The following is a 68,417-nucleotide window of genomic DNA, read 5'->3' as shown; positions in this document are numbered from 1 at the left end:
AGCTAAATCTGTAGTGCATTTAACAAGTGTGTTATCCTCTAATATATATCTCTCCAAGGAAATAATATTTAACTGGTTTAACATAAAACTGAACATCTGTCCAGGTACTATGCAACATATAACTTTTCAGATACAACCATACAAGTACATACTTACAATCTACTGTAAATCTAAGAATTATGGTTTTTAATTTATATTATCAACTTTATATCTTTATAATAATGCTGCAGTGTAGGTAAGAAAAATAATCCTCTTCAAAAATACATGAGACAGCACTGCTGTATGTAGTAGTTTTTAATAGGCTACTACTAATGTGTAGGGTTTTCTGTGTTCTGAGACCAAATCAATACAACGCTTCTACAATGTATGAAATGTGTGGAAGGTCCCATAATGCTGTGGATTTGAACTCGGGTACACCCCTCAGCTGGATAATTCCCTCATGAACTTCCCTTACAGTTTCTTTGGTAGTTATACAGATAAGCACTGAAGGATGATTTTATCATTTATTTTGTTACAGGACCCAGAGACTCTGCTTAGGGCTCACAGCATCTTTAACAAATGTTTAATGTTTAATATAACATTTCATTGTGTATGAATGAACTGGCAGATCATCTGGTTTTATGTTGTTCTTGATTAAGTTTCCCATGTAATCTGGAACACGACATTTACCAATATTATTTCCCTTCCTTAAACTTCACCAAAATGTAATGTTTGTGAAGTTTTTTAACCTCTTATGATTGAACTTTTATAGAAATGCAAAGTATGTGTTACTAATTCAGAGAGACAGAATACCCTCAGTACTTAAACTCTGTCTTCATAACTGATGCTCCTGCCTTTCAGTTGCATATAACCATAGCCATAATATTATGCTAATAGTGCCTTCACACCACAATTCATTCAGTTTAAAATTCACATCGTTTTTCATACTTCACTTTCAGCTATCCCATGCTTTTAGTAACCTAAAAAAGTGAAATAAAGTTGCTTTGAAGTTGATTTAAGAGGTGTTTTACATGCTTCACTAGATTTTATATAATGGATTATAAATTTAAGGTAAGAATATATAACTGCAGAAAAGAGTTGTGAAAGCTATTTTTCTATACATAGTCAGACCTGAATTGAGTACATATGCAGTAACCTCTATTGTGCCTCTAATCTCAATCAACTGAAACAAATACAAATGAAGACTACATTCAATAATGGATGAAGTGAAGTGATGACTACTTTATTTCTTCTACCAGAACTACCAGGAGCACATCAGTATTCATCATATGATTCAACTGAAATGAACACACTTATCACTGGAAATATGAATTGTATGACTTTCATCCGTGCGTCCAATATCAGCCCAAACTGTAATGGCTTAGGCAACTAAAGCAAAATACACTAGTAGAGACAGTGCCTTCATCATCTGTTCTTCGCTGTCATCTCTCTTTATCAGCTCAGCAAGGGCTGCTGTTGTGGCCCATAGCTTTGCTGTCTAGTGAGTTCCTGAGCATAATTCTTCTGCTGGTTTAAAGGAGATATATCTACAAGGCAGAGGTAACCCAAAACCCAGGCATTTTGTGATTCACCACTCTGAAAACATTTGTCACTAATAAAAAATACCACTTCCTGTGTTTATTTCTCAGAAGCAATTAAAAAAAATTGTCAAGTGGAAATTTAATAAGGAACAAGCAGCAAAAAAGTAGAGACAAGAAAGTAAATGCATTTAAGTGGTGTTTGAGAACCAATCTCTCCTTTAATAAAAAGCATTTCTTACTGTAAGTCTGCTTTTGAAATAATTAGTGAGAAAACACATCCATTGGATGGTGTTAACAGCATCTACCTTGAGGTTTAGGGTCAGATCTACACATTGTATCACCACATCTTCACTGACTTGTGTGGCGTTGCAGCATTGTACAGCCACAAAGGGTTCATCCCAGAATTTATGTTAAATCTGTTTTGTTACAAAACCATCCCGCCCTCCTTCACATGGAAGAGACCAAGAACTGGAGTCACTATAGCTTAGAGCAACTCAAAAAATGTTGGAAAAAGGGAGTAGGAGGAGATACAAAGTCATGCCCTGACGGGAAACCTGGCAGGTGAAACACTACCACGCGTTGATTACACTGGCAGGGTTACCCCTGCAAACAGGCATTGCGTAGTTCAATACTGTTTTATTTCAGATGCAGATGAAGACATGATGAGCAACTGCTTGAAAAGTCTTAGTTAAAAGCTATTGACACAGACACAGCATTTAGGTACTTGAGCCACTGCTCAAGGAAGGCATAGTTTACCATCCTATTAAGGAGATTATTTTTGAAATGTGAGTCACGTATTTCCCTGTTGCTCTTCATCTTCCAATAGCTTATAGAGTGGTCCACTTTTTGAACCTCTACAATGAAACATAAATTCAACAAATAGTGGGATTTGATAGCCCACTGGCATGGTTCCTCTATCAGGAAGAAATGCTTAAGAATTTTACAAACTTTTTTTTCCTTTTGGGAAGTGCAGTTGTGCTAAAATCAAAACACACCAGTTTTGACTAATTTTTTTGTTGGAAAGCTCTGAAAGTCAGGACAGAATGTGGACAAAACTCTTATAATACGGACATCCCTTAGAAAATCCAGTAGTGTGATGGTTAGAGTAGCCAGTTAAAAATAGTAAACCCAATTTTAATCCTTGTTCTGCTTAGTACTGTGAAGACAAGTAAAGAACAGTAAACATTGGTCTTCTACATGCCCAGTGATTTCCAAGCCATTAAATCATTTGAAGGTGAATGCACTGTAATTATTTTTTTTTGATGAAACTGTCATGTCTGCAGCCAAAAATCTCTTTTCAAACTCCGTTCATTTGATCTTGTTGACAAGAAGACAAAAAAAGGGATTTCCTCTGTTCGCATTTACGTCTGAAAATTGGTGTCGAGGTGTGTTGGAGCATCCACTTCGCACTTGTGCATCCAGTCACTATGTTACCACTTCTGTTTTCCTACCTGTGTGTTTCTTCTTGCTGGTGTCATTCAGCAAAGCTTTTTCTACCTCTTGTTCTGCCTGAGGGTTCTTCCCATGCTCCAGCCTATCTCCACCACTGTTTCCCAGGCATTCTGCCTGGCCTTCTTTTCTTTGCAATCCTCATTTTCACCCTAGACTTTTTATTAATTTTTTTTTTATCCTGAAGCCACCAATATTCTTTTATATGAAGCCCCAGCTCAAAAATTTCATAGCTCCCATCTGTCCTCCCTCTGGACTGCATTTCCAAGTATTTTCCTTTTAAAGAACTACAGCTTATGTCTTCACAGATATTTGGGCACCCACTTCTGACTAAAATCAATGGGAGCTTGGCAAACCTCAAGAATCCAGGTGTAGTCACTAATAACCTGGAGGACGATATTTTTTATTAAGACTTTATTCCATATCTAGATTTAGCTTTGGTTCATCCTCCCCCCCCCCCCCCCCAGTATCTCTTACAAATTATTTTAAAAGCAGTAAAAAATTAGTCATCTTAAATCTTTTGCAGTATTTACCAGAATTGTCCAATTCTGCTAAATACCCTAAAGCTAAATGTGGTGTAGTTCTTTTACTGAAAATCCTAAAATCTAACTGTGATTTATGTAGAAAAAAATATATATGCGCATAGTTGATCACTTCTCCTCAGTCTGCCTAAACAGGTCAAACTGCTAATTTGATTCATTATGTATGACAAGTTACACCCACTTGTGTTGAGGCAGACGTGGAAGGACATGTGTCTTCACAGGCTAAAAATGTATGTAACTCAACCATTCTGTATTCTGTTCTTTCCAGTGAGGCAGTTGGATATTTACTTTACTCTTCATTATTTGTTGCTTTATAGTCCACAGTCCAAATCCTGCTATGAATGGCTTTCCTATAGTGTTAAACACTGACATTTTTGACTGCCTCAAAAATGTTACGAATTCACCTGTATAGGAACTCTTGTGGTATGAAAAGGATTGTTAGCAATTTGGTTGGTATTTTCACAGATGACTACTAATTTTGGGTGCTCTACTTAAGATGGATATTTGTCTGCAGTATTATGCTTTTCCTTCTGTTTTCTGTAGACTACCTAATGACACTATAAGCATAGAATTTTACAGTGTTACTATTTTGTCTTTTCTATGAGTGTGAATATTATTCAAGGCCCTTGTGAGTAGCTATACTTAGTGCAGTGTTAACAATGTTTGCATATTTTTAATTTCATGTATTTAACAGTATTTGGTCTTCAATTGGTTTTTGATCATTGAAAAGCCAAGTTTAACAATGAAGAATAAAAAATGTTTAAATTAGTATTGAGTTTCAAGCTATATTATTCATAGTGCATTCTATCAAGCACAAAAACTATAAAGGCAACTGATAAAAAGCAGGAATATTCCCTTAAATAAATAAATATATATATATATAAATTTTTGTGGAGTGTTACAAAGAAAATACAGCATAAAAGTTCATGTCCAAGTACGGTGTTTTCTCCTGTAATAACCAAGTAAAAAAAAAAATAGTAAAAATCAAGATCGTCAAAGGGGTTCTTTATCCTTCATTGTTGTATTAACTGTAAGACAAACAGTACTTGTCTCCAAAGACAATTTTAATAGCTTCATCTGTTTTTAAAAAACTATGGCCACTTATCTTTCTTTTTTCCTCTACTATAAACAGTATTTCTTACCCTGTAAAAAAAGACTATGGAGGGAGGTGAAATGGATTCTTCCATGGTCAGATCAGCATTTCCTGTTAATTTTATACCACTAAGAAAAAGGAATAGTATAATGAAAACAGACATCTTACAAACCTGAATAACGTTTTAAGCAGTGAAGGGAAATGGAGAGTACTATCTCAGAGATACAAAAAAGAGAAGCAGAAAAGCAAAGCAGAACAGAAAGTCTGCTTCTAAAATCTTCATGAAAAATTGGAAATTTGATGCTATATTATGGCAAATCTACTAAACTGTAATGTATTCCTAGGAAAAGAATGAATGTACAAGAGTGATTAGCATGCTATGTACAATAACATGCTATTATCTTCAGTTTGTCACACTGCCTTTAATTATCTCACATTCCTGTCTCCTATTAAATCATATTTGTTATTACTTCTAGACTCTGCGCTGGTCGTGCTTTGCATCTTACAGATCTAGGTAAAAGGTAAGAAGAAACTCTTCTACTAAATACTGGGCAGCTTATAATTCTAACAATTATTTTTTTATTTAAACTTCTCAGATTTTTCTTATTTCAAGTATGTATTTGTATGGGAAATTGTGGGGGAAAGCTTTTGGGTCTTTTTGTCTCAAGCAACTGTCACCTGCCATTTTTTTAATTATCAAGCTTATCAATATTATTAGGTGTAATGAGGAAATGTGTTTTTTTAAAAGTAAAAATTGTTTATGCAATGTATCTATTGCATGTATTAAATATGCATAATACTCTTTTTACTGAATCAAGATGGCATTTTAAGTACATGAATTCTAAATTCACAATATTGTAAACACCTAGATGGACATTTAAATTTAAAAAAAAATCACTTTTGCCCATTAAAAGTGTTATGATTTATTTTTTTTTATTATTGCAGGACCTAGTAAAAACAAAGGGCAACACCTAGAAAAGAGGACTTGAAACATAATATTTGGGCCAATGACAGCAACTGCTGTAGACATTACTTTCAAAAATGTGGCTACTTCTTTCAGTTTCTAAACGTAGAAAGAAGTCTAACTTTGGGTTCCTTTCTTTTTCATTTTCTAATCTACTTGAGTACCAAGCAACTGCAGGAAAATTTGTTGGTTTCATAGAACCGAAAACATTGGAAGAGGGACGTATGAAGCCACATTTAACGAAAGACTTGGAGCTGAATGAGGAGTCAAAGACAACATTATTCATGCAATGGTTAGTACAGATTTCAGGACTAGAACCACCTTTCTCACGCCAGGCGTTGAGAGCAGTACTCTTTTGCTTTTCTTGCTCATGTAAGCTTGCAACTCCAGCAGCAGCAGCTGTGGCTTTAAGGCAAGATGCAAGGTCTGTAGATAAGCCAGTGCAATAGTCTGGCATGTCTCTCTAAATTGGCGCAAGTGCTACTTAAGAGAGGTATGGGATCTATGAAGGAAGCTGAAGGGTCCTTTAGAGCTCTGCAAACCTTCCCCCTCTTTACACCAGCTTGCGTGTTACCCTTAATCACGGTCCCACAGATATCGGCTAGGGCTGTATGACTCCTGCAGAAACCTTTGTGTCTCCACCAGAAATTCCAGTATCAATCTGTTATAGTTTAGAAAACAAAAAGTAAGCCATAAATTAAATAAAGCAACTTATTGCAGTTAAGGGTGTATTTGAATGAATAAATTATGGGGGTTGGTTACACCTGAACAAGCAGCTGCTTGTTCAGCCACCAGTCTAAGTAGAGTTGATCTTGTTCTGGTTGAAAAATTCAGTTACTTAAGATTTTGGCAGGAGCATCTAAGCAGTGTCGTATCGGTGTTATCCTTTGAAAGGTATCCTGTTCTTACAATGCAGCCCAGCTACTGAGCCCCTGATTTTTAGATTTCAAATCCAGATGTCAGATGAAGGTTTAATGAAAATTTGGGAAGTAAGAAGGAAGACCAGATAGACTGAAGTCAGTCCTGCTACATTAGTATTAATGTTTTGGGGATCTCTAGTTGAGAGAGAATTTGGGTGTTCCCAGTCTTTATTATCTATAAATATAGCAGAAAATAAGCTAAAGCCTGTACACCCTTGTCTAAAGCACCTGGTCCAAATTTTGGCTCTCACTGCCTGGAGCCAATACATTGTAAACACCCAAGTGTCAACCTCTGGAATAGGCCTACTGTCTTCAGCTAAAACCAAGTGCCTGTAAATCTGTGCAGACTATGATCCCTAGTTTAGACAACATCTGAAGAAGCAGCTCTGAGTGATAACTGAGTATTTCTTTCACAACAACACAAAAATATATCTAAGTTTCTGTTGCAAAAGAATCCACAACCTGGACTGTGTTCACATCCTGTTAGAAACTTAATCCAGATGCTGAATGAAAAATAATAGAACGTGCCTCAAAGATGAATGGGTGCCAACAAGCCAGAACTAGTCTTAAATTCAGTAGGGAAATTATCAGCTCTTACAGCAAGATTACTCACTTGAATTTTTGAGCTTAAAAACTACTCCTGTTGTATGTAAAAGATCTTTTAATTCACTTTTTACTATTACTCTGCCTCTCACTGAATACTTAAATAAATATTCTGCTGCTGCTTCAAGTCCATGAAAACAAGCACCTGAGGTTACTGATGTTCATGAGGTGACTCATTTGTACCAGTTTGTAGACGTGAAGATTTTTGGTCTACCTTCCACTGAACAAATGTTGAATAGATAGACACTACTTCAATATTACCTTCCGTGATCCCTCAAGTGTTGTTGATTTCATAGGCAGCTGCCTCAAAATGAAGGGAGGGTCTTTGAAAAGTTGGGGAGTTACATGTTTTCCTGTGCTTTGTTGACAAAAGCCTCTGGTACGTGGAAGTGGGCGCCGTGGAGTCCTTCTAGTAACTCTTGTTAGCATCTTTATTTACAGTCGGGTGTTTTGAGAGCAATTCTGGCATGCCAGAAGAAAAGCTACCAGGCAGGTTTGGCTTCTTTTCATCCCAAGTTAACTTTCAGCAATGTTTCAAGTCTCTTTCTTCTGGCGTTCATGAACTTTGCAGTGTTCCGACAAGCTTCAAACCTCATACAGATACTCATCGGTATCACTCATTATCAACCCATTTCATACTTTTCCCAGTGGCGCCATTCCCGTTTTTACTTCACGAACCTTGTTTTGCAGATTGGATTTGTACGTAACCCGTGTTTTGTCCTTCGGCACGTACGCTGCGTGCTGCCATTCGAGCCCACCGTGTTGAGCACTGAACGCTCTGGTGTACAGGCCGGCAGCCACGGGCCCACCAGCCCGGCGCGGTGACGGCTGCCTCGGCCACGGCGGCTCGCCGCAGAAGACACACGCTTACACCGTGGGGTTTTGCCAAGGGCAGACCCTGGTCTTGCCAAGGACTGCTCCCGGGGAGCCCACCCGGGGCTGGGAAGGGCTCTGGGCCGGGGACTGAGGCCCTGTGGGAAAACGACGAGCCTGCAGGCCCCGGCGCCTCGGCCTGGCTCTCCCGCGGGGAGAAGCCGGATCGGAGGAGCGGAGTTGGCCCCTCGGGAGCCCCCGCGGCTCGGGGCGGAGGGCACGGCCCTGTCGGCTGAGGAGGGAGGCCGGCCGGTCCGGTTCGGGGGGGGAGCCGACGCTGTGGGCCCATCCCAGGACCGGAGAGGGGGAAAAGCCTCCGTTGCGCGTGTGGGGAAACCAGCGCGGGAGCGTCCCTGCGGCGGGGAGGAGAGGGCACAGCCCGGCCGCCGCCTCAGCCCGGCGGGCTCCGGCTCCGGCTCCGTCCCAGGCCCGGCCTCCCCCCCTTTCCCTTCCCCGCCGCCGGAGACGCAGGCCCGGGGGCCGGGCGGAGCATGCGCGGAGCGGCGGCGGGGCCGGGGGAGCGGGTGGGTGGCGGTTACCGGGCGGGAAAGAGCGGGCAGGCAGGCGGCGCGGCCCAGCCCCGGGTGGGCCGGGGTCGGAGGGTGGCCGCAGCCGCCTCACCCATGAAGGTTTTGGTGGCTCCTGGAAGCGCCCCGAGGTGCCGGGGGCGAGAGGCGGCCGCGGGGGCGGTGCGGGCCGGGCCGGGCCGCGGCTCGGGCCGGGCGGGAGGAGGAGGAGGAGGAGGAGGAAGAAGAGGAGGAGGAGGAGGAGGTAGCGGTGTCACTGATGCGCTGCGCCTTGTGCTTCCCCGCCAGGTGTTCTCCCTCTGGCTTCCTATGTCCTGTTACCAGGAGGATTTCTTCAAAGAGTACCTCAAGATGATGGTCAATATCGTCGTCCTGAACTTGCTCATTTGTATTTCTCTGGTGTTCTGGATCGTGTCCATGACTGCCAGTACGTACTACGGTGAGTCCGAAGGCCGGGGAGAGGCCAGCATGGCGGGGTGAGGGGCGAACAGAGCCATCTGCCCCTGCCATCGTCAGGAGAGCTGGAAAACCTCAGTCCTGACAGGAGCTGATAGTGGTTCAGAAGGTGTTAACGGCCACTGTACCCTTCTTTGCAGGTCTGGCCAGAGACCCCGTTGAATTTAAAATGTCATCGTCCTTTGTGATTTATCTCCCTAAAAGAAAGCAAATAAGATAAAAATGAAAAAGTGGAAAGGAAGAGCGAGCTGATAGATGTCTTCCTCTGTCAGGGGAATTAGTGACAGAATGGGAGGAGCGTGCCAGCCCTCAAAACAGTTTTAGGAATGCACATGCAGCCTTTGAACAGGGCATGCAAGATGAATTCCTTGGTCAAGGCACAGAGGAAATAGTACAAGAAGAGAGGGATGTGTGCATGGAGTCTCTGGCATGGGTGTGTACAGTCAGCTCTGTGTTCTCTTCAGGCAGGCTGTGCCGTAGTTGCATGTAGTTGCAGGGACACTAGTGCTTTTTGTGGTCTATCATTTCAGTTCTAGGACCATTTTCACAGCAGTGTGCAAAAGCAGCAATACTGCCTTCAGCATCACTTCAAGCCTAGAAGAGATCAACTGCTTTCCCGGGACAGGTGAAGACCTGTCCTTAAGACCCCAGCCAGTTCCATGCCGGAGAAGCTCCAGTGTCATTGCCGAGAGTGCCTAGGGATGCAGTACAAACACCCTCAACTGCCTAGTGTCACCTTGGATCCAGAAGAAGCCAGAATAAATATCCCACCAGTATAAGCTGACTTTTGCATGGCAGTTGGATATCTCTGCTCAGTGTTTTTCAGTGCTCTGGGTTTTAGGATGGGGTATTAGTCCTGGTACAGCATTAAATCTGTGTTGTTTGGACACCTCTACTTTGGCTTGTAGTGGGATGCCAGGCAGGTAGGCGATCCGCAGAAGCATGCTTCACAGCCAGGTTTTGTTTGTGTCATTTAGAGCTAGACAGGTTGGATTTAAACACACGACTTAATTTGTGCGTGTCTGGTCTCTATAGTATAGCGCTCTCAGTTTTGCCTCTAATGAGGGTATTCCAGTCCTTGCTATCTAACGTGATTGAGAATTGACAGTGTGGAGAGGCCTGATACCAGGTGTTCCAGGATAGGGACTGATACAAAGGAGGAGACTGCGACAAATCCTCCTTCTTGTAGAGAATTATTAACTATTAGCTATATTAACTATTAGCTTTACTTTTTAAAAGTTTGTGGGTTTTTTTAAACAAAAAATGTCACTTAAAATCTTGCTGAGATAGTCAAGAGCTTAAAGTATATTTTTGAGAGCCTTACATCAAGTTCAAAAGAATTGAAAGGGCTGATGTTTCAGAAAGCAGTCACACCACTTTCACCTAGTAAACTGGCTTTCTTGTCATTTTTCTGGTAATGAAATTCTGTCAGAGTAAATAGTGTAGTTTGGGATATAATCAATAGCTTTCTTGTCTCTGCAAAGATGGAAGACTTTTAAACTGTAGTATTAAAGAAGAATTTCTTCTCAGACTTGTAAATTTCAATATAAGGTGTACTTTTGGTGTCTTTTGCAGTGAAATTTGTGTCTTTCAATTGAAACTGAAAATGAGGTGTTAGAATATAAAGGCTGTAAGAATCTTACTGCTAAGGCAGTAATTCATTGAGTCAGTTTTATGATTAAAATAATATACTTTTTAACTGGGCAATAACAACTGCTTTATTTTGTTAACTGCTTTTATTTTAGTATGTGTTCTGGAATTTTAGAAGGCACCGAGTATGTTTAGGACATTGATAAATCGTCTGCTTTAGAAGATAAGTTGCTAAGGACACTCGTGCTTTATGGAATGGCGTGGAATTATGACAGCTGAGTGGGATATTGTTTTCCTGTTCTGCAAGCTTGTTTAAATTCAGATCATAGTGACTTGAATGACTAAGGAAATGGAACAAACTGGGAATTCAAGAAAAAGCTTTTTAGAAACTCCATAGATATTTTGATGAGAAAATAGCTTGCTTTTTGTATGCAGTTTTGTTTGTAAAAGCAAACCATTTGTAGTTTTGACAACTAGCATTTTTTTGTTTGCGAGTTGTTCAGATGGTCTGTCTTGGCAGTTTAATAATTGTCAGTGAAGAATATAATTTAAAGCAATCCTTTCTTGTAAAAAGTTTTGGGGTTGACTAATTTCCAGTTTAAATACTTCAAAGCATTCTGAGTCGAGTTTATTTTCTGTATAACAAGGAGGATAACAGGTGAGCCATTTTTGCATAGATGTTAATACTAGACCTGAAATTATTTATTTCTTGTCAGTTCTCAAAAAGCACTATACTTTCCGAATACAGAAGTTTTGAATATGTAGAATTGCTGTCATGTGAAAGCAAGGGATCGATAGATTTAAACTATGCAATGCGTTGCAATTGTTAGCTCTGTGAGAAAAACAATGAGCTACAATCAAATATTTGTTTGAATAGCTGTAACACAGGAAGCTCAGACTAATTCAATTATGTTGACCAGTAAAGAAAGTAAAGAGGAAGCTCAGAGCTGTCTTGTTAATTTTGCCATCCAGTAAATTCACATGTACTGTTCACTTAGCAAATACGTAAACCTAAAGTCCGTACTCATGTGAAATCACAAGACAAGACTTGAGTAATGTGGCATTTCTGTTGCAGCTGCTGTCAGAGAACAAAAATCAGTGGAAAGAAATCCCCTGCTATGTGGGGCATGTTATCTCATAGAAGAAGAAGGGTATCTCCTAGCTTAAATGTGTGGTTTCAGTCTATGCTGAATATACCACGCCACAAAGAAAACGCGAACCTGTTGTGCAAACAAAAACACGTTCTCTTGTCACTGAATCTGTTTGGTTGCGCAGTACTAGATAAAATTGAGAAAAAATAACAGGGAGGATGCTGAAATGTAGAAGTGGAAAAGGATTAGTCTAGAGAATCCTCAGAAGAAAAAGTTTCTGAGACTAAGTATGTGTTACAGGACATGAAATTGTTGGATGCAGCCTGCTTTTCAACAAGTCTGTGCAACACTCCAGAACGAAGTGTGCAGTTAGTTGTGTGTACTGCTGCCAGGTTGGGAAGAGGCTATGTGTGCATGTGTGTGCAGTGGAGAGGGACTATGCAAAGCAAAGAGTAAGAAGGCTAAATCATCTGTGATTCTCAGCTAAGCCAAACTTTCTGTAGGTGAGAGAAACGGACAGGATAAGGAAGACTGCACTAGATAACTATCCTCTCTTGAGGATAAATACTCGGGTGGAAACCAGACTATGTAACACCCAACTTGTATGTCACGTGGCTGTCTTTCCTTAAGTGCAAAATTTATAGTGTATGTTGTTCTTTATTAAAAATCGTGATTTTGGGAACCCAGTGGCTTGCTGAAATAAGTTTAATTTTTTAAGTGTTCCTAGTTTCCTTAGCATGTTTCTAGGACTAGCCCTTTTGGTGAAAAATTTAGGGTTAATAAAGTCTTAAGAACATCCATTGTAAAGCTAATGGATGTGTTCTCAGGTCCTGAGGAATGTAAATTCTCCTTGAGATATGGTGGAGAGGGGGGCCCAAGAGCTTGGTTGCCAAGGCTAAAGGTGATCAGATGGTAATGCAAGAAAAGATGATGAGAAAAACTGGGAGCAGCAGGGCAAATACATGTTTTACACCACAGCTGTCTGTAATTAGTATACTGTGTGACTAAAGAGATAAGTATCCTGGTTCAATACAAGCAGGTAGTTGGCAGAGGGGAGTTCCGCCATCAGGGTTACTTAATATAAGCTCATCTTTTTTTTGGAAATGAAACACCTTTCACTCAGCCAAAAAATCAGTAGATTGTTGGAAATTGTAAAATCTTGGTGTCTCTCTGCTCTGAGTACTGCATGCACTTGCGGTCATCCCATTTCTGAATGCCGATAGCAGAATTAGAACAGAACAGTGAAGGCAGCAAGGATGATCAGAGCAGGTAACAGCATGCGTTTGAAAAGGACTTAAATAGGTAAAGATATTTCAGCACGAAAAGGGGACATCTATGTAGGTCATGAATGGCAGGAGGAATGTGAATAGGAAATCATTATTCAGTTTATCGTAAAATTTAGCAGATGTCCAATGAAACTTGAGGCAGCAGGATCTTTGTGGTTTGGCTTTTTGAAAGGCCTTTTTCAGTGCATCTAAAACCAGAATTCGGTTCTGTGGGTGCTTGTGGAGATGAAAATTTTAACTGTTTTTTAAAAATGGACTGGACAAATACATGGGGCATTTTAGAAATGCCAACATAGAAGTTCCCAATAAAACAGGGAAGATCTGCCTGTGTCTGTTCCTTATACCCTTCTCTTGCACATGTGCAGCTCACCACTGCCAGATGGGATTCTGAGTCAGACAGATGTTTGGCTTGATCCAGTTTGGAAGTTCTCATATTTTCAACCAAGTGTAGTGTGGAAACAATCAGAATGTTTTGGATACCAACAAAAGAGGAGTATTTCTTTTTTAAAACTGTAAAAGAAGGCCAAGCATCTAAATTTCCTTTCTCGCATCATTGTAAATTATCAGTGATGCTATGATTAAACTGATGATTTGTTCACAGACCAGCAGCAGGACAGAGTCAGTGTGCAAAATAAAAGTATGTATGAACCACAGGACTTCCTGCTAGTTTTATTAGATGACATCAGGTATCACTGTAGCTCAACTAAGCATTTAAAGATACTACAGAATATTTAAGTTTTCCAAACTAGAATAAAAAGGATGTGGTAGTAATACTAAAGCTATAGAAACACAGCCATTAGCTAGCTTATATGCGTGGTGACGTCTTCTATCCACATAGACATGAAACTACTTCTGAAGTCTTCTGTCAGCCAAGTAGCAGCAGTCCTTCTGTTAACATAGTGTAAGATTCTAATTGATGGCATAGACAACAAAGTGACAACATTAGGCATATTCTAGGAATGATTCAGAATACACAGATGATGAAAAGAGTTGCCTGCTTTTCATGGCCAAAAGTTACCAAGCTAAAGCTTTTGATAAACACGAATGACTTTTCCTAAAAACACTGGTATTTGGGATGGCTTGAAGAACAAGGTAAAGCTTCCAATATATTGTTCTAATTTTATTTCCATTACAATGCTAAAAAGCATTAGTGATCATAGACAGTGTTGTTCATTCCCTTCATTGCTGCCATATTTTCTGAAACTTCATCAGAAAAAGAATCGTAATGAAAAATTCAGATGTGTTATTGTAGTTACCAGAGAATCAGTCATAACATGATCTATGAGTGAAGCTCTTGAACTAGTTTGTTTACTGAAAGTTGCTTTCAGTCTCTTTACGTGTTTTGTTAACTGAAATTTTAGTTTGATTCTTACATATTTGAAATTGAATTCTACATACCTTACTATGGATGTACAGGTTGCTTTTTTTTCTAAAATCTGAACTTGTCCATTCTGTCCAAATCAGGTTTCAGCTGGTCTTAACATTTTGAATGTTAATTTTTGGAGTTTATAAATCCCTTTTAGAAAGGAAAATATCACCACGTTTATTTCTTGACACATTTGCTATTTCTTTGTAATTAATTTTAGTTAATTTAATGTATTTCCTGTGAATGCTGAATAGAAAAATTGAGTAGATAATTACAGATATTTTGGTTTTCCATTCATAATAGATTTCTTATAAAGGGTAAAAAGTTTAATCTCTATTAAGGTCAGATTTTAAATATATACTAGAAGGTAATTACTTTTAAGATATAAAAGCATTAAAAAGGCTTATCAGGATCATCTGTAACCATTTTGTTTGATTTATCAGGTACTTTACGACCCATTTCTCCATGGCGCTGGCTTTTTTCAGTCTTGGTTCCACTAATGATTGCTACACAGGGTTTTAAGAAGAAGAGTCTTGATCACAGTGGTGCATTGGGAGGTATGGGTTTTTTGAGACTATTGAGCTAAACGTTTAATAAACTAAATTAAGGTCCTTTTTATTGTTTATTATATTGTATATTAAAAGAATTAATATTCTTTTAAGACTTTCCTACCTAGTTCTATTATAATAAAAGTGTAAATGTAAGGATATATACCTTGAATTCATACTGATTTTTTTTCTCATGCCTGTTTAAATATTCAAGTTAATTTTTGCTGCTGTTTGTAATTAATTTGATTAATTTGACATTAGATTAAAACAATCTTATAGGTTTATATAAAACTTCAGTACAGCATGCAGTTAAATCACATGGTTTTCTTTAACATACAGATGGATTCACATAGCAGTAATGAAATGGCGGAGGCAGTGGCAGTGGTAAAGAAATACCATAAAACTGAGCTGTGTCAGCAGCCTAGTGCCTGGTAGGAAACCAGTAAAGATAACGTGGTTCTCCTTTCTGTAATATGAGCAGGTTTAGGCATTCTTTGTCTCCCAAAAATGAGAAAAAAAATTAAATCTGTACTTCACTTCAAGCAAGTTACTGTTTCAACAAAGGTTTTTCTTGACCACGTGAGAAAAAACCCAACATAGTGTACAATAGTGTTTGTTGGAATCTAATGCAAGATTTCCATGTGAGGTGATTCACCCTTGTCTTGTGAAATTGTCTGAATTGATGGTCAGAAACAGGACTTCAAATCCTTTCTTTCCATGTCACCCATTTTGCAAATCTTTGTCTGTCTGTGAGTTAAGGGGAGCATTTTCTAAATTAAAAAAAAATCTTTTCTCTGCTGCTGTGTGTTTACCTCTTAAGATAACAGCTTTGCTAGCCAACTTATATTGGCATTTGCTTTAAGTACGGCCAATTTTCTTTCAGTTGTGAAGAATTGTAATTTCATGGTGGGCAGTGAGAATTAGACTTCCCCCGTGAAGGACGTAAGAAAAAAACCCAGCACATCCAGGAACTCAAATAATTAAGAAAATTACAGAAATAAAAAGATGGCATAACAATCAGAAAAAGAGAACGAGGCACAGAAGGAAGAAGTATCATCCGTTAAGATATGGAGGAGGGTTATCCAGGTTATCTTAGAGACCTTGGGGGAGGGATTTGATTCCCAAACTGAAGATAAACTTGCTGATAGAGACACAGCCACAGCTATATATATGCTTCTTATACAAATAGTCATAATCTTAAGGCAGAGTACTTAAGTTTCAATTATATATCCTTTGGCTCTTTTTTTTACTGCTCTGTCTTTTATTTTTGCACAGTATTACTGATTTGTGGTGAAAGAAGGTCTTAAAAATCACACATTTTAGCAATAGCAATAAAATTAGCAATTTAGCAACAAAATTTAAGAGGCAATTATAAAGATAACTGATTTTTTTTTTCCAGTCAAGATGTCTCTGGAATTCTCATGCAGGTATTAGGTGTTTCAGTAATTCTCTTATTGCATGATTGTCTTAGGTTTATCATGAAGATACTTTTCATGTTCAAGAGATTCAAACCACTTAATTGCTTTGCAAAGCAGGCATTGTTACATGAAGGAACTTTATATACTTTTTTTTTTCCTTCATAGGATTGGTGGTTGGATTTATACTTACAGTTGCAAATTACAGTTTCTTCACTTCTTTATTTGTATTTTTTGTTACTTCTTCAAAACTTACTAAATGGAAAAAAGATGCAAAGAAGCAAATAGATTCAGAATACAAAGAAGGTAAGCCATAACATTTTAATTCTTTCAGATCCCTTGTGGAGAATAAATACTGCATATTCCTTTTCCTTTCAGAGAGTCAGATAAGATGGAACATCCAGAGTAGGTGTCCTGGTTTCAGCTGAGATAGAGTTAATTGTCTTCCTAGTAGCTGGTACAGTGCTGTTTTGAGTTCAGTATGAGAAGAATGTTGATAACACACTGACATATTCAGTTGTCACTAAGTAATGTTTAGTCTAAAGTCAAGGATTTTTCAGCTTCTCATGCCCAGCCAGCGAGAAAGCTGGAGGGGCACAAGAAGTTGGCACAGGACAGAGCCAGGGCAGCTGACCCAAACTGGCCAAAGGGGTATTCCATACCATGTGACATCATGCCCAGTATATAAACTGGGGGGAGTGGGGGCAGGGGGATTGCTGCTCGGGGACTAACTGGGCGTCAGTCGGTGGGTGGTGAGCAATTGCACTGTGTATCATTTGTATATTCCAATTCTTTTATCATTACTGCTGTCACTTATTGTGTTATCATTATCATTATTAGTTTCTTCTTTTCTGTTCTATTAAACCGTTCTTATCTCAACCCACGAGTTTTACTTCTTTTCCCGATTTTCTACCCCGTCCCACTGGGTTCGGGGGGAGTGAGTGAGCGGCTGCATGGGGCTTAGTTACTGGCTGGGGTTATACCACGACAGTAGGGAACAGCATTGTTGTGCCTCCTCTCCACCCCCATTCCTATGAACGTTAGCAAGTGACTTTGCTTTTGCTTCTGTTCTATTTAATAAATTGCTATCTAGTTTCTGTTTTGAAAGTGTGTCTTTTTAAATTTAAGTTTACATATGTGTATTTTGCTTTTGTCTCATGCTGTTGCATGTCAAGGTATTTTGCCTGAAAATACTAAAATTTTTTTTTTTGTCACTTTAGGTGGACAGAGAAATTGGGTGCAAGTATTCTGTAATGGTGGTGTTCCTACTGAGCTGGCTGTCTTATATATGATAGAAAATGGACCGGGTGAAATTCCTATTGACTTTTCAAAGCAATACACAGCATCATGGATGTGCTTATCCCTTTTGGGAGCTTTGGCATGCTCTGCTGGTGATACGTGGGCTTCAGAGATCGGTAGCGTTATGAGTAAAAGCAAGCCAAGGTTGATAACAACCTGGGAAAAGGTTCCAGTAGGTGAGGTGTTACCTGTTCTATGTGTTCTTAGTATTTTGCTAATCTGTTTTGAATTATGCATCCAACTTGAAAAAGTTTGAAAAAAGCCCCCAAAACCCAAACATCAGAAATCTGGGGTTAAAAAATGTTAGCAGGAATACATTCGTTGAAATGGAATACACTCATTTGTGTTTCTGCTGCATCTCATTGGTGAGATGCACCAACATAGCATCCAGGGAGGGAGCTAAAATCATTCTTAGTGAATGCTGTCACTTCTCATCTCTGGCACTATTGAAAGTGTTTATATTGCCAGTGATATAAAGAATACAAGTTATCAACTGAATTTTGCAGACATTACCAGTAGAAGAAGATATATATTCACTACAGACACTACAGAAAATTCACTTCTTAACCAAAGCGCTCATTTCCTTTGATATCTTACCAAGGGTGGGTGAAGTGAACCTTCTGCCTGTCACACCTTGTCTGCACAGTGGATGACATTGCTACCTTAAAGCAGTGTGTCTTTTTTGAGTCATGTTGGCATGTTGATCTGAGTTTTAGATCTTACGGGATAGGATTTAAATGCGTGAGCTTTTTTTTTTTCTTTTTATAAGAGTTCTTCAGATTTTTATTCAATGAGCTGTCAAACATCTTCATTTCTATGGATTTTGTTCAGTCTTTTAAATTTGTTGGTGAAATATATCTTGGTATACTTCTTCTGAAAGAGAAAGAGGCATTGTTTTAATAACATGCACATCTCAAGCTCTGTATTTTTGGAGCAAATACCTTTTTCTCCCCTGCCCCCCTTACAGCACACAAATACCAGGTGACATTACAAGGTGTGCTATATGGTTTTATTTAATTTAATGCTAGTGAATATGTCTACATAAATAGCCTTAGAAAAAGGAAAAGTAATAGTATTAGGCTGTAATGGTATAGGTTAAGCTTTGCAGCAGTGTAATGGGAATTGTAAATAAAAGCTGTGGTAGCAGAGCCTTGTGGATATAAGGGGGGAAGATAGCTATGAACACAGTTGTGATTTCATGTAAAACATTTGAACAAATGTAAGTCTTTAAGAAAAAGTTCGTAAATCAGCTTGGTTTTGTTTGATTCAGGTACTAATGGAGCAATTACTTTAGTGGGCCTGCTCTCAAGTTTGCTTGGGGGCATGGCAGTAGGTATAGCCTACTTCATAACACAACTCATTTTCGTGACTGATCTGGAAATATCTGCTCCGCAATGGCCCATTATTGTGTTTGGTGCAGCAGCTGGCTTACTGGGATCAATTGTTGATTCATATTTGGGAGCTACAATGCAATATAGCGGTAAGATTCTTCCCTTTTTTTTTATTTTGTTTTTTCCCCTCTCCTAATCTAACCTAAAAATGGGCTTGAATTTCAAGAAGGGCTGAGGATGTGATTTTGAAATGGAAAAAATACAGAATTAGCAACACAAAAGACAGAGGGAGCCAAAGTGATGGACTTGATACTGAAAACAAGAAGGAGGGCAGCTGGTCCTTTTCCACACTTTGATTTGTTTATCTTATGTTACTGTCTTGCTGATGACTGAAGGAGACCAGAGGTCTCCAACATGTTACCTTGGAAAAAGCAATTGCTGCCCTCTCCTTTTCTATATATCTAATTATGGTAATATTTTATAAGAGAAAATGTCAGCTTAATTTTATACATTTACTCAGATTAAGTTGTCACTGCAGAAGCTCCATTTGTACCTCTGAATACTTAGTAATAGTCCCAGCTGAAAGAATTAAATAAGAAAAGCTCCAGGAAAATGTGCACAATACTTTACATTCTGGTTTTTTCACCGCTTAATAGAGTACCATTTCCTATAAATTAAGCTTATTACAAAATAACTGTGACTTTAAAAAAAAAAAGTGTCCATTTAAAAAAAAAAATGTTGGCTGGCTAATTCTAAATTATATCAGTATTTATTTACTCACTGCCCTTAAGGATCATTGTCTGTGAATAAACTCTACAGACAACTTTTAGGCTAAACTGTAAACTTACCCTATGTTTAAAAATTGTTTGAAGACCATATCTGACACTATTCTGGTTTACAGAGAACTTAAGTTTTCCGATTTTGTTGTCAGTATACTTATTTGTTGGAAGTTGAGGTTTGAATGTGCCAATGAACTGCCTGAGAGATAAAAGTCCTTTAAATCTACCATCACAGTCAGAACTGCAAACTGTTGTTGGTGCTGTGGATTTGGCTTTCTAGCAGTTTTTATGCTCTATTCCTTGTAGTTCTGGGCAAGTCCAAAATATAATGAAGTGCTTAACCATTTGAGGAATTCTTAGATATTTCTGTACTAAAGGGGAAACACTTAAGCACTCAGACAATGTGTTCATGCTCCTAATGAGGCAGATGCATTAAGAGAATGTGGTAAACCTAGCTAATGCATGCCTGCATTTGTCAGCATCTATTTCTTCTTCACTTCAGATATTTTTCCATGCTCAGCAACTTACTTTACCAGCTGCAGCAGGGACAGTATGCAAGTTCCACAATTTCTTTTACAAATTCGTAAGCACTGCTGGAGTATGTATACTATAAACACATATATGCTATGGTATATATATGCTGTAATACAGATGAAATAGTGCTGCTCATGTGGTGCACACTGTTAGGTTTTGTGTCCCTCCCTTACTTTAACCCACTTTTCCAATCCCTGTTCAATGTGGTCTCATAAGAAATACTCCAATGAGTATCTCCCAATACTCCAATACTCTCTGCAGCATCTTGAAAAACAATAAATAAATATGGCAGTGGTAATAAAGAATTGTGTCTTTTTTTGAAAACATTATGCTACCACTGCTAATCCCTTCCATCAATGTTTTTCCTGTTGGTAATCATTCTAGATTTGGTTTGTGTAATAGTCGGTGATACCCACGGTTTCTAAGAGAACGTCCTTCCCTGCCCACACATTTATTAAGTAAAACTTTGTCTGAATAGCTGCGCAGAATTTGATTCAGGTTTTCCAGTGTTACCCATCTGAGGCTATACCTATTTTGTAAATAGCAAAGATAATGGAAGGACTTACTGTTACCTCTCCTACTTGTTTATGCTCTGAATCTACGCTTTATGTGTGTGTTTTTATATATTTATAAAAATTTATTCCCAGTTTTTCTCTCAAGAAAACTTATGACTTTCTAAAACATAGCAAATGTTAAGAGTTGAACTATCAGGCTTTGAAGTTTGATTTTTCTGTAGCTATTTTGCATTATTCAAAGCTAGCTTTAAATGTATGATTCAAAGGTAACAGTAGTACCAGCTATATACCTACCAAGCAGGTTTGTGGTGTGGGGTATTTTTAAGTTTTGTCTGAGGTGCTGAAAATTGTTTTGTAATAAAGCCGCAGCTCAAAATGAAATTTCCATGTTGTGGTATTAGCAGATATTCCAGTCTACTGAGAAAAATAAGGTTAATATAAAATGTACTGATTTGTTTTGGAATGTTTCTCCATGTCAACCTTAAATGTGTGCATATGCATGTAACCAGTTATACTTCACTGCAGTGTGAGTAGGCATTAAAATCAAGCGTGCTAGAATTTTATGCTTTTATCAGCATATAAAATAATGCAGCTGGACAAAACATAGGATAATGGTGTGTGTACAGTAACAGCTAATGAAACACAATGCTAGAGTACTGATAATACAGAGGGAGAGCAAGAAATGGCTTAAGTACTAGGGAAAAAAAATCCAGCGCTGGTAGTATAGAACTGCTGTGTAAACAGAAATGATAAATTCAGCCTCTGTAAGGAGCTTGTTTTCTGTTAGATCAAGTAATAATGTTACGTCCGTAATTTTCCTTTGAAAACAAATACATCTTCTTGACAGGAAATAGATGTTGCTAATCAGTCGTTTCTGTTCTGTTCAAAGCAGCATCCTTTGCCTTAGGATGCTCTTGGAACAGCTTTTTCCTCTGGTTTAGCTTGTTTCATTCTTTTCTTTGCTATGAAACTACATAAAGAGAGAAGTAGACCTGACAGAAGTGTAACTTTTCAGAAGAAGTAACTCCTAATGTAAAGTACTGCATTTATATCCCACTCTTTGAAGCTACCAGATTAACCTCATTATAATTTAGTGTAGTCTGTTGGTGTCTTTGCTTACAGAGGTTTAGCACCATAATGGTAAACTAAATTTAGGAAGTTGCCTACACTTGGTTACTAAGTTTCTTTTCAGCTTGGTTGGCTTTGTCAAATGAAGTCTTTATCTTTCCTCAGGTTTTGACCAAAATATCGGCATGGTTGTCAACCACCAAACGAAAGACTCCAAGCACATATCTGGAAAACCTATATTAGACAACAACACAGTAAATCTTTTTTCTTCTGTAATCATTGCTTTGGTGCTTCCAAGTGTGGCGTGGTGTTTCTGGCCCAGGGGTTGAAATGGTTTAAGGTTTTATGCATGTGATTTATTTATGTTCAGTCTTACTCAAAGACTCCGAAGAGTTCTCTTTGAACTCTCTTGAAGAGAACAATCTGAAACTTTCAGAGAGCCAAAGGACTTTCCATCTCAGCTTACTAAGGCTGTGAGCTTCATATGGCAATTGGCACCTCCCGGGGCAAGGAAGGGGTTTTGTCGATATGCTCTTGCAGCTCTTCAGTTGGATGTAGATCCTTGCCAAGTGAGGTGAAACGCTTCATTTATCCTCATGGAGCTGAAGGGTTGGCATTTATGTTCTCTCTCGTCCCCAGCATCTGGAAGGGCAAGAAGTGGGAAATAGAAGTCTAATCTACTACATCAGTCAGTGTGATGGAGCGTTGTGGCTATTGTCCAAGCCAGACACAAAGTACGCTGTAAAGGCAGTGGTAACATGGGTGAAATGGGTGAATTCTGGTATATCCCATAACCTACAGTATGTAAGGTTTTATGGAAATATTTTTTTGCGGTGCGGGGGGGAGAGAGGAGTAAGCCTCGTTGCCTATTCTATATCCTGATACTATCTCCACTTCCCTAAGAATAGGGTTGTTGAAAGTGATGCCACTACGTAATGTTTGAAGCAAAAGACTAAATTTAAAATAAAAACGCAATAGTTTTTCCAGTAAGAATAACAAATTTGTCTGTGCTTTTTTGACATCTTTATTTCAAAACTAATGATATTTATGAAGACTGTCAATACTGTAGTACTTATTAAATTATCTAAAATTAAAGATTACAATTGTGAATTCACATTCATCTCTTTAGAAATAGAACATTTTTTCCATAAGCATAGAATTGTTCCATAATGTTTAGCATTCTGACCAAGCCATACTCTTTGGTTCTTTCTCAGCAGTGGAAGTGTTTTCCCATTTTGTTTGGGGTTGCTACTCAGAGATGATGGCCTCAGCCAAAGAAGCTACAGAGTTTATCCTTGTAGTGAATGGGGAAAGTCTCACCTATAAACCATTTCAAAAGAGGAATTTAACTTTTGGTGCTCAGGCTCCTATGTTAGGTGATTCCATCTTCCATCATTAATTTATAAAGGAGGTGGAAGTAATTTAGCCAGCACAGATTGTATTTACACTTTAGAGATACCCTCATAATAACTTACCACTGTCGACATTCAGAAGTTAGGGTCCATACTGTTAACTTATAAAAAGCTTTTTCTTCTTATCTTTAGAGATAGGTGAGTATTTTGTATTAAACATCTGATTTTTTTACAAATATCTTGTGTATATTGCCTGTCTTAATTCACTTGAATTGTGTATTATGTCACCTTTTATGGGAATAGTCAGAAATTTTAACACCACCGATGTTGAGTTTACTCTTTTAAAATCTAGTCTATATAAACCTGGAATTTATCACTGGACCTAGTTCACTGTATTATCCAATTATAAAGATGAGATTTCAAACTCGTAAAAGCTTTCTGAAAAGAACCAATTGTGTAGCTGCTGTATGTCTGTTCCTGTGGAAAGGCACAAAATTATAAAAGAAATATATGCACTTAAACTGTAACAATAAACACTTGAGATTTTTATGCATTGTTTGGATTTATGCTGCTTCTAAATAAACACTGTATTAGTTGTCTTTTAAGATTTTATTAATACTGTTGTGATTTCTAGAATTAAGACACACAATTTTTGTAAGAGACTTTTTCTTCCCATTAAATGCGTTATTTTTGTGTTCTTTTGTTTCCTGAAACAAAGTATGCTTTCAAACACTAAAGTGGACATGGTCAGCTTTTCGCTGTTTAGTATGGGTCTTGTTTGAAAAACAGCTTGCCATAGCAAGAAGACATCTGTGTTTTTAAACTCGTAGCAGCATGAAATGCTTTGATCTGTTATCATATGAATGAATGTGATGTGAATGAACTTCTGTAAGTAGGACCTTCAAAGGCCGTTATTCAGAATTTTTTATTTGTCATGTCTTAGTGATGACACTGAGTTGCTTTTGAAATTGCCACTCATGAATCTCCAGTATTTAGAAAGATTTGAGCACTCTTGAACTCTGGAAAGGACTGTGCTAACTGTGGGTGTATTATATTGAGTGGAGTATCACTTACGCAAATATTGTTACATTTAACTATTTACTAGCTGTATTTAACTATTTAGTAGCTGTAAAACTGTTAGCTTGGGGGCAAGTAGGGGATACAGGGAAGAAGTTACAGAATGTGACAAACTGCCTGTAAATTGGTGTACGTCACTAAGAGCAGTTCCTAGGAGCAGACAGGGATACTACCTGTCCACATGCTACTTGGAGAGACAGAAAATGCAGCAAGTAAAAAGGGAGAGCGATAAAAAGAGAAGGAGCTAGGAGAAAACCAAGGAAGGTGATAGATTTGAAGGTGCAGAATAGGTCATTGCAGTAAGGAAATTTAATTCCATTCTTTAAATGCTCAAATATTTCTTTTGCTTCAGAGCCATCAGTACCCTTAATATATGAGATAACTCTGACACTGATTTTCCTTTCATACTGGAGTGGCACCAATATTTCCACAGCACCAAGAGGATACACTCTGTTTTTTTAATTGAAGAGGTTACAGTTGTGAAGCACTGATCCTCATTCTTGGCTTGATTTCTAGATGTGTTAGAAGTTCAAGTAAGATATGATGACGACATAATTGCATATGAGAAATCTTCAGGCAGATCTCGCTTAGGCTTGGTGTCTTGATCCTGAGTGTTGAAGGAGTCACCAATATTCAGTTATTTTTTTGTATTTCTACTCCATTGTTACAGCTGTAGATTGTCTTGGGTCTGTGCATGCTGCTGTTGAGTGGTCCATCATTGCAGATGTAGACCACGGTTCCCTGGGACAACAAAAGAAAGTGGTATAAAAAATGAGGGGGATATACCACCTTTCCTGGGTGTTAAAGACTAGCTGATGGTCAGAAGGCTGACTTTCTGACAATAAAGGGCTGAAACATCTTGAAATACTGTTGATATTTTACGGAACTCGATTTGGGCACCGGATAAATGAGGCAGTAGATTGATATTCATGTTAAAATCTGTTAGGATTGGGCATCTCAGATTTGTAAATAGGATTTGTTTTGTCTTTGTTTCCCCCAGCAGTGCTTTGGTCCACACTCAGCCTTTTTTTTTAAATTTCATTATCCAGCATTTTCAATTGCATTAAGTCACTCTTCTTCAAGCAGGAGTTAACCTGTTTTACAGGAAGTTTATTTGCTTAAAGCTTTTTAGGTACATTACAGTCTCTGCTTCTGGCTATTGCCCTAACTGGATAATAACTTTCAATTTAAATTCTGCTTCTGTTGGGGGGTGGGGTGCAGCTCTCACAGTTATGGGCCTATTGTAATATGTAAATCAGAGCAGGTACATGAATTCATTCAGATGATGTGGATCCCTGCAGTGCTCCCGAGCCCACAGCCACCTTCAGTCAATATTAATGCAAGTCCCAAGTGAAGACAAAGTATGGGAATGTGGAAATAAAGCTGCCAGGCAAATGGCAGCTTGTATGTGAGTACTCCAGAGTCTGTAAAACTTGAGTTCCAGTAAAGAAATTCCACCAAGAAAGCATTTATTCAGTAGCTTTTCTACAACCTTCATCCCCCAGGAGAAAAATGGGTCAATTTTAATATCTTGCCACTACTAAAGCATAGAACCATAGAACATCCCAGGTTGGAAGGGACCTTGACAGATCATCTGGTCCAACCTTTTGTGGGAAAGGGAGCCTAGATGAGATTATCTAGCACCCTGTCCAATTGCAGCTTGAAAACCTCTGGTGATGGGGGCTGTGCCACATCCCTAAATGTCACAGTTTTCCTTAAAACACAGTAAGGCGGATGCACAGGAAAGCAGAAGAGCATGGTTATGTGAGTTCTGACCAGGAAACCTTCCAGGTGACTGACTGATAATATGAAGTAGTACCCTCATACACATTATTACTTTGAAAATATCTTTAGAATGAACATATCCCCCTGTAGCAGACCTTTTAGCAGGATTGTTGGCTCTGCCCTGCGCTGGGATTTGCCATTTTAGAGCAGGGCAAGTGCCGGTTCTTAATCTGGGTGGCCAACTGAAAAAGAAAAGACTGGGTTTAGCTGAAATGTGGAAGAACCAGTCTGACCCGTGTTGAGGGAAGGGGTTTTGGAAAGGTGAATACAACCAATAGGGGAACAATTGCCAGTTTGGGGAGCTACCTGGTTGGACTGGCAGAGCCACCTGTGAAGCCCTGTATAACTCGTTTGCACCTCTCTTGCCTGGTAGCTGCTTTTTTTTGTGGCTTTGTTCAAACAAGCGTAAAGCAGAATTAAACACTGCAACGTGATCACCGTCCAAATCAGTCTTGGAGGTTCAAGCCCACACCGCTAACAAGGGTGACAGCAGTTTAAAAAAAATATGAATGCATTCGGCAATTAGAGGAAACGTCAGTAGAAAGGAGTCAGAAAAGTTCTCTGGTGCTCATTTGTTAATAACCTCTAGTAACTTCAGTAACTAGTTTTGTAAGGACTTTGCAACCGCAGCCCCAGCTGCAAAGCTAAGAAGGTAGAAGGACATCATAAAAAAATCACGTCAGCCCTAGGAAACGACATCATGCACGAAATGCAGAAGTAAACGCCTGTGCACAAAGGCCGAGCTCTGCACCCCAACCTTCTGGTTCTGCAGCTGTGGGGAATACGCTGGTTCTAATTCTGTCTTTCAATTAACCCAGTTACAGGCTTCATGCAACCTCTTGGGTTCCCAACGTGTTTGTTTGGATAAATGCATCAATCAACCACTACCCTTACAACCCAGCACAGCTATACATTTATAAAAGCGTTAAAATCCCCATGAAACAGCCCAGATCGCCACTTCTTATGAATAAGTGTGCTGGTATCAACCACAGGGGCAACAGCAGCGCCCGCGCTCTGCTGTTCCTTGCCGAAGGGCTCTTGCCGCAGTGACTTCTGCAGAGTTCAGCCCAGTGCTAGAAAAGCAACGCCTTCTGTCATCCCGACCTTTCTGTTACCACTACTCGTTATCCTGATATTTCATTATTCCAAGGTCCTGAAATCATTCCACTGTTGAAAGCTGCTGCACTCAAATGCTCCCCCGAAGCAACAGGAGTTTCAGTCTGCCTTTACCTGCCAAATGCCGCTGGTTCTGGTGCTCCCAAGGTATGTGCATCATCTCGTTGCATTAAGTATCTCCTCCTAATATAATTTAAAATTAAAAAGTGAAAGGAGCTGATTCATGATGCGTGGGGATAAGAAGCAGGAGTGTAATTCACCTCTGGAATTCTGGAAACCCTATGTCTTCTGGTAGGTGCCGTAAGAACACGAAGAGACGTCTGTCAGCATCTGACATTACCCGCCGTGGTATGTGCCCAAGAGGCTCTACAGTTGATTTAACCTGTGCAAAGCTATGCCAGAAAAAAAACAACCACCAACCAAGCCCTAAGAAGTGCCCGGAGCCATTATCACAAGACAAAATGGAAGCATAATTCAATTTATTGTACTTCAGAGTGTGAAGTTAAACAAGAAAATACTCTCACGCTGGGTTGCCTATCGATTTATGAGTAATACACCACTTAGTTTCAGATAGGTTTGGTTTGGAATGGATTAACATATATGTCACTTGGGTTCAGAACTCACCTGAAGTAAGAATGTAATCTAGACATTAAGCTTAGATGCCTTTCCTTTTTCTTTTTTACATCTAAAGAAGCCAGGTTTTTTGCTATATATTTTGATTTTTTTCCACAATGAAAAACGGCTAGTCATCTGCCTTTGCTTACTGCTCTATGTGAGAAAATATCTTCATTCCTAAGGTATAAAAAATTCAAGAGGACAGAGGCAAGGATAAACCCACGTGTAGTTTTGAAAACGCTTTGCCCAATTCTTTCTTGCAGATGTTTTTGCATTAGAGTGCAGGCTAGAGCTTGATTTCAACGTGCTCCACTTTATTGACTTGTGCTCTTAAATCGTACTTAGGCAAACTGTTCTCCTGCCTCCAGCCCTGCGTGCAATCGCAGGGACGCAGACCTTGCCCAGCACGTGGCTTGAGTGAGCTTGTAATAGCATTTTTAGAAGGAGAATAAAGTCCAAATTCCCAAAACACGCAAGGGCTTAATTTAAATATTCTCCAACCCAAAATGTTCTCCAACCCCGTCTAGTGACTTTTGCCACAAATTTCTTCCTTGTTAGAGATTGTCAGTATTTTCACAGCCAATAGATTATATTTTGCTCCTGATATTTGGCACATTTAAAGTGAAAGAGATGTTGTGTCTCAGATTTTTTTTTCCCCTGAATTCTTGGTTATTTCCACTGTAAAAGGGCAGTGTTGTTACCTTGTATTTTCTTGAGATTTTTGAGCTTATTCCTTTTATTGAAAAAAGTAAACCTTCCATGTGCTCGCTTAATACTTATGCTAAAAACTAAGTTACTGGTGCTACCAAACCATTATCTGCCATAGGAGAAAAGCGAGTGCTTAAGAATTCTCTAAGTGGCCAAACTGAAAAGAAGAAATGAATTAATGCAACAGCTTATTTCGTATTAAGGAACACAAACAAACATATCATTTAATGGCAGCCTGAATTCTGTAATCGGTTTTATCTTTGATGAATTGTGCTTAATCTTCAAACATTAAGCGACTAATTCAAAAGGATTGTATTATTACTGCCATCAGTTCAGATCATCCCTACCCTGGCACTTATTTTCAGGCTCAGAAAAAGCATTTCAGTTGTCTTCAAAAGAGGTTTTAAAGAAATAAATGCAGACAGGTGTCCTGGTTTTGGCGGGGATAATTTTCTTCCTAGTAGCTAGTACAGTGTGGTTTGGATTTAGTGTGAGACTAATGTTGATAACACACTGATGTTGTAGTTGTTGCTAAGTAGCGCTTATCCTAAGTTCGGGATTTTTCAGTTTCCCATGCTCTGCCAGCGAGCAGGGGCACAAGAAGCTGGGAGGGAGCACGGCCAGGAGAGCTGACCCCAACTGGCCAAAGGGATAGTCCATACCATGGGACGTCGTGCCCAGTATATAAACTGGGGGAGTTGGCTGGGAGGGGCTGATCGCTGCTCGGGCATCAGTCAGCAGATGATGAGCAATTGCACTGTGCATCACTTGTCTTTTCTTGGGGCTTATTTTATTTTATTTTATTCTATTTTATTTTATTCCTTTTCATTACTATTATTATATTTTAGTAGTAGTAGATTTTATTTTACTTTAGTTATTAAATTGTTCTTATTTCAAACCCCAAGTTGGTTTTCTTTTTTCTGATTCTCCTCCCCACCCCACTGGGGCCGGGGGGAGTGAACGAGCGGGTGCGTGGTGCCTAGTTCCTGGCTGGGCTTAAACCACGACATTAGGCTATTTAAAATTGCGGCACCCAGAAACTGGGTGTAGTAAAACTCCTTTAAATTATATAGTACTAAAGCAATCCAGGCTGAAGACAAATGGAAAGTTCTCCAGGTGAAATGGGCATTTAGAGAGTGGCTATAATTACACAGATAGAGGGCTGAAACCATGATTGGATATTTGTCTAAAAGATAAACTCTAATTCATATGAGAATTAGTCAGGGAAGATGTCATAATTAAATTAGACAGGAGGTGAGACTAGTTGATGGCAACAATATGTTTTGGTTTGACGGTGTGTGAACTTTGTGAACTGACCACTTACCTGAGCCTAGAAACGTATCTGAACAAGCAGTGACTCTCAAAATGGTGTGCCGAATTTGTCAGCGACAATATTCTCATCGATACTGCTGGGGGTTATTGATGCATAACAGCCACTTAACCACACACTAATCACGTGGCGGACAAGTGACATGACTATGCAATTATACAGTCTTATAAAATGTCTCATCAACTAATTAAACAAGGCGATCCATATTTCAGTTTTATATCCCACTGGCATCCACCAGAAAGTGCCTTTCAAGCTGTGCTACTCGAGCCAAAAATCCGTCGTCTCTACAGTGCTGCTTCCCCAAGCACGGGGATTTGCCCGGCGGTGGGAGAGCTCTGCGGAACGGCTTCCCTGCGTTCACCCACTTTCACCGTGTGGTATCGCATCACCGGGCTACAGCAAAGTAAATTTAATGATAAGCAGCAGTCTAGGACCTCGCCTTAACATTTCACAAATCTTGCGTGGTTTTTCGATCAGCTTGTTATTTTCATACAGCTATGCAAATGTACTCTGTCCTGCTACCTTAGCTTATCCTGGCCTCTGTTTTGCATGAAAAGAAGCAAAATAGTTTTCTTTTACAAAGAACGGAGTTATCAGCTGGTGCCTGTTGACAGAAGCACAGCTTACTATCAAAGGAAGCATTAGTTTGCCTTGAATTTACCATTAGATACATATAGTTTCTTCATCTGCTAACATTAATACATTTAAAATTTATTTGGACACAAAAATACCTAAGCAGCCCAAAGTGTTCAGACCCAAAACAACCTGCAGGCCTTTGATTGTGAGCAGAAGCGATTTCCTGATAAAAACACAGAATTACTAAATACAGTAAGATTTCCAAAGCGTTTTGCCTCAGCGGAGCTCTGCTATGGTCTTAATGTTGCAATAACACCAGTGGAAGAATTTAAGCCGTTTTTCCATTATTGCTACAGGTCTGTGTGCTCTGTGTCCTGAGGGACTTGCCGTTTAATTCTGCTTGCTAAGGGGACTGGTGGAAGGTATTACAGAACTCCCGAGGCAGGACTGGGACAGCAGGGCTGGGCTGGCTTCTCCTGCCCGGCTGAACTGGGATCGCCAGGAGGAGAACTCGCTCTGCCCACCTTACAGCCTTCTGGTTCCACAGTACCAAAGTATTCAATGGGAAGAGGAGGAGGGACGTCCTCCTACCTTCCTGACCCTCAAGAATTTTCCTTTGCTTCTGTGAATTATCTGAACTCTTCCAGTTGTTGCAAATAGGTTTTGTCTCAGGTCCTGCAGCACCTAAAAGCAGAAGCCCAGAGGCGGCTACCGGAATACGCCTGTATTTGCAGAGCCGAGCACCCTATTCTCTGACATGGAATAGCCCCCCAAAACCAAGGACCCTCTTGTATAATTTGCACAGAGGGAGCAGGCAGAAGGTGTAAGCTGGCAGCCTGGTGTAACCTGGGGCAATTTGGCTGTACCGATGTGAGGGCCCAGGTAAACATGATACAAACTGAAGAGATTTTGGATGGTAGCCTCATTCCTCAGTGCTGAATTTATTCTGCTATTTATAGGGATGTGTCCGATACTGGTGACGTGTGGGTTGTTGGAATGAAAGACCCTATGGAGTTTAGTGAAAAGAGCAGAGGTTAGCACTGTCTGGTAGGTGACCTGCACGCTGGGTTACTACAGTCTGTCTCCTCCGTAAGTGTTCTGGTGAGTTAAAAGTTTACAGTGTTTTTCATTTCTTTCTCTTCAACTATTCCGCACTGGAGGTCATACTGTAGCTTCCTTTTGCCATGCTTCAGTGACGTCTGCTCGTTTTATCTGCCGGTGAAGTTCCTGTACAGAAGCATTGATCAGAGATGACAGCCAGCCAGGGAATGTTTAATGAAATGCACTACCAAAGAATCAGTTGTCCTCTTTTCAATATTAACCTTCAGAGACTAAGTTGATTTCATTTTTACAAAATAAAGGCCATTTCCCGAAAAGCTCCATGAAACCATTTTTTCCCTTTGTTGCTATGCCAAAATAAACAAACCTTCCAGTTTTGCAAACCCTATTTTACAGCCCTTGTCCCTGATCTGCTCAGACCCATGACCTCCACCAGCAGCACGTCCTCTGCAGTGCTGCTCCCCAAAGCTCTCACACTCTAGGTACAGGTAGACATTGCTGCCTTGAAGTCAGGAAGGTCTGCTCCACCTTTGGCCAGGGAAAGCTGCCGTGCATGGAAAAGTGTGGAGAGTGAGTGATACTATAGCATATAGCATCAGAGAGACCACGTCATTGTGTTGAAGTACAGAAGCAATTGTTTTATGTTTCCCCATGGAACGAGTCAATTCAGATGCACAGGGAATTTCAGCCTTCACCTTTTAAACAAGCTGTTTATACTGATAGACGATTTCCTTCACATCTTCCTTTATGATGTTAACAGACTGTGGGGAAAAAAAAGGGCCCATGAAATTGCTCCCATTTCCTCGGAGAATTCACAATTACAGCTCAATGGAAGGAGAAGTGGAAAACTTGTCATCACCTACAACTTCAGACCTTTTTCTAGAATGCCTCCACTGAAACGGGGTTATCCTCCAACATCTCCCATCTCTTCCTTTAACAGTAGCAACAGGTCTCCTGTACGAAAGTGAAGTAGGGATCCACCAAAACAGACCCCGAGGCTTCAAGGCACTAGCTTGTTGCCTGTAATTCCCATGACCCAGCCACATGAAAGGACTCTGTTTCCCCTCTCTACGTCCCTGGATCTTGTACTGTTCCTCTGTCAAACGCACGTAGAGACATCAGCTTTTCCAGAAACCATCAAACGTACCATCAGATCAGAGCAGAAGTCTCAGCATCCCTCCTGGAAACTGGCCAGTGCTACGTGCCTCGAAGGAAGCATCAACCTGAAGTAAGAGAATTGGCCTGGACAATTAGGAGCTGGGCTGCATGTCGTGAATGTTTCTTAACTCACCTTAGTTAGAGACTGAATTTCCTGAATCTTCGGAGTCCGTATCATTACCTCAGCCACTGCTGCACATATGGGGAGCTCAGGAGTCAAGAAGTGGGACTGGACAGAGGTGGGAGCTCGGAGGTGCCTGCTCTACAGCATCTTAAACCTCCTGTCATGCTTTCACCACCTGAAAGGCAAAGATGACTGAACCCAGCCTTATGCCTCTCGCTCTTGGAGATTCACAGCATTCCCCTTGCAGTTGTTCTCATGCGGTAAGGACAAGGCAGATGAGAAAGTGCCACCATTTAAAATAACCTTCGCTCTTACATGAGACAAGAAGGTGCAGAACAGCCGACACAATCCCAAGCTCGGGCATCGTTAGTCGTTAAAGGCTCTCTTTAGCTTTCGTTTGAACTGGCATGCATATTGTAAATGAATGAACAAGTTGAAACCAGCTTGATTACAAAACGTCAAGAATAAAATACAGTTTTATTAGTATTAATCATGCCAGCCATGATTTCTGTGCCTTGCCAGGGGAAGCTATTAAGCAGCTCATTCTGTTCAGTCAGCAAAGGCTACTGTGAGAAAATTCAGGATTTGAATGCGATCCTGATAGGAACTGTCATTCTGAAGAAGCAGCATATAGCTCAAAGTGAATAACACGCTCCACGTCCCTCTGGCTTGCAGCGACCCAACCCTCCTGCCCTGCCTGCAATACTTCTCGAACTGGGCAAACGGGACTCCCAGCGAGCGTGGTGGGCTGGGGAGCAGAAAAGCTGCCTCGCTTCTCCTGCCCCATCAGGGCTTCTTACATTGCTGGAAACACACACTGGCAGTAAAGAAAAAGTCCTTTCACTCAATTCACAACTAATAACCGGAGTTACAAACACACCTTCCCTCCCTTCTTTATGTTTTCATTTGTAGTAAGTACTGTTTAGTAAACCTCACCAAGCTCCCACCCCTGTACTCATGGGAAAAATGTACTAACCAAGGATGCAATGCTATTTTGAATCAAAGTGCTTGTGAAGAGGACTTGGAAAACCAGATTTTCCCCAGAGGGTTTGTTTTGGTTTTTTTCTCTGCATCGTGGCTGTTCTAGTTGGCAAAACCTGTTTGCTAGAAATCCGTTAATAAATCTGTGCTGGTTTGGGGTTGGTTTTTTTCTAATGAACACAGCAATATGTCTTGTAGCCATCAGTGTCTCCACAAATGAAAAACAAAACTACCAAAATGCTGCAGAGAATCCCTAACCATGGATCCACCAACTTAAAAAAAAAATGTAGTTCACAGGAGAACTGCTGTTTATGGTCTTACTAGTCGCTTTTTCTGAAGTGCATACAGCTAACATCTTACATAGACTGTTTTACTCCCCTGTATAGATTCAGGTGGAGCTTCAGAAGAAGGAAATGAGATCATGCTTTTTGAAATAAACGTGAGCTCCTTGTTTCCCCTCACCTACTGGAAAAGCAGCACAATCTACCCAGCCCAGCAAGCTTTGGGAACATTATCAGGGCTTAGCGAACCACTCACCAAGCTGGAGGGGGGATATAATTATTCCTTCACAATTTACTCTAAGTAACCCAATTATAAGCGGTCTCCAATGCTCACTTTACAAAGAAAGATCTCAGGGGTAAGGAGCCCCTTGCTAATCGCAGGGCACTGGTTGTGGCTCCACCGTCTCTGTGCCAGTCCTGTCCACAGCCCCACAAATCAACACGTTTTCTGGCACCTCCTGGGTCACCAGATAACCTCAAATTAAGGTGATTCCTCCCTTTTCAACCGGAGATTTTTAGTGTCACAACGCCTCATGGGATATTTGCGTATAACCTCACCAAGTCTGGCAAATGCTGTTGTGCGTTTGCTTTTTGTCAGTCTTTTTAGACTTGTGTCCATTACAAACGTGAAGAATTATGCTCACACAGAAGTATAAGGTTCAGAAAAATAATTTGTGTGGGGAAAGAAAAGTACATGATTAAACAAGGAAGCTTTCAACTGTTTAATGATGCTAATGATTAAATGTTTAATGATGACTAACTGCCACCTCAAGCTTCTCTATAAATTTACCTGCAAACTACATGTCCTAATGGTGCAATCCCATCAGGATTACCTACAGACTCGGGAGGACAAGCCTTCCAGACGTGCTCATTCAATGGGAGACAACGGGTCTCTTTGGTGGCTCATCCCCTCGGACCTTTCCTGTGAAATTCCCATGAGCTTACAAAGCCTCAAAGGTCTCCCTCCAGAAGTACGTTTCAAAGTGAGCAGCTTACCAGAAAGAGAAACACTAAAGATTTGCATGATTTGTCCTCGGAAAGCTGTATGGAGCAAACTGGATTGGGGCCCAAGACCTCAACCTAGGCTGGGAGGTGTTTTGTAGTAATGGTATGAGATCTATTACTATAGGGTTAAAATAAAATGGAAATCCCAAAGCGGAACGCACAGAAAATGGGTGTGGGAAACCACGACAGTCCCATCCCGTTTACCTGCGACTTCACCTTCGTTGTGGGTAATGACACGTGTTCTATCTCCAGCACTAAGGACTGCTATTTTCGGCTCCCGACCTGTTCTCTGTGGCTTTCGTTTCGAGCCTGAAGAGTCTGTACAACCCATCTCTGCAGGTGGGGATGCGGCCTCAAGCACCCAGCGGAGCAGGGGGCAGGTACGACCCCCAGCAGAGCGGGCTGGTGCCCACCGCAGCCCCTCCGTCCCCCAACCCCGCGCCAGGGAACCGTCTCTCCCTGCCGGACCCCGAGCAGCCTCCCCCGAAGGACATCTTGCTTCACGGCCGCAAAGGTTCTGCTGGCTGGGTGTGCAAACCTGCCACGGGGGATGGGTTTTTACCGATGAACTAAGAAACCGCTTGATATAAATAGCGGCTTTCCAAAGGGGCTCCCACTTGAAGGGAGGTATGTTGTTATTTGAACGACTATAATGAGATTTGTCTCACCCTTAATCTCACCTTTTATATACACAACATATATACATATAATAGAAATTTACATGTACCTATACATCTCTCCATATATACATGCACACAGCGTGCTTACTCTCCAGAGGCTGTCTAACCCGCCGCTGGCCGGCAGCCTCCGCTAGGTTACAATGCAACAGCAACTAGGTGTAGTGCCTTACTCATGGGCAGGCGGAGGATTTTGGCCAGAAACGCATCACTGCCGTCGTTTGTTACAACGTGGTTCTCAAAAACGGAATCCCGACCTAATTGGGCAACGTAGAACGCAGCAGGACCGCTCACGTTAAGCATCTCCTCCCTTCGCACAGGAGGTTTCTTGTTTCCTGCAGAGCTGAAATTGCCGGTGTAACCCCTCCAGCCCCTGGACCATCAGCCGCTTCAGGCTTGGGGACACGAGTCATACTTAAGCATTTTTCTAGGCAGAAAACAAGACCAATATTTCTATCAGTACAGCCCTCCGCTTCTAACAACCAGAGGTTTTGCATTTTCAAAGAAAATACTTCACTGGTCAAAGCACCAAGATGATGATTGTATTTTATGGGATGTGCTCTTCTGACAGTAATATGCAATTGCCCATGATAAACTAAACCCTTTTTCCCATTGTGTCCATGTGACTCTCTTGAAACACTAATTACTTAGTGTAATTAAAAGAAGAACTGGCTTCAAATTAGAAATTTCTAAGGGAAGACATGATGAGGGGAAGGAATAGGCTGGCTGATTCTATTTTATTTGTTCAGCCAGTAGAAATGAAAGCACTTGTTTTAAGAGTTTATATGATAATCCTGATGTCCAGTCACTTGCCCCTTATACAATATTTTAAAATGCAGGACTGAACAGGAGTGATAATTGAGCAGGTAATTGTTGTTGCTTATTTGTTTACTTGCTCATTGCCAGCATCTGTACTGCAAAGCACTTTAAGGAACACTGTGCAAAGGAAAAAAAAATCTGTAAAATGGATATCTTTTAAGAGTGCAGCAGTAAGTTTTGTATCAATGGTAGGAATTGAATGATATTACTAAAAATGGCTTATCAGTTTTTTTCCTTGTTTTGAAGGCTGCTTTATGGTAAACTGCTTCAATATAAACCATACAATGTAGCCCTAGGATTGCTCCACTCATTCCCATGAAGTATGTATTTAGAATGCAAGATTTCTGCCAAATTTTAGAAGTCTTAGAGGAATGCACTACATTTTTGTAAGATGTGATTCTCATTTGGCCTATTAATAATTCTGGCTGGCTTTTTTTCAGCAATGAATATAATGAATACAATATTGAAGAAATAAATTATTTTAAAATTATTATTAAATTTCAGAGCTGGCAGAGATGGTCAATCTCCTGTGAACTGGGCCTGGTGACTGCCTGAAATACAATCTGTATCCGGCCAAAGTCATACCATCAGGCTCCCCATCCACCCTCACACCAAGCTGCCAGAAGATGAGGAATCGTTTGCTTCACTTTGGTAGTTTCTCCTGGTGTAATGGTTTTGGTAGTGGGGGAGCTACAGAGGTGGCTTCTGTAAGAAGCTGCTGGAAGCTTCCCCCACGTCTGACAGAGCCCACACCAGCCGGCTCTAAGACGGACCCGCCGCCGGGCAAGGCTGAGCCCATCAGCGATAGTGGTAACTTCTCTGTGATAACATTTTTAAGAAGGAAAAAAGTTGGGACACTGAGAAACAGCCACCAGAGAGAGGAGTGAGAACATGTAAGAAAGAGCCCCAGCCCTGCAGACCCCCAGGTCAGTGCAGAAGGAGGGGAGGAGATGCTCCGGGTGCCGGAGCAGAGATTCCCCTGCAGCCCGTGGTGATGAAGACCACGGTGAGGCAGGCTGTCCCCCTGCAGCCCAGGGAGGTCCACGGGGGAGCAGATCTCCACCTGCAGCCCGGGGAGGACCCCACGCTGGAGCAGGGGGATGCCCAAAGGAGACTGGGACCCCGTGGGAACCCTGCGCTGGAGCAGGCTCCTGGCAGGACCTGCGGATCTGTGGAGAGAGGAGCCCACGCTGGAGCAGGTTTGCTGGCAGGACTTGGGACCCCTTGGGGAACCCACGCTGGAGCAGTGTGCTCCTGAAGGACTGCAGCCCGTGGAAAGGACCCATGCTGGAGCAGTTCGTGAAGAACTGCAGCCCGTGGGAAGGACCCACGTTGGAGAAGTTCGTGGAGGACTGTCTCCCGTGGGAGGGACCCCACGCTGGAGCAGGGGAAGAGTGTGATCAGCCCTCCCCCTGAGGAGGATGAAGAGGCAGAAAATAACATGTGATGACCGTAAACCCCCATCCCCATCCCCCTGTGCCGCTGGGGGGGGTTGGTAGAGAAATCCGGGAGTGAAGTTGTGCCCGGGAAGAAGGGAGGGGTGGAGGGAAGGTGTTCTGAGACTTGGTTTTATTTCTCATTACCTTACTCTGTTTGATTTGTAATAAATTGAGTTAATTTTCCCCAAACGGAGTCTGTTTTGCCTGTGACGGTAATTGGTGAATAATCTCTCCTGTCCTTATCTCAACCCGCAAGCTTTTTGTTATATTTTTTTTCTCTCCCATGTCCAGCTGAGGATGGGGGAGTGATAGAACGGCTTTGGTGGGCACCAGCCAGGGTCAACCCATCACACCTGGTTTTAAAACTTGTGTTTCATTTTGAATCTGCATGTGTCTGGCTTCGCATTTCTGCTATTAGTTCTTTCCTTGTGCCTGTCCCTGCTACAGCATTGATGAGCTGACCCAAGTGAGCCCTCTCCTCCTCTCTTCCCTATTTTCAAGCTGCATGCCAAATTCCAGTATGAATTTTATCAATGCTATACACTGAGATAAAATCACCTCTTGGTTACTTCCTTATTTCATGTCCAGGAATTACCTCAGCCCTTTTGCTGCAGCCATATACTGAGATGCTCGTTAGGTTTTGACTCTCATATTCTTTACGTTGCCTAAGCGTTATCCCTTTTACATCCTTCACAATGTTCCTACTTTTCAGGAGATAGCTTTTCATAGAGTTCTTGCTGGCTGCCTCATTCTTATCACTGTTTATCACACTGACGATGCCACATCGCTTCAAGTTTGATTAGCACTGATTTTATATTTACTTTCCAGGCCATTATAGGAAACCCAAGAAGCCCCAAAGGAAACATCAGCTTTCAAAGGCGATTGTCTCACCGACAGCTACTTTGAACTGCTCATCCAGTTCCTGATGCACCGAATCTGTGCTTTATTGCATTACAATTTTTTTCTCATCATTAACAGGTGGTGCTAAGTCAAGCACCTTCAAAAATTGGTACAGCTATGACATTACCTTCTAACAGCCAAGCCCGTGATCTCATCTCAGGTTTCTCTGATGAGACCTGTTTTTCCATTAGACTTTGTTGACTGGCATGCGTAATATTTGAGTGCTTTATTTAATTGTTAGCCATTCTTTTGCATCATTACTTTGCTTCGTGTCATCATCTGCTCCTCCCCACAGCTGAAGGTACGAACGCCCCGGTGAAGATGGGCGTATCAAGGCTCGTGCGCGTACAGCAGGCTGTACAACCCTGCGCACAACAGGCGATGAGCATCACCGCAGAGTCGCTCTGCGAACAGGCTGGCTGCTGTTACACGGATGATGAGTTGGATGACGATACCTACGTGATTAAGGAAGCTTTCCATGATCCAAAGCAGACTGGTTTTGCTCAGAGAAGCTCATTCCTTTCCCCACCCATGCAATTATTACTGCTTAACTGCAACTCAGTAGCACTGAAACGGGTGGGCTTTAGGATGTCCCTGAAGATCCCCCGTAGCACCCACGCTTCCTTTCCACGTTCCCGCTATAGGACCTCTTGGAAAATTTGCTGGCTGATCAGCCAGTTAAGTACAAAACCTTTTTTTTTATTGTTCCTGCTGTGACTGCCCTGCAGCCAGCACACTGCAAGAACAGAGTCCGAGGGAACGTACGGTGCCGCCGACTTCCCCATCTCCTGCTGCCCCACGCAGCAGCAAGTCATGCGGGTGGAAAGTTTCATCCTTTATACACCCTGGGAAGGAAACACAGACCTGCCGGGTCTGTACTTGAACCTGCCCACTTCTGTATTTGAAAACATTGGCATGATTGTTTAAACAAGGTTTGCTGAGGACTGATATTAATCTAGGTAGTTTAAGATTGCATGGGTCCCTTTTTTACTTTTTTTTTTTTTTTACATAGTCTTACCAGTTCTGCCTTCCTCTGGAATTTCCCTCATCTGCCAGCATGTGTCTTAAATGAGCACTTCTGCTTTTTTTAATGTTTTCATTCTTAACACTGTTCCATCTAGTAAACACACTTTTGGGGGAGGGAGGTATTAGCTTTTTTAACTACAACACTTTAAAACCTCTTAACTTTTATAAAGCTCTTCTTAGAGAAGTCCTAATTATGAGTTCCACTTTTCTTTGTAAGCAAAAAGTTTTCCTCCTTTGTGAAATCAGCTTGTTAGCTAGTACTGTGATCAGAGGGATGGAGCACCTCTCCTGTGAGGACAGGCTGAGAGAGTTGGGGTTGTTCAGCCCGGAGAAGAGAAGGCTCTGGGGAGACCTTACAGCAGCCTGCCAGTACCTAAAGGGGACCTACAGGAAAGATGGGAAGAGACTTTTTACAAGGGCATGTAGTGATAGGACAAGGGGCAATGGTTTTAAACTAAAAGAGGGGAGATTCAGGCTAGATAATAAGGCAGAAATTTTTTATAGTGAGGGTGGTGAGACACTGGCAGAGGTTGCCCAGAGAGGTGGTCGGTGCCCCATCCCTGCAAACCTTCAAGGTAACGTTGGATGGGGCTCTGAGCAACCTGATCCAGTTGAAGATGTCCCTGCTCGTTGCAGGGGGGTTGGACTAAATAAGCTTTAAAGGTCCCTTCCAACCCAAACCATTCTATGATTCTACTAACTGGTAATGTTCTTTTTCTGCCCATATTTATGTCCCTGATGCCTAGGAATGCATCTCCAATGCTACGATTCTTTTTAAGCACTGACTCCAGAGCAGGATTGCCTCATGCTGTGTGCTCCACCGTTTGTTTTAAGAAACGAAAGATGAGGCACTCCTGAAATTCAGCTGATAGTTCACAGCTGGTCTCCAGGTCCTCCAATACAGACTTTCTACATGGACTGTCACACCATCTCTGCTCCTTCTCAACTGTATGGGCAGAATACAGACAAGTTTCTATGAAGAAATTAAAACTCATTTTCTGTTTGGTGTCTTTTATTAATCCCCAGCAATGTCCCTTCCTTGGGTTTTACCAGTTAAAATGATGCATTCACAGTTCCCCATGTCTGAAGTTTTAATAATTCTGATACAAGTTACAGTGTGTTCAAAACACCTTATAGAGTCCCATGTGTACTTTTTCACTATCTTTATGCTTGTTAAATAGATTATAGCATGGTATTTTTATATTCCAGCCATTCAAATTGTCCATGCAAGCTTCAGAAATGCTCTTCATAGCACATTTCTTCTCATTAGTGATTTTTTTTTTATTCCTCTTGCTTATTTATTGCTGCTAATATAAATACAAAATAACGTAGATGCCCTTGTAAGGTATTTATTCTCTCAGTACCCTCTTCTCATTTCACCTTGGCTGCCAACCTGGAGGACTAATCCTCATAAATAAAACCTTCAGACCACCTGGTAGAATGCGGGCAAATGCTCCGCAAAGCCCCGACTTAGCATTTGTAGCGGCTGAGGACCCAACAATTCATATTGTGTACATTCTCCTGGGGCCTCTCCCCAGAAGAAGGGGGCTACCACCACGGTGCTCTGCGCTGGCCCTGAGCCCCGGTAGCCAAACATCCCAGCGTGTCCCCCCAGGACTGAGGAGGGGGATTGTGGTTTAACGCTGAAGGAAGTTACACCATCATCTGTCTCTTTCTTCTTCATTGCTTTGAGATTCTGTGTAGTTTCCGTGGGATGCCAATGTATTTGTTCTACTGGGTCAACAAAGAGAAATTTCCATATCTTCCAGTCCTGGGGAATCTTGCTGTTATATATGCTGCACTTCTGCCCCGAAATAAGTAGTGCAACAGATTCTGTCTTCATGGTCTTTGCTGTAAGTTCTGAATAACTGAAATTCACATTAAAGGCCTGTGGGAAATGAAATGGTGTGTGAGAATAGTTATAGTCAGTCAAACTTGGGAATACTTGGACTGAAGCTATGCCTTTCTGGCAAAAGGCGTTCTTGTGGATGACAACATTTGCCTCATGTACATATTTTACATCTTAAATGTTTTATTTCCTGTAATAAATATGGCACATCCACATATCATTTTGAGTAACGTTGTCAGAGAACACAAGAATTATTATTATTATAGCTTAATTATTAATACAGCAGGAACTGCAGCGACTTGGATGGGTGGCTCTAAAAACATACACTAATCAGTCAAGCATATTCAAGATAATGGACAATTTTTCCAAAACTGAGGCACCTGGAGAAAAAATTTAGGTATGAATATGAGAGCAAAAACTTTAAAAAAGAGAGGGGGGAGAAACCGAGGAAAAAGTTTTACTTCCTCCTCATTCTTAGCCCAGATCATTATTCCCTCTCCTTTTCTTCTTTTCCTAAGGAATGGCAGAATTGCAATAAATTAATAAAGCATTTACCCAACTGCTTCTTGTGAGTCCTTCCCCCCCCACAACCTCCAGCGTCTCTCTTTCTCTGAGCTTGCTCTAAGCATGCTGATCACTCCGTCTTGCCCTCAAGTTTCATTCTTGCTCCCACCCTAGTGTTCCTTTACTAAAGGTTTTGAGGGATGTTCATTCCAGGGAGAGCAGGAGAACACCGAACAGAATATTTAGAGCCCAAACAGAGCTTTTGTTCCTGCAAGCAAAAACGCCAAGAGCAGGGGGTGAATGACTGGTGGAGCAGCATGCTGCTTGCTGTTCTCAGCATGAGTCCAGGATGCTGCTTGTCAGCAAGGAGATCTATCAGGATCCCATGGGGATGGTACTCGGCATTGCCATATGTGCCGCGGTGTGTGGATGAAAAAGATAATGCGAGGTGGCAAAGGATTCAGAACTGCTTATCCTGAGGGGGAACAGCATTTACAGACAATTCCTCTTCAACATTGAGAACTGAACTTTTAAAAAATAATCTTTTTCTTTAAAAGAAAAAATAACAGTTGTCCCTTGCTGGCATTGTTTCTTAGCTAGAGATCAGATTCTATGTTTTACTTGTTTCTACAAATCAGAAGAAATTTTCACACTGCACAAAGCCTCCATGGACATTACTGAACCTGTCACGTACATCCCCATGGGTTCATGGAGGCTCTCAGCAGCGAGTGAGCAGGTAAAACATGTTCAGAAAAGTCCCTCTGGGTCAAGGCTCTTTCTGAATTATTTGTTCTTTTCTCTTCAGGTTCACATGCTTTGCTCTTCATCTTTATTCTTCATCTTCAGAACCTGAATAGTCATCTCTCTTTCTGGAGCAGACCACACCTTTTTACTACATTGACATTTCTTAACATGTGCTTACTGAATTACCATGATTTAAGCAACCCAAAGTATGGATCTCACCCTAGATAAATATACCTACTGCATTTTTGATAGGTAGGTTGTTGTTACCTCTGATGGCCATTTGGTAGAACAGTGTTCACCATCTCTCCGTCGAGACTGGACGTTTGTATCAGTCATGTTAGAAGCACAAATACACACAATCCATTCTGAGCATCTCTCTTTCCTGCCAGTACTGAGATGATATTACTAATTTCATTTTAAGTGGGTTTTTTTGTTGTTGTTGTTGTTGTTGTTGTTATTCCCCTGTTCTGACTTCTTGCTTTTATGGACATCTGTACAGTTTCAAGGAGTCATTTGATCTTACACAACTGTACATTATTTGGCTGAGATTTCATACTACTGTTCTTTTCCAAGTAAATCTGATAAAATCAAAGCATTTTACTGCAACTAATGCAAATTATGCTCAGAAATAGTCTCCAAGGGAAAAAAATGCAAATATAAGACTGACATGATCTGCAAAACAATTGCCACCTTTATAATTTACAGGAAATTCATAATTATCCCAGAAATTGGTTGAGTGTTGTCAATGGCATGAGAGGTGTTCACGCTGGTGTAGGTTTGATCAACTAGAGTATCTCCTCTGGACAGCTACTACCTGCACTTAAGTTTACACTGGAATTAAGACATCTAATATTTTTAGGAGATCTAATAATGCAAGCTGAAAGAAGCACAGGACTTTCATTTTCAGAGATGACACTGCCTGTGATGTAAAAGGCTTGAGTAAAGTCTTACCAAGAACGATAAAAGGTAATGGCAAAGGATACAATGGTGCTATTCATTTTGGTATAACAACATACAGGGCATTGTAGTTTCTTTGTGAAATAGAAAATACGTCTCAAAAGGCATATTTTCATGCAGATGTAATCAGCAACATAGTTAAAACACAAGGTCTGTAAAAGTATTTTTAGGAAGCTATGTAAAAAGGGGAAGCACATCAAATAAAATGAAAAAGAGGCATGCTCTTCTCAAATATGCTGAAATAAAATAAACACTTCCCAAATTAAATTAACATTATTAAAATAAAGTAACTTGAAAACTATCACAGATAGTTAGTTAAACCTGCAGATTTTAGTAAATCATGCATATCAGATTACAGTGAAATGTGACACTTAGGTAGCTTTGACAGAATTTTCTGTTCTCAGCCAGATTGGCCTTTTACTTTCATTTAGTACTCGTGGCTGAAGGTCTGGAAGGCAGAGGATTCTTGGAGAAATAGTCTGCCAGAATTGAGCTTCAGCTGGTGTCTTATGCTTTGCTGTGCCCTCTGTCAGAAAAACAATGCTCACTGTTACGCTGTCAGGCGCATTCAGCACATGGACTTCATACAGGGTGTCTCTCCTGTAGCCCTTTTCAAAGCTTCATCTCTCTTTCTCACTGGAAGACAGCCTATATTTCCATCACAGTGTTCAGTATAGTAATACACTTAAGATTGATGAAAAATCACCCGTGCAGAAAATACTCTTTTAAGCAAGAAGATGTAACTGATATATGGAACATTTCTATGCAAAGGAGAAGTGAAAAGTACAAATCAGGCATATTCTTCAGTATAGCCTGAAGTATAGTATTTAGTACATAGAACCTGCTTTTGTTGAAAACAGCTACAAGAACAGGAAGTTTTTTTGCGAACGGTTTTCAAGAAAGCCTTCCACAGAGCCCTGTGTCTCAGCAGATGCATTTGCCACCAGTTACCCAGGAAAGCCTCAACCTGCTGGGCCCTGCAAGCAGCTTGTGCTCATGAGCATCGATTTCCATTGTCTCTGGCAACCTTAATCCAAAGCCAATCTTACCTCCTTCTCCTATTCAGCCTGAAAGAAGAACTAACACGCCATTCAGCTTTACTGCCGGTACACAGAAGGCATGAGTGACAGAAGCCAGCTTTCCAGCAAGACAGTATTTTTATAGTAACGTGCTGAAACCACTTCTGTGCTAATAAAACTGGGAATTTATTTAAAGAAAAGATACTCCTGAAGATTGTGTCTACATTGATTTTCACCTTGTCCCATTTCCTTTATTTACATGTGGATAAAATAAAAAGGTTTACTTTATTTACATCTGGAGAAAATAAAAACAATCCATTTTGTATGTGAATGTAAGGCTGTTCAGTAACGAGGCTTCTTGCTTCAGGAAATTTGATCTTTGTTCTCTTGGATGCATTCGCTGTTCTTTATTCTTTCTCACACAAGAGAACATGAATAGCATCTGACAGAGAAAAAAGGAAATTGCGCTATGATGCCTTTTCATAAGCATTACTTTTCTTACCACTAAATGATCACTAGAGAGAAGTTACGCTGCAGTAGTTTGGATTGGTTTGCAGGGATTGCTTTTAATTAAGGAATGATACCCCGTTTTCCAAGGCAGTTATCTAGTTCTTGAGTGTACGAAATGCCACCAGACCCGTACAATCAAGGAACTCGATAGAAGAACACTTTTCTTGTGCCTTTTTCATCGTCTCCTCCCACATCTCTGTTGGAAAGCATCTTATTATGGTCCGGTTTTTTTGCAAACATGTAGAGGCTCATGGAACTTAGTTCACATGGATAGGGCCGCTGAAGGTGGAACAAAACCTGCGCTCGTGACGTCCATGGTCTGTTTGTTAAGAGGCTTTGCCCTCCTGCTCGCAGGGAGGTGCTCGGCAGATACACTTGAAAGCCTTAAAATGACATTTAAATGCAAATTCATCCCCGCCAGTAAATCTCGCCGAGGGTTTACCTCAGTTTCTGTGGTAAAGCTGTTTGTTACGCTCGGGCCTGGACCGCCCCCCCCGCCGCCTGCCTCATCGCTCCCCTCATGACGCGTTTTGGCGGACAGGCGGGTATTCTGGGGAAACGCGCGGGGCCAGACCTGAGGAGAAACTCCCTCCCACCCCACGGCGGACCTCTGCAGCCAGCTGCTCTCGCCCCAGCCGCCCTTTACGCGTAAAAAAAAAAAAAAAAAAAGAAAGAAAAAAACAAACAAACAAACAAAAAAAAACCCACCCGCTGCCGCAACCGGCCCAGCCCACCCCACCCGCGGCAGCGGCCTGAGGCGCAGGTGCCGCCTCCCCCCCGCCGCCCCGCCCTCCGACGCAGGCCCCGCCCCTCCCCTCTCACGCCCCGCCCCCTCCCCCCTCCGCCTCTTTTGGGCGGGGCCTTCTCTCCTCCGTGGCGGCGTCCGCCCCTCCCATTGGTTGGCGGCGTAGAAGGGAGGCGGGGGGGGGTGCGCGTGACCGAGCCGCGCGTGACGTAGGAGGAAGAAGACGCCATTAGGGGCAGCGGCGCCGTCGGCGGTGGCGGGGAGTGTCGTGGTTCTCGGCGTCTTTTTCCTCAGCTCCGTTCCTCCGGCGGTGCCTTCCCCTCTCCTTCCCCGCGTCCCCTCTCGCTCCCCGCCCCCGCGAGTCTCCGTCCCGGTGGGCGGCGGCGCCCCGCGGCCGCGTTGCGGACCGTTGATGTGAGGCGGCGGACGGCGGGGCGCGGATGGCGGCGGCGGGGGCCGGCGCGGCGGCCGGGGGCCGCAGTTTTTCCTTCAAGGTGGTTTTGCTCGGGGAGGGTTGCGTGGGGAAAACCTCCCTGGTGCTACGCTACTGCGAGAACAAGTTCAACGATAAACACATCACCACCCTGCAGGTGCGGGCCGGGCCGGGCGGGGAGCCCCTACCCCGAGCTACCGGGGCCGGGGTTGTGTTGGGGGGGATCCGGGGGGGTCCGCTGCTCTTCCCCCCCTTCCCTTCTCCCCTTCCCTGGCGCACTTTCTAGGGTTGTTGGCCGGTGCCAGCTTGCCCGTGGCAGGAGCGACCCGCTGCCGCTCTTTAAATGGTGGCTGTCCCCTGCCGAGTTTGCTGGAAGCTGGTTTTCTGGGTTCTTTTTACGCCTCGGGCTTAAGCTTTCGGTACTTAAAAGGCCTCGCTTCTATTCTGAATGCTAACTGCTCGTTTTTTCCAGTTATGTGTATGAATGTCTTCGTTTGAATTTTGGGAAGTATTGTTTGAAAGTAATGTTGTTACTGTCATCATTGGTAGCGGACTGATGACTAAGTGTTTCGTATGTGCTGCGTTTCTGTTAATGATAGTCTTCCTCATGCTCTCAAATCCTAACCCTTGAACTACCTAAATACTACTGTTCAAAGAGAGCAGCTTTCACAAAATGGTCTTTGAGATTAAGGTTTATAATTCAATAACGGAAAAGATTCTTAAGGCTTACTTGCTTGTCATGTTATGTCCCTGAATTTTGGCCTCGTTCTCAGTGGGTTGCATGTCAAGTCTTTTGGGATGTCTCTGCTTGCTTAACCTTTTTATTTGCAGTTACTCCAGTTGCACAGCATCTTTCTTAGCAGTTGTGCGCATGTACGTGAAAATGTGGTTTTAGCCCTGTAATGTATACTGCTCTTAATATGTTTGTTTTTTTAAATAAACAAACAAACCCTGCCACCATGTGGGCCACTAGTGGGTTTTGAATTACTGTTGAAGTTCCGTGAAGTACAGAATAAATAGTAGGTGATGCCAAAAAAGAGCTGTAGGGTAGTTGTGCACTATTCCTGCGTGTTTAGGGGAAAATTCTTGTGGGCTGGGTATCCGGAAGTATTTAATAGTGAAACTTTCCCTTAAAACCAAAGAAATGTTAGAGGTACACTAGAAACAATACAGTGAATGTTTCATAAACAGATACTGTTGCTCCATTTTTGCTGTAAGAGCTAAAAATAACATGTTTTAAACTTCATTACCCTATGTGCATACCCTGCTGTTGGATCAATCTATTGGTAGGGTTACTAGGCATGGTGTGATATTTATGGTAAGCTGATTGTAGCTCTGATTGTCATAGAGGTAACTAATATTCGCAATGCTACAGAAATGACTAGTAGCTTGTAGGTGTCAGAGCTGCAGCTGTAATTTTCACCTGAAGTGTAGCATTGAGCAAATAATCGTTTAAAGTACATCAAAATGATTGTGTATAGCTGAATTCTGATATCCCATGTAGAAAGAGTAGAGCTGAGTAGTTTGTCGTGTGATGCAGCTTGGTGGGTTTTTTTAAGTGTGTTCTTTAGATTTGTAGTGGAAAACCTAAAATTAGAAGCAAAAAGCGAGTTGAAATACAGACTCGGGGTCACAGATGTCATAAAATGGACCTTTAAATGCCTCCAAAATGTTGACAGGAAAATGTCTCTAGATACTATAGCTTGAGAGCTTTCGGGTTTATCTGTCTGGGGGTGGGGCTGTGTGCTCATAGAGCAGTGGAAGTACATGATCACACTTGATACTGAGATTTTGTTTTTCCACTGTGATTAGGTTTCTGGTTGCTACCTGTATCTTTTAACTGACTGCACTGTGTTTTTCAACTTGTTTGCTTTTCTGTTCTGAGCCTCCTTAGCCACATATACATCTTACTGATTGTAAAATACAATGTCAGTTGCTGTTGAATCTTGCTGCACATCGTGCACTTGTGAAGTATTATCTTTATTATTCTTGTTTTCTTATGTCTTACAGTTCTAGAAGAAAGTTATAGTAAGTTCTTCCACTAGCAAATTAAAACATCCCTTAAAAAATAAGATAAGGAGAAACTAGGATATCTGATTAATCAATGAAGTGACATTTTTGCAAACCATTTTTTTTTTTTTTTAAGATTAAAGGCTTAATCTGGTAAGGCGGCTGTGTTTCATGGCATCAGTTCAAATTATTGCACCAAATTACTTCTGTTCCAATAAAGCCAAAATTAGATAAATACTTAGCTCCTGATTCAGCAAAGGAGCCACAGTGATGAATCATATGAAAAGATCAGTAGAAAAAAGTACTGTGTAGTACTCTATTCCAGTATGATTGCAACAAAAAGGGGGGTGAGACTGTAGCCTTCTGGAAACTTTATTTAGTGATGTTGGCTGGTGCTTCCTGCAGTGTGAACCCAGTGATGGGGGAGAGCACAGGAAGTCTTTAAATTAGTCAGTGTGGATATCTTTTATCAGATGTATATCTATGCTTTCCTGTCTGAATTCTAACAGTTAAGTATTATTCTCCTGTGAAGTTAACCTGCATACACCCAAATAGGAGAGTTTTCTTTTGTGCTAGTAACAGAAGGCTTTTAGCGAAAGGGAGCTGTTTCTCTTCTCTCCATGTCCCCCTTCCCTAAATGCTAGCTAGAGGGAAATGGTGAACTGGAACTTCCTTTGAGGTTAGGAGGCTGCTGGGATGTGTTGCTGTAGTTATGTTAGCTTCAAGTCCTCTACTTAAGATATTGATGACCTGCAAATTGAAATTAAGGTTGCTACTGATTCACATAAGAAAACATTTACTTAAAATAATGTGAAAAAGTTGATGCAAGAAAAGTAGAGGTTTTTTGCAAACAATCAACACAATCCATAACCTGTTGTCAGACCTGGTGGGACAGTTAGAATTGGTTCCCATTGATTGAAATATTGAGGTCAGTGCTCTCATCTTGATAAAGTAATGCTAAGCTATAAATTGATACCAAGAGAACTGTGCTGGAATTACTCCAATAATAAATCTACTGTCAAACTTTTTTTTTAAATTTGGGTAGACACTTTCTGTTAGTTAATTACTCAAGATAAATACAACTTTCGTGTAATAATCTCTCAAATGTGTGGAAAACTGCAAAATATCCAACCCAAGAGAGTTGCTGACGTGGTGCTAATAATACTATACAGATCCTGATTGCTTTGCTGGACTTGCATAACCTGGAAAAGCTGTCTTGGCTGTCTAAGATAGCTGGGGTGGGGGGAAGACAACACAAGGAGGTTCAGTGCTATATGCAGTGTTGGTATGCCTGGCTTGCCTCTGTTGAAGATGAAGTAGTAGAGGGGTAGGTGATACACATCTGCTTTTATTCAGTGACTTTCAAGAGAATCTTTTCCAGCTGAGTCTTTCTTGTGTTCTACTTAGGCTTCTTTATCAGTTCCTAACAGGGTCTGATGGATGAGTGAAACTGAGCTCTTAGAAGAAAGAATTAAAAGAAAATACTTTCTACAGGCACATAAAGAGAATGGAATTTTAGCTCCTTATAATTGCATTATCCTTTTCTTCTAAGTGTGTAAGTAGTCTTCAGACCAGTCATAAGACACTAGAGTAAAAATACCAAAATTAGTAGCTTATGTCAAAGAGGTATTTGAGATTACTTATCTTTGAATTAACTGTGGTCCTATATATTTGTGGGTTTTTGAAAGTCCTAGCAAGAATGAATTGTCATAGTAATGAAAATAATATGGAAAAGAGTTACTGACTGTAAGTCGAGTCATAACTTGGACTTAAATCTGTAGTACTCAATTTGGTAAATTCTTGGGAGATTAGAAAAAATGTTGAATCCTCTTCTATGTGTAACTACCTAATGCTGTCAAGACTGTCCTGATTTCAAAGGCTTTGATGCTCTTGGTAGCTGACCTTTTCCTTAAAGTAGGCTCCTAAACTATCTCAAAACAGTAGTTAAGGTTCTTCCTTCCATGTTGGGTTCCCCCAGATTTCTAAAAACTGCTTAGTCCTGCTGTTCACCTGATTTGTTTTTTTGCTCTCTAACCTCAGAATGAGTGAAGAGTAGTAACCTTGCTCTTCCATGAGACAAATAGAACTTGAAGGGGGGTGTGTGTTGAAAGGTAGGTCTTAGGTGGTTTGTCTTTGGCATGTTTGCCACTGTGGCTGTAAAATGCACTTTACTGATGGCAAATATGCCAAACTTGCCCATACTTATTAATTCAAGGATGGAGCCTGCTAACTATATTCATCAATTATATGAACACAATGAAGACGAATGAAGTGTTTAATCTGTAATATAGTATTGACTGTTTCTCGCAGCATGTTCACAAAAGCTTCTGCTCATTACTAACCATGACTACTTCAAATATGAGGTTCCAATCTTGTTATTGGGCAAGCTTTTTAGACAACTTGCTTGTAATCACGATATCTGATATAGGATATTGTCTCTCCTTTTTTGGTTAGGGGCCTAAGTTTGAGTCTGCCTAAAGTCTTAATTAGTACAAATTCATCAAATTTTAATACAGAGAGTGAGTACAGTAGCCCAATGCTAAATACTCTTGCCAGTCTCCTGTGATTATTTTTTTGTTTTTTTTCAGGAGACACTAAAAAGCCTTACTTGAATGTATGGGTCTTCTAATACTTGGGTATATAGGAGAAATATTCTACTCTTAGTGTTAAAAGACAGTATTGCTATCAAAAGCTGTAGTGACCTGAAGGACTGGTGATACTTAAGCAAAACTTACCAGTGGGGATAAGCCTACTTTAATATTTGCTCTGTCAGATAGTAGAGATATCTGTACTATTAATTGGGCCAATGTCTGAAGCCATGATGTTATAACTTTATGGGTACTGAGTTCTGTGTGTTTTAAAAAATATAAATCCTGTTTCTGTGAACGATTTTTCTGCCTTTTGGTCCAGCAACGTGATTCTCAAACACTTAGGTGAAACCCATATCAACTGAGCAGACTTGATTGTCAGTGTTGTGACAAAAGCAAACGGTGCTCAGATGAGCTTTTTCCTTTGAGATTTACAATAGAATATCAAGTACTGTAGTACAGCAGATCAATAAAATATAGTCAGGTAAGCTTGATTTGTTGTGCCTAACCATACCTTCCTTTAATATGGCCCAAGTGCTGGTGAATTAAAACTTCTGAAGTCACCTCTAAGCTTTCAGCTTTTAAACTCTGGTGTGGTAGAACAAATTATGATATGAAGACTAGACGCTGATTAGATGATCCTTAGGGACAGCTAGCTGAAAGCCGTAAACAACTTTCTGCAGAGTTTTTGATTAAAAAATTAAAGTTTTCCTGATATTTAAGACTTGCTACTCTGCTGTTATAAAAGTTGGTTATAGTTTTAAATAGTTTTAACATGCTGTCTGGAACGTTTTCTGAAGTTGACTTATGCCACCTCACTGTAGACTGAAGGGGTAGCATTATTAACGCTGTAGTTATGTTGAATACAGTGGTCATAATGATTAGCTCTTCGCTATCTGCTTTTGGAAAGTTTCTCATTGTTTTTCTTTCCTCTGGTCTGTCTTTTCTCTATCTGTTGTTAATCAGACTTTGTGGAAGGCTTTAGGGGAAGGTACAGTTTACTTCAAAAAAAAGAAAAGTTTCTTGAATCATCTCACCTTAGGTTATACAGGTGCCAGAGTTGATGTTGGGGAAGTAGCTGAAGAACAGGAGCTGCTCTAGCACCTGAGTGTTGGATGACTTTAACTGTAATACAGGCAGCACTCCAGAGAGGCACTTTCACAGCAGTTTCGGCCGATGTAAATTGAACTACCACGGTCTTCTGTGTGCGTACTGGTTGCTTGTGTAGTTAAGCAGCACGCTGGTTCAAGCACCTGATCTGGCCCATGACACTTTCCACATACACATGACTTTTAGTTAGTTCAGTGCCTGGTCAGTGCTTATACAGAGAGCTCATATTGAGCAAAAGTTAACCCGTGGCAACAGAATTGTCTGATGTTAACCTGTTACTGCCAGTTTTCAGAACGGGGGGAGCATATTCCTAATGTATCAACTCCTTCAGACCCCGTTCTAGCCTGTTAAACTTGTATTGAATTATACCCCTTTTTAGCCACCCAGTTATACACTCGGTAACAGAGATGGTGGTTGAAAATGTGGATCATGCAGGCTTGGAGAAGAACAGACACACTCTTGAGTTACTGAAATTAGACTAACCTTGCAATATGCTCTGGTCCTGAAGAACATTTTCAGAAGATAATGTAGTGGAATTCTTAGAGCAGCTTGTATGCTTATTCTGAGGCTTTTCTTACCCTGCTACTTGCTTTCCTTCTGTGTGTTAGCTGAGAAGCTTATCACTGAGCTTTTGGGAACAGTGTCTGGGGGGAAAAAAAAACCAACAACAAAAAAAACCCAAACCAAACCCAAAACAGAAACCACACCTGCCCCAAAAAAGCCCTCAGAAACAGAAGGGAAGAGTTGTGGGCTCCCTTCATCTAAAAAAGGGAAAAGATACAGATAAGGAGACTTGCAGAATACTAGTGTTCTGAGACTTATAGCAATAAACTCAAACTATTTTATTTTGTTCTAGTAGCTCACTAACAGTGAACTACTTTGCCTAATTCCTGCAAATTAAAAATCCTGTTAGGCTGGTTCCTACCCAAACTTCATGTATGCTTGTAAAATGCTTCAAGTTCAGCTTAGATTTATCAGTGTTGTGAATTCAGACTCTTTCCACACAACTCTCTTATCCTTTCCAAGTCATTCAAAACAACAGCAAAAAGATGTAGTAAATGATTGGCTTAAGCCAAATTTATTTAGAATAGACTCCTAGCAAACTAGTGAAATGACTAACTGGTTTAGTATTGACTCAGCCTTCTGGCTTAAAGAGTATTTTGATCCAAAAATCTGTCTTTTATTGATTCAAATGTTTTTATTAGTAAATTAATCTGAAAAGAAGAGACATTTGTGTGTAAAACTTAACTATAATCTGTTTTGCTTTCCAGGCATCTTTTCTTACAAAGAAGCTAAATATTGGTGGGAAAAGAGTAAACCTTGCAATATGGGTACGTTTACTTTCCTATTTTCCCTCCCCTAGCTAAATAGAATATTTTCCTGAAAGATTACTTAGGTTTACTAGAACTTAAATGTAAGGCACTTCTTAATATAGTAAAATTTCAAAGTATTTGGAGTTTCATGAAGTATTGTTTGCTTTGTCTTAAATGCTAACAAGTGTATTTTAAATGCAGGATACAGCTGGTCAAGAAAGATTTCATGCATTGGGGCCGATCTACTACAGGGATTCTAATGGCGCTATCCTAGTATATGATATAACAGATGAAGACTCTTTTCAAAAGGTACTGGACAGATTTTTACAAAACTCTGTGTGAGATGTAAACCGATTGAAAGATAATCTGTGATATGAGTGTGTAAATGGGAATCTTCTGGTTTTAGCAATAGCAATATGTATTACATCTGCAAATTTAGACCATATAATGGAAGTATATCCCTTATTAGTATTCTTTTGAAGGCTGACTCTTTCAGTCTACTAAAGTTCTAGCAGAGGTATTCAAAGAACACCAGGGAATTAGATGTGCAAGTTACCTGTGACAGGCTATAAACTTAAACCAGTACTGTTGTGATAGTATGCAATACTGATCTCTACTGTATAAACCAAATTACTAGAAGATAGTAAGTGACATGACCTTTTACAGATCTGAACTCTGAAATTGCAATAGACGATAGTGGAAACACTACTTTTTCAGTGATAATAAATATTTGGACTTCAAATCCTCATCAAAACCTCAAATTTGATGACTAATGATTTTATAGCAGTATTAGTTGATCAGTCTCAGCAGGTGAGGTTTTTTTCAACCCTGTGTCAAATCAGCACTATCACTCTAGGATGTTCCAGCTGAAAAAATGGTGACACTCTTTACTGAGTGAGTTTGTCTCTGGTTAGCTTGTGGCAAAACTAGTAGGACTTCTGTGTAGAGGAGTAAGAAATTGTGCTTTTATGGGCAAGGCTTGGGTTAGCAGTGATAGAAGTAGTGTAAAGGTATAGTTCCACAACAGCTTAATTATTTTAAATAGTCTGATGTAGGGCAAATAAAGCACTTGTGCTAACAGTTAAACTCTTGCCACTCATCTGCAGAATTGTGATGACTTGTGAGTCAACTTGGGCTCAGCATGAAAAGGCATTACTTAGTAAAATTCTGTGATATTAAAACACTTATTCTCGGAAAAAAAGAGGGAAGGTTAATTTGCAGAAGTTACTGCATAACTACCTCTGTATTGTGTATCCTGACTATTTTTAGGTTCCTGAAGTGATTGCTTCTCCTCATGACTTAAATTCCCTTAAAATAGCAGTCCCTAAGTCAATGCAGTGATCATACAACTTCAAAGCATGACAACAAAATTGATAACAGATACCGTACCATCAGCTGACTCAACACTCTTGTCCTATCTGTTCTCTCAGGAAGCAAACATCTGTTATAATCTAACCTGAACAACTCAGTTCAGGTACCTCTACCTTTAAAGTACCATTTGTGATCTGTCAGTAAGTGCCTGTTGATAAAAGATCTCATGCCTGACCTAAAGTGGCCAGTGCAGTGAACTTGTTCTTTGGAGTGGGGCTAACATGAGTGTGGTGAGTTATATTTCTGGAGTAATTGAACCATTTTATCTAAGTCATTTGCTCTTAATTTCAACTGCAAACTAAAATCTGCTGAACAAGAGCCATGCATAGCTATCTAAAGAATATTTTGTCCATCTGTGTTGCTCTAAACATGTTTGTTTCTAGTTTAGAGTGAACAGTTAATGAATGAAGTGGGTCAGTTCCGCAGTGCCTTAGCTAGTAGTATATCAAGTGAAAATAAACTTACTTCTGTTCTTTTTGCAGGTAAAAAACTGGGTAAAGGAATTAAGAAAAATGTTGGGAAATGAAATCTGTTTATGTATAGTAGGTGAGTTTCTTTTTTAACATGTGATGCTGAAAATCAGAAATGTTTCTTTTGATTAATAGCATCTTCCAAACACTCCTTTGACAGCTTGTACATGTGAAGGGGTAAAGTTTATGTTAATTTCATATTTAAAATTAAGTTGGAGCTAGAAGTTTCAGTAGGTCACATTGAGGAAAATAAGAGTTAGTTTTGAAAAACAGGCTGTTTAATGATACACCATGTCAGAAGTGCATAGTACAGACACCTGCAGACTGCAGTTTAACAGAAAGAAACATAAACCTCAAATGTGTGTTATCCTTCTTGCAAGTATTCAGATGTCTTGTTTCTTTACTGTTCTCAGTGGCATAGACTGTATGCTTGTCTGTTTTCATAATCAAGTGCTTGGGGGGGGGGGAGTCTTAAAGCTTGGATATTTCAATGCAAACAGAAATATTGGGTTTAAATTTAAAATCAGATATAGTGATTAAAACACTTCCAGGAGGATAGATGTATGGATGTTCTCCAAAAACTACCTATGCAGCACAGATAAGCTGCTAATAATTTACAAAAGAAAAGCAAAAGGCTGAATCTGTGGCTTATATGGTATTTAGCTCTTCTGATCTCTCTAGAGAAGTAGAACTTTATTGCCTGTAAATGCTTGAGTGAAAGGAGATTCTTATATCATATCATTGCGCTCTAAATTGAGACTTCTGTAAGAGTCAGTCTTTACTGGGACAGCTTGTGAGAAAATGATGGGGTACAATGATTACATGACTGCTTTCTTTTGGGTAATTTTGTAGTACAAAGACTTGAAAGATTAACTTGTTTCCAACAGGTAACAAAATAGACTTGGAAAAAGAGAGACATGTTTCAGTGCAAGAAGCAGAAACGTAAGTCACACCAGTTTATTAATAGAAATAGTCATTGCAGAATTATGCTGCAGTAATAAACTTGTGAAGCTGTTAACAACTGGCAGGCATAAACCAGCAGTGCCTTGTTGGGTGCTGTGTTAAGTGTTCTGTTAGTATCAGTCACAGAATGTCCTTACTCACCAAAGTATAACTTGAGAGCTGTGCATGATTAAAGTCAACATTTACAGTTTCAATGCATTTCTAGACATGAAACTTTCTTTACTTCATTTAGTGTTTTTCAACAATCATGGCAGTTTTAACCACATAATTCCCTTTTTACATTAAATCAGCATGTGTAGATTAACTCTGAACTTGGAATAAAACCTCTTGTGATCATGTTTTTGCTTCATGTAAAGTGGCTTAGGAAGTTTGAGTCCTTTAGTACAGTGAAGTTCTGTATCTGTATTCCTACAGGTATGCTGAATCTGTTGGAGCAAAACATTATCATACTTCAGCTAAACAGAACAAAGGAATTGAAGAACTGTTCCTTGACCTTTGTAAAAGTAGGTATTATCTAGCTTTGTTGGTAAAGAGCTCGTTCACAAAATACTCAAGGCTTCAGAATGCTTAAAATGATACAGAGAAGCCTTAATGTAAACTATTACTAAGAACTGACTTCATCTGAGTCTACTTCAAGCCACCTATGTACTGTAACAGCTATGGAAGCTTGATGTATGGATGCTTAAAATACTGCAAATTCATTTTGTACTCCAAAAATGTCTTTGTCATTTGTTGGAGCACTGACTGCTGTTTCACTCGGCATGTGTAAATAGTAACATCAAACTTCATGTGACTGGTCTCCCTGTTGCCTGCTTCAAACCCTCTGTTTCAACCTCTTTCAAAAATCTTCTTAAATGATGTTGATTACAAATCATAAACTTGAAGTTGTAATGATGCAAATTTTACACAGCAGTCTAAGCAAATGGTGAAGATCATGGAGTGTAGGATAAAAATGTTATAACACAGTGAAGTTGTCCTATTCATTGTGTTCTTATGATAGAAGAATTTAAGCAAAACTTCACCTGCATGTCTGAAGAGTAGGTTGGTTTTTTTTTTGGGGGGGGGGGGGGGATGTATGGGGTGGTATATGTGGTGTGTGGAGTTTCTTGTTTGTTTTCTTTTTTAACAGAATGTTCTTGATATGGGTGTGTAAATCTAGCTTTTGAAGTCACTAACTCCAGAACATCTGAGCATCTAAGGTCTCCCTTAGTCAACAGGAGCTGCTGGATGTTTGGTGCTTTAGGAAGAAGATTTAAGTATGTTCTTGCAGCTGTGTTATGTGATACCTAAGTACTTCTGCATAATGAATAGGAGAACTAGTCTTGCTGAACTTTGTGCATATAACTCAAATAGATTAAGATCTCAGTCTTGTGTAAAAATGCAGTGGAGTGTCATCTAATACATTTCTTCCTTTACAGGAATGATAGAAACTGCTCAAGTGGATGAAAGAGCAAGAGGCAATGGTTCCAGTCAGTCAGGAACAGCAAGGCGAGGTGTACAGATCATTGATGACGAGCCACAAGTACAGAGCAGTGGAGGGTGCTGTTCTTCTGGATAATTATAAAACTGTGCATCACTGCCCTCTCAATATGAAGACTGCCATATTCCAAGTCACGCATTCTTTACCAATGGAGTAATAGAATTAACAGTATTTAAAAATAATCACATGTAACACTGCAGAGACCTTAAGTGCTAAACTAGTGGCGTCTGTGACCAGAGAATTGGCATTTTCTACAGTGGTTAACAAAGCAATTACCAATGGCCTTTTTACATATTTTTCTTTAATGAGGAATAATATGCATGTAGAAAAGACCTACTTAAAGGCTTCATTTATATTCTTTTAAATCAGATCATTATTTAATAACTTATATACATTGTTGTTGGAATGGTATACGTTTTTGCAGCTCTTTGTATTTTGTGGTAGATTGAATTGTATCACTTCTAAAATGCAAATTGATTTTTTTTTTAAATTAGCAGATATCTGAAGTAATATTTTTGCAGGGCCTTCACAAGCCTATAACTGTCAACTACTTTGATATATTCTGTTCATCCTGTATGCCAAGCTGGTAAAATACATTGTAAATTACATATTAAATATTTTATCTGCTTTTACAATTGCAGGTGCAGAAATATGTACATCAGTCTTGTCAGTGATTGTGAAGTGAATAAGTCAGTGAAAGATGCAAGCTTTTCATGTGTACTGTTGAATTGCTCATTCTATTCCCCCTACCTGAAGACAGCTTTTTTTGGTACATTCATAGCTACAGCATTTTTTTTAAGACTTTTCTGGTGAGGAGCAGTATTTACAGTACCCCCTTAGTAGGAGGAGAATGCTTCCGTAGACTGCTGTTTAACATTGAGGTGTTTGACTCCCAGCTAAAACAGTTGGTGCATGCATATATCTTGCCTCTGCAGTTACTTTGGCCTCTCAGAATATCCCCCCAGAAAGTCAAAGCAACTTTAGCCCTCATCTGTCTGGTAGCCAATAAACCAGATGCATGGGAAACTCTTAAGCTGCATTAATACATATGTGTCCCAAGACAGCATTATAAGCTATTAATGAGCATTTTTTTTTCCCCCTGTATTGCAGGGCTTGAGTGAACAAATGAATTGGCGTTAACTAGAACTGCTTCTGATTTGGAGTGATTAAATGGAAGATACGAAACTTGCCAGATGTAATTGTAACTTTGGGGATACTAGACAGAACTGAATTTAACTCCTGACTTGCTCTTTCTCTTGTAAAGCGTTTTGAAGCCCACTTAAGTTTTGGGAGGAGGGTTTTCACAAAAAGTGTATAAACTACTATCACAAACGAACACAAATGGTGGTAGCTGAAACTTCAAAATGTTTTGTGCTCTTTTTTTTACTTAAGTTGTCATGCTTGGAAAAACAGTAAAGGTGATGTCTATGACAAAATAGAATATTCCTTGGCCTTCCTTTGTCTGAAGGGTAGAATTAGTGTTGCATATGAATGCACTGAATGGTGTGGGTATGTTCTGATGCACAAAAGGAGTAGTAGTAACTAATCACTCTGATAATGTAAGAGAAGTGTGCTGTCTCCAGTCTGATTTTTATTTTCTCTGAAATAATAGATAGCTTTGATACAGACTGGTCCTAGTGCGTTTTTTCCCTTTCTGCCTAAACTGTGGTGTAGATACTTTCTCTTAAGCTACCATTGCTGTGCTCTTCTGACATTACTGTATGCATAATGGACAAAGGTGACCTGTTCATGCTAATGAAGATAAAGTTTCTTGACCACATAGAGCTTTGGTGTGAATCTAAAATTCATGATTAGATGTGTGTATATGCAGCAACACCATTAAATTAACATTCTCGTATCCAACTTAACAGTGAGCCTTGCCAAAGTTGAAAAAATGGTCAGTTGGATCTAAACCCAGTACCTTCAAATCCATACAGTTAGATGAAAGTCAGTCTTGTAATTGATACAATATTGATAAGAGGAGTGAAATTGGCAAGACTATGTTCAAGACTGGAATCTCCTCATAATAAGAGTTCCAGATTTTTTTATTCAAATTTTGTGGTTTTTTTGCAGAGATGGAAAAAAAAACCAACCAACCAAACAACCCAACCTCAACTAGACTTGATCAGCAGATGAGTCACAAGGGCTTACTTACACCAGAGCATATGTGTTCTCGCTAGAGCAGAGCTTTCTCCACTTCATTGAAGTGGACAGATACAGTTCTGGTCTGGAAATTAATAGTAGGTGTGTACCCAAGAGAATGCATGTTTGACTACGTTGAAGTAGAAGCACTGTGTAGAATGTATCTTTCTGCCTGCAGCTAAATAGTTTTTCTTTAGTGTATTCTGTGATAAGGGCATTCTGTGTGACTTCTACCAATTACAAAACTAACCAAGTGATGTTGATACTAACTAACCAACCCTTAAGTCTCTTAGAAAACTAAAACTATTACTACTGAAAACTTTGGTGGGAGTAAGGGAGCCCACAATTTTGTATGATTAAAAAGGTTGTGGTTGCTATTAGCAAAATTTTTTAAAATAAATTCTCAGAAGTTACTTTTCTTTCTTAAGCTACAGCATGAAAAATACTATCTGGAAACTTCCTTGTCTAAGCTGCAGTTTGGTCGGACTTTACTTAAGGAACTCAAAACCTATGCTTAGCAGAGTATCATTATGTTAACATACAAAAGTAGTATAGCTTCATGAAGTCAGGGGAGTTGGTTTCCAAGACACAAGTAAAAACTTTTATGGATTGTTTAGACTGATTAACGTAAAACTTCAGCTGTTCATTGTTAGCAGACAAAATATGAGAGTTCCAGGAAAAAGCATCTTTGCTGAAGATATGTAGGGTGTTCTTTGTATTAACTATATAGGAAAGCACAGATAGCTTGGCTTTCTATATTTGAGCAGGATCTTACTCAAGTAACCTGGTGTTACCACTGTGTGGCTTGGTTTTCAAGAGTGGTGCATTTGCTGGCATCTATCTAGATTGCCTGGTTTGTATGTCTTAAGGAAAACTGTTTTCTTGTTGCTAACTTCTGTTGCTGGAAAACAAGTAAGCTATTTTTCTTTCTTCTGAGAAGAGTGCAAGAGAACTACATCTGTCTAGAAAGTACCTCTATTGTGGGATAGATAGAATCAGCCAGACACCTGCTACAGCATGTAAGTCAGCATTGAGCACACTTCCTCAGAGTAAATCTTGACAAAGATTACTCATATACTATAATAGAAAAGGTCTAACTTACTATAAATACTTTTCCAAAACAACTTTTAAGTACTTGCTCACAGTCTTGATGCTGCTGCTATGAATACTTCAGCTACGTATGAAACTTTTATCACTTGCTGAAATAAAATTTAACAAACCAAAGTCCAAACACTTTAATGCAGCAGTGTGTTGTCTCTATTAGAAGTTATTTATGGACACTGTCTTTTTGCACTTAGACTAGAGTTCAGAAGTTATAAAAGACTAGCTGGACTGATTCAGACAAGGACACTCTAATAAATTCAGATGTGTGGTACTTGGAGATGAGTGTAACTAGCTGTAAAGACCTGGGGTGATGACTTACCTGGTTTGCAGTGGTCTCACATACGGTTCCAAGATGGGGACATCCAATGTCCAGATGAACTGTACTGGCTGGTCTCTTGAAACAGTCAAGTAATTGAGTGTTGCCTTGATTACATGCTTTTTCTCCAATGTTCGAACATTGTGGACAGGCGTTCTTGCTTACTACCACATTAAAAAGTATCCCTTAGCCTTTTCTATCCTGCCACTTTTGTTGTTCCAGGTGTTTAACTTGTATTTCTGCCTACAGCTCTTGAAGAACCTAGTAATTCAATTTCTACTTTAGATTCCAAGCCAGATGAAAAAAGTTTTGCAGAAGGGTATGAGGTCATGGAAGGTGGTTGGAGCTCAAATGGAGTTCTCTGAAAATGTTGGATGCTGTCAGAAAAAACAGTTGAAAGAAGGTAAGAGGAAAGGGAGTTCTGCTTGAGGACAAATGGAGGTCTGGAATCTCCACAAGCTGAAAGCATTTAAGTGGTATGAATGATAGAGTGTGGGAATAAGAGAGCTGGAGCTGGCCACCTCTCTTATTTTTCTCCTTTTTGTGGAAGGAAAAGGAGAAGCAGAAAGAAAAAGGGAGGTAGGAAAAACTGAAGGTACTGGTAAAACTGAAGGTGCTGGCAGTGGGCTGCTGAATTGAGGTGCTGAGCTAACCATTTCTTGGTGGAGTTGCTGGCATCTCTTAGCAATGTTAGTTGTCTAATTCAAGACTTTTCTAAGATTACTTCCTAGGTTGTTTTTCCTTCTGTGAAATACCATTTTTGCTTCACTAAAGAGAATATAACTAACTTTGAACAGGCTTTCAGACACAATTCTAACCTACTTAAAACTTGATTAGAATATGCTAATTTGTGAGTTTACAGTTAACTGGCTTTGTTAATCTCAGTTTGCACCAAAGCTTAGGAAGTCAGGAAATATATCTTGCAGTGAGGATAACTTTTACCACAGTTGTGTCGAGGAGTTGCAAATGAAGACCGAGATCTTTGGCACTAGGTGCTGTGCAAGCTCAAGAAAGCCCCCAAACTAGCTCTCTTTTAACTGTGCTGGGCACTGTTGCTCATGCTACTCTTTGGGGGATTCTGCTCAATGCCAGGATTTTTTCCTCTATTTAGGACAAACCTGTGCATCTCAGTACCTGTCTACTGAATTTATGCTTTTTCTATCAAATAATAACAATGTATACTCTTCCCTCTTGTGTTTTTGGAGCTGTCATTGGCCACTGCATTGAGCAGAATGAGATGGAGAAATGGTTTTGAGAGTTGAGAATCTGGAATGTTTCTTGTCTTGAGATGGCTTGAAAAGTGAGAATCTATGAAACTGTCACCATTATGACAAAGATTATTCTGTCCAAGATAACTGAAAATATTTTAGCTTGGAGAAAGTTTTACTGTAATCTGATTAAAATGATAAATTGCTCTAATTCCAAAATGAAAATTTATTTCAAGCTGATCTCTTTTCTTAATTTTTCCCCAAGACTTAAGTTTACGAAACTTGGCCAAAACCTTCAATTGATTGGCATATTCTACAGCCTCAAAATAATGTCTGTGACTAGGGAGGAACTGCATACTCGTTCCACTGGACAGTTTGGAGCTTTGATGGTATTTATTCAATACCAGGATGTTGAAAGATAGACTGCAAAAATAATTGTTTCCATCTATTTCCTCTGCTTTGTGCACTCGGGCAAGCAGCATGACCTGGTGCAGCTGCAGAGTGTGAAAAGAGGGCTTCTGTCCCTCTCTTCCTGCCTGTCGGCTGCACTGATCCTCGTTGTTAATGAATTATTACTACAGGAAACTTTTGGTGCTGGAGATCTCCCTGTACAAGAAAGGAAACATACATGTTCTCTGCTTGCTTCTCTAGCTCTTCCAGACAGGGATAGGTACTACAGCAGTAATACCCAGTTCTTCTTGGTTTGAGAATGTTGTTTTTTCTCAAGATGAGCTGTTCTTATTTCTTGACATGTCATTTTTTTCAGTGTATCTAGTCTCACTGATGTCTTGCAAGGGATTTTAGTACTTCATTGTAGGTCACCCAGAAGCAATGCAATTTGAAAGTATGACAACAAAGGATGATGAGTAGCAGTATTGCAACAATCTTCCCCAACAATTGGTCATATCTTGCCTCCAAACCAGTGAAGAGAGAATATTGGAAGTTTAATGGTTAGTCCTTGCTACCTCTGGTACCTGACTCCTGTTTCCTGGATATTGGAAGTGTCTTAGAAGAGATCCAAGTCGAGAGGATTGGAGAGAGCAAGGGCTACTTTCTCACCTGTTGCCAAGTAGTTGATATCCTGTGACAGATCCAAACTCATATAACAGATCTCTTTTGAGGTGTTGAAACTGTTAAATTGCAGACCCTTCTTCAAGTTAACCATTACTCCATTCTGAAAGGTCAACAAATTTGGGACTCTTAGTGGAAGAGAACAAGTAGTTTCTCTTTTTCAGAACAGGAAACTGCCTAATCAGGCTTTTCTTAGTGGAAAGAGAAGAGGAAAGCACTTGATAACGAAAGATATAAGTGCTTGTTAGTGCTATGTGATCATACAGGCATTATGATGATTGTCTTACTGGATTTTTCTCATCAGATAAGCTCAGTGAACTTATCAGGCTCAATCAAATAGAATACTTTTCTTTGAACCCAGAGAAAATGTTAGCAGGGCAAAAGCCAACACTGAAAAGGACATAGCATTTTTAATATTGGGTAACTTGGCATTGTCAAATGTTATAGGAATATTCTATATGGCATTTCTGGATAAAAGAAATTTTGAAAAAAAAAAATTAAAATATTTTCTAGCAGAGGCTTCACAAACCTTAACTTTCCCAGTGCATTGCCGCAGCTGGAGTTCTTAAATATGTCTTAGAGTATTTTATGTATCAGTGCATTTACGTGAAGATACTTCTGTGATAAATTAATTCCAAGTGATCAATCAGCTAGGGAAACAAGAACTTCTTTAGCATGTCTGCTATTCTGTCAATGCCTGATATTAAAAGTGAAAATGCATGTAAGTGGAAATGGATCAATAGAAAGGGGGAAAAATGTGTACTGAAAATTGATACAAGAAAACAGCTGGAAATTCTTGCTACTGTCATATCTGAAAATTGTGATCTCTTACAATTTTAGTAAGTCACAGAATTTGAAACTTGATGAACAGTCTGTAATAAAAGTGGCCCTGAAATTACTGGAGGTTGGGGGGCAGTGGCCTGGCTTACAAAGAGATTTGGTAAAAACAGACCGCAGGAGGATTTTTTGTTACAAATTTCTGAACCCGTCTGAATATGATGTGATGAAAGATGGCTTTAAGATGCCAAACCAGGCTCAGTGAGGTTGCTCTATGTTATGCTAACACGTACTCCAGAGACTAGGGTGAGCAGGGACCCATAAAAATGCAGCTTTGATTCTCAAAACTGGTCCCTGGCAGCCCAGAACCTTCATGAGGAAGGAGCAGTTGCTGTTGAACCACATTAGCCAGTTTAATGATAGCCCCAGGCATGCTGCCTGTATGCTAAGGGAGCAGCAAAAACAAGTCAAACATGGAAGGCTTAAGACGGGGAATTTTCTGCCTGTTATGTGTTTGTATCCTACTGATGTCCTACCACCACAATGAATGTTTGTGCACACTTCCCTAGTGAAAAGTGCTGTTCAGCTGATGCAGTGGATTTGAACTGGATGGACATTGTGAGTGAAAAGGGCAAGCAACAGGAAAAAGCAGGGCAAGGTAAGAGGATTTTGCATAGTTCCTGCTTTGGCTGTTCTTAGACCTTTTGCTGTCACTTTTAAAAAGTCAGTAGCTATAGCCTACAGTCTTTGTGTCAGAAAGTGTATTTTCTATTTGGTGAGAATTTTTTGGTCAGGAAACTGAAATCTTAAGAGCTTTTTAGAGTAAACGTAGTTCATTCACAGATCTAGTCTTTCCAAAGTCTGTCAGCATCTCATTAAAGGGGCTATATTAAATGGTGAAGAGCAAGTGTCCTGCCTGTAGTTATACCCTGCAATCTGACTCCTGTGGTGAATGTTTCAAATAGCAAGAGGCAGCAGAGTATCCAATGCACCTCCGATTGCCAGTCTACTTTCCCATTGTTTTGTAACATAGAGTAATTGCAAAACAATCATCAACTGTAAGATGTGCCCATACTGGTTAGAGAAGTTGGTTTGAGGCTTAAAATGACACTGAATTGTACTTTGGTGGGAGCCTGCAAGGCATCTTGACTGTTCTTTCAGTATGTGGATACTGCAGTGCTTGGCATCATGGGACACAGATTCTTTTTCAGGGACTTAGGGATTTCAGCTTGCTTGTATGGGAGATGGAGCTATCTCTGAAGTGGATTATGATGGCAAGTTAAGAGAAGGAAGGAAGTATTGTGTTAGTAACACAGACCCATCCTTAGCATTGCTTTTTGAATGGCTGGGATGAAATACAGCATTGCCTACCCACCCCCTAAAACAATTGTTCCGTTAGTTTCCTGCTCTTTCCAGGAAATGTTGCCTGTTGGTGGTGTTGTAATGCATATGTAGAAGCAATGGGGTTACTGCTATTTGTCTTTGCTTTCTGCATTCCTAGCTCTGGCAATACTAGTCTCTGCCAATCGGCAAACAACGGATCAGTTTCTGTTTAGTCATCACTCTCGGATAGCTTCCAACTAGCCTCTGTGGAGGCTGATGCAATCATCAATCTCTCCTTGCATGACAAATGCTGAGCATTTCATGTTGGTTATCTGCTCTGCTTTTATATTTTAAAAAAGTTTCTTGTCCCACTGAGAGAAGAAAGCTATTGTAAACTTGTGATCAGTTGTACCAACTGTAATGCTTGCTTATGACAAATCTTGTATGTTTTGGATTGTTTCATATTCTGGAATTCTATTAATGCTTGGTATGTATAGATAAAAAATACCAGGTTCACAAACAGGAACTCACAGCTGTGGTTATGGATATACTAAGTGTGACAGAGTGCAAATACTTGAAGAAAGCTCATCATCCAGTGTACTGCCCTCATGTCCTGTTATGTCTCTATGCCTTCGTACTCTAAATACAAATAAATGCTGCTGGGGAATGGGATTTCCTTCCTTTTAATTTCAGTCAGTGCATACTTAATTTCTTTGTCCCTCTCCTTGTCTAACCTTGTGGCAGAAGGCAGCCAGGCATGGAACACTACTACACCCACGTGCTCTACTTGTGCAGATTATGGGGTTTTGTGTTTTCTTAGAGGAACAGGTTAGAAAGGCTATTGTATCTTCACTTCTCAGTTTCTACATTGAGGTAGAGACAGTGAGTAGAGAAGATCCTAACTGGTCCCAGAGGCTACGTTTTTACTGGCAAATAAATTAGGCCCGGGTGCATAAGGTGTTCTGGCCTCCAAAGCAAATGGCACAGTACAGCTTTCATCCAGGTGGTCAAGTCCTCTTCTGCCCTTTTAAGTCATATTTATGTACTCCCTGCTTGGAGTGGCTGTGCTGTTCCCCATGCTGTGTCTAGGTATTAGTGTGAGAAGCCTTAAATGGTATGGGTGGTAAGTTATATAAAAGAGCATGCTAATGATTAAACAGCAAGGCTGACTGTAGGTCAGTACCCCAGGCTTACTCGTTGACTTGAGTGGATGTAGCCAGAGCCTGCTCTCCCTTCTGCTCTCCTAATTGCGGAGCAGGACAGGAGGATTCCTTTTTTACGTTTTCCTTTGGTATGTGGAAAACAAGAGCATGTGACAGCTAAATCCTGGGATATCTACTTTATTGTCTATAATACCATTAACACTAAGGACTGGTAACTCTTAGACTATGAAGAACTCAGGAGAAGCCTGGTCTGCAGCTTTCTCCTGGGTGTCCTGCTGCACCCAGAGTCCAGGACGGCACCCCATTTACTGTCTGTGATCTGTGACAAACTGGAGTAACCTGGAAAAACTGTGGGATGCATCTGTCAAAGCAAGTCTTGGAATATATCTGTTTCCTGTGAGCAGAAAAAAAGGTCAAAGGAAAAGATATTTTTGGCACTGTTTATTTCTGGTTTTCTTTTATTTCTGCAGGGGTTCTGTTTGTACAAATTAAGCCTGTGATGACAGAATCTGCACTTGTCTTGTGCAGGCCAGGTTTTCATGTGGTTGAGCATGTGGGCGGCTGACACTTCTGAATACAGGACTGGATCTTGGAACTCCGCTGAAATAGCTGTGTGAACAACAACAATAGCAGCTGCTGCAGCTCTTGGCATAGCCATAATAGCTATAGCTGCAGCTGTGACAGCAAGAGAAGCCACAGGAAAGCTAGGAGGGCTTTCTGGCTGTGCGCTTGCTGCTGGCTGGGGTGCTGTGATTACCTTTATGTGACAGAAGATTCCTTATTACAGCAGATGGCTACTTAAAATCCACTAAAGAGTGAGCCACCAAGCTGAAGATACTCTCCTTAGATTCTCATCTGTGTAGTGAATGAAGGGTTGGACTTTTTAGCACGGAGCTACAGACTGCCCCGTTGTTTTCTTAATGGACTTATGGATAAGGAAGAGGAACCTGCTAATGCTATGTCAGCCTATGGAATTTGGTGTTGTGAATCACTCAGGTTTGTAAACTGAAATAATGTAACGCACCATTACAGGCTGGGGACTGACTGGCTGGAAAGCAACTCTGCACAGAAGGATCCGAGTGTTGTGGTGCACAAGTTGGTGATGAGCCTGCAAAGAAGGCCAGCAGCGGCATCCTGGGCTGCATCAGGAAGAGCACTGCCAGCAGGTTGAGGGAGGTGATCCTTCCTTTCAGCCCAGGTGAGAGACTTCTGGAGTGCTGGGTGTAGTGCTGGGCTCCCCAGTACAAGAGACTTTGACATCCTGGAGTGAGGCCTGTGAAGGGCTATCAAAGATGATTAGGAGACTGGACCATCTGTCAAACAAAGAGGCTGACAGAGCTGGGACTGTTCAGTCTCGAGAAGGTTCAGAGGATCTTGTCAACATTTAAAACTACATTATGAGAGGGAGTAAAGAAGGTGGAGCTGGTCTCTTCAGAGGTGTCCAGTGAAA

General features: G+C 40.4%; 2 protein-coding genes across 9 annotated transcripts in view; both read left to right on the top strand.

Moving 5' to 3' along the window:
• The window catches only part of TMEM19 (transmembrane protein 19), a 24,340-nt gene extending 614 nt beyond the window's left edge, over positions 1-23,726 (top strand). The window contains exons 2-9 of one of the 8 annotated variants that reach the window (XM_075057903.1): positions 5,081-5,125; positions 5,767-5,860; positions 8,780-8,930; positions 14,724-14,837; positions 16,412-16,549; positions 17,464-17,718; positions 18,813-19,022; positions 21,935-23,726. In XM_075057903.1, coding sequence (XP_074914004.1) covers positions 5,858-5,860; positions 8,780-8,930; positions 14,724-14,837; positions 16,412-16,549; positions 17,464-17,718; positions 18,813-19,022; positions 21,935-22,098 — 1,035 coding nt within the window. In that variant the 5' untranslated portion in view covers positions 5,081-5,125; positions 5,767-5,857 and the 3' untranslated portion in view covers positions 22,099-23,726. The other 7 variants (XM_075057902.1, XM_075057901.1, XM_075057905.1 and 4 more) reach the window with 7 other exon arrangements.
• Positions 23,727-46,340: 22,614 nt separating this feature from the next.
• Positions 46,341-66,404, top strand: RAB21 (RAB21, member RAS oncogene family). Its single transcript, XM_075058089.1, has 7 exons — positions 46,341-46,715; positions 53,538-53,597; positions 53,781-53,888; positions 55,433-55,496; positions 56,308-56,362; positions 56,798-56,886; positions 57,802-66,404. Exons 1-7 carry the CDS (start codon positions 46,566-46,568, stop codon positions 57,939-57,941), a joined length of 666 nt encoding a protein of 221 aa, XP_074914190.1. The 5' UTR covers positions 46,341-46,565; the 3' UTR covers positions 57,942-66,404.
• Positions 66,405-68,417: the final 2,013 nt, after the last annotated feature.

This window comes from Buteo buteo, chromosome 26, assembly GCF_964188355.1.
Source record: "Buteo buteo chromosome 26, bButBut1.hap1.1, whole genome shotgun sequence".
NCBI lineage: Eukaryota > Metazoa > Chordata > Aves > Accipitriformes > Accipitridae > Buteo > Buteo buteo.
The sequence above is the reverse complement of the archived record's forward strand: the minus strand, read 5'-3'. Positions and strand labels throughout refer to the sequence as shown.

Coding starts and splice junctions, on each gene's coding strand:
- RAB21 (XM_075058089.1), top strand. CDS start 46,566: ATGGCGGCGGCGGGGGCCGGCGCGGCGGCCGGGGGCCGCAGTTTTTCC. Junction 55,497..56,307: donor AATCTGTTTATGTATAGTAG/GTGAGTTTCTTT, acceptor TGTTTCCAACAG/GTAACAAAATAGACTTGGAA. Junction 56,887..57,801: donor GTTCCTTGACCTTTGTAAAA/GTAGGTATTATC, acceptor CTTCCTTTACAG/GAATGATAGAAACTGCTCAA.